Below are 63,214 nucleotides of genomic sequence, written 5' to 3'. Positions count from 1 at the left end.
TCAAGGGGGCCGTCCATCAGCTCCGCCACACCCCCCCGGGAGGGCGGGGGCCATACCGGGCCCCCCCCGGGACCGGGGGTGCGGTGTTGGGGGGGGGGGGTGAAGAGCTGAGTCAGAGGCGCGGGACGGCGGCGATTAACGGGGTCGCGCTGGGAGCGACCCCGGGGTTGGCGGGGGTTGGGGGGGGGGGAGTCCGGTACGGCCCCGCCGGCGCCTCGCCCGGTGCCAGGCGCCGAGCGTGCCCCGCCCGCTGCGGCCGCCGAGCCCCGAGGCCGGCCCGCCCCGCTCCGCTCCGCCCCGCGGGCACGGGGCGGGGGGGCGCGGGGGAGCCGGGCACGGCGGGGATGGAGAACCGGGCGCCGGGGGAAACGGGCACGGGGGGTGATGGATGGAGAACCGCAACCGCACCGAGAACCGGGCACCGGGAGACCGGGCACCGGAGGGTGCGGGGCTGGAGGACCAGGCACGGAGAGCCGGGCATGGGGTGGGGGGGGATGGAGAACCCGGTACTGGGGGCTCGAATGAACAACTGGGCACGGGGACGGGTGGAGAGCCGGGCACGGAGAACCGGGCACAGGGGGGGCACTGAGAGCTGGGCTCCGCGGAGCCGGGGGTGCCGAGAGGCGTGGCAGACCCCCCCCCCCCCCGCCCCACCGCTCCCGGCGGCGCCGGGGCGGGGCGCGGCAGCCCCCCCGGAGCGGCCCCTCGGCAGGTGCCTGGGCGGGGACCCCGCGCAACCTGTTTGGCCGCCACCGGCCCCCGGGAGGCAGCGGCGGCGCGGCCCGGCCCGCCGCTCACCTCGCCTCACCCCGGCCCCCCCTCGGCCCCCCCCTCCTCCCCCCGGCTCCTGACTCAGAGCGCGGCCGCTGCCCGGCGCTGGCGGAAAGTGTGAGGAGCCGGAGCCGCCGCCGCCGCCGCCGCCGCCGGGGGCTGCCAAGGCAAACACCGCCCCGCGCAGACGTTATGTCAGCCGGGCGGGCGGGCCGCGCCGGGGGGCACCGCTCCAGCGCCCGGGCCGCCCCTCCCCCCCCCCCCCATCATCCGCCGGGCCCCGGTACCGGGCACCTGCCGCCGCGCCTCGCCCAGCCCGTCCGTTCCCTCCCGTGGCCTCGAACTCCGCTTCTCTCATCTCCGTCCGGTGGACCGGCCACCTGCCCGGGCTGCCCCCCCCCGGCCGCTCCGCCGCCTCCCTTCGCACATCGGCCGGTCGCCCGTGCACCGGCATCGCCGCCCCCCGCCCGGCCGCCCCCCGCCCGGCCACGCCGCGGGGACCGACCCGCCGGGCTCGGGCCTCCCGCGGGGGCGGAGGCGGCGGGAGCGGGGGCGGGGGGGTGCGGTGGGGGGGAAATCCGCAGAAAATCCCCTCCGCGCCGCTGCCGCCGGCCCCGCCGCCCACCGGCCCGAAACCGACCTCCCACGGCCCCGCCGCTCCCCGCGGAGCCCCCGCCCGCCCCCACGGGCCGCCGCTATCCGTCGCCGCGGCGTTACGCCGGTGCCGGGAGCCCTCGGTGCCCGCGGCTGCGCTCCCGGTGCCGCCCTCCCCCCCGCTCCCCCGGGGGCGGCCCCGACGGCGCGGCCCGCACTCACCTCCTGCCCGCGGGGACGCGGCGGGGCCGGGGCCGGGCGGGGCCGGGCGGGGGCCGCGGAGCCGCCAGGCCCGTCTCAGCCGGGCCGGCGGCGTGGCAGGAAGGACCGGGCGGTCATCGCGGCCCGGACGCGGCCGCCTGCAGAGGGCACTGCCGGTCCCCGGAGCCGGGCCCCGCGGGCGACGAGCGCGCCGTCCCCGCGCGGTACCGACACGCGTGGGGACACGGGGAGGGGACTTTGGTGCCGCCGGCACCGTTTATTTGGGTTACAAATAGCAGACGCAGACCGGGCACCCCGGGACGCCCCCCTCCCCGGTTGCCCCGGCGGCTGGAGGGGCCCCCGGGGTCCCCCGGCCCAGCGATCCGCCACGGGAGCCCCTGCGCCAGCGCCTGTCCTGGGCCGGCCCCGAGCCCGGCTTCCGCTGGGCACCTCCGTCCCAGCCGCGCTGACCTGGGCCAGCACCCACCCCGGGGGTGCTCACCTGCCCCTGCACCTGCCCAAAGGGGTTCTCACCTGCCCCAGCACCCATCCCAGAGGTGCTCACCTGCCCCTGTACCCATCCCAGAGGTGCTCACCTGCATCACGCTCCCTCCAGCTGTCCTCACCTGCCCCAGCACTCATCCCGGGGGAGCTCACTTGCCCCTGCACCCATCCCAAGGTTGCTCACCTACCCCTGTACCCACCCCAGAGGTGCTCACCTGCATCACATTCCCTCCAGCTGTCCTAACCTGCCCCAGCACCCATCCTGGGGGTGCTCAGCTTCCCCTGCACCCACTCCAGGGGTGCTCACCTGCCCCTGCATCCATCCCAGAGGTGCTCGCCTGCATCACACTCCCTCCAGCTGCGCTCACCTGCCCCAACACCCACTCCAGGGGTGCTTACTTGCCCCAGCACCCATTCTAGAGGTGGTCACCTGCCTTTTCACCCATCCCAAGGGTGCTCATCTGCCCCTGCACCCACTCCAGCCGTGCTCACCTGCCCCACACTCCTCCAGCTGTTCTGACCTGCCCCCAACTCCAGCTGTGCTCACCTGCCCCACACTTCTCCAGCTGTTCTGACCTGCCCCCAACTCAGCTGTGCTCATCTGCCCCACTTCTCCAGCTGTTCTAACCTGCCCCAACTCAGCTGTGCTCACCTGCCCCACACTTCTCCAGCTGTTCTGACCTGCCCCAACTCCAGCTGTGCTCATCTGCCCCACACTTCTCCAGCTGTTCTGACCTGCCCCCAACTCAGCTGTGCTCATCTGCCCCACACTTCTCCAGCTGTTCTAACCTGCCCCAACTCAGCTGTGCTCACCTGCCCCACACTTCTCCAGCTGTTCTAACCCGCCCCCAACTCCAGCTGTGCTCACCTGCCCCGCACCCTGCACTGTGAAGCCCACTCTAGTTCTCCCCATGCCTGCCGTGACCCCGTGGCCCACAGCCCCCCCTGCTGCTCTGGGGTTCTCCCCCACCTCCCTCCTCTCCTGCAGCCCCCCAGCCCCCCCACACCTGGCCGGCTCTGGCACACTCTGCCCTCGCTGCCCTCTCCAGGCCCGGCCCTGGTCACCTACACTGCAGGGTGGGGGGCTCCTGCATTGTGCTTTTCTTTTTTTTTTTACAAAAATAACATAAATTAAAATAAAATTAACCATTAAAATAATAAAAAATAAAAAGAGAAAGAGATTAAATAGTGCCCTGCGTCAGCGAGACACCTGCGCCTGGGGGCAGTGGGTGCCAGCGGGGCCATGAGCCAGGCACGAGGGGCTGGGGCAGAGGGTCCCAGTGAGGGTCCCCTGAGCCAGGACGGCCCCACTGCAGCACAGCCCTGAAAGGTTGAGGGGCAGAGGAAGGGCCCCCTGGCTCGTACCCCCCTTGCACCCGCCCCGGGGGGCTTCGTGGGCACCCCCCCAGCCCTCAGCCCGGCCGGCTCAGCAGGACCTCCAGCCAGCACGGGCAGGAGGTGATGAACTGGCGGGAGTAGCAGGGCCCCCAGCCCTTCGCAAAGCTGATGCGGACGCTATGGGGGTCACAGGGACCCTCCCCAGGGACCCGCCGCCCCCCCGCGTCCCCCGCCCGCTCGTAGTCGAACACCTTTGCCGAATAGCCGGGCAGCACCTTGAGGACAGTGAGCCCGCGGGTGCTGGGGCACCCCAGGGTGGGCGAGCTGACGAAGATGGGGTGCTCGCTGCGGTTGTACGCCCACACGCCGCCCGGCTCCCGGCTCAGCAGCAGCCCCCGGCCGATCTTGCCACGCGCCCGCCGGACGGCGCGGCTACGGTGGGCAGCTGGTAGCTGGCCCAGGCAGAAGCCGTTGCCCCGCGGCAGCTCGCAGAAGACGTTCACCGACGCCTCGTGCACGGCGTAGAGGCGGCCCACTCGTGTCCGGTGCTCCCAGTAAGCCAGTTTGCACCAGTAACCGTCTTTAACCGTGCTCTGCGAGAGGCTGGTGTCTGGTGGGGGAGAACAGAGCTGTCACCGCCGGGCAGTGCCACCCACTGCATGTTGGCATGGCCAAGCCACGCAGCCGGAGGGGCCAAGGGTGATGGGGACAGGGTGGGAATAGGGTGGACCGTGCCCCCCAGTTCATGCAAGCACTGGCTGAACGGACAGACGGTGGACATGGCACCCCTCAAATGTCCTGGCACAGGTTTTGGTGCAGGGCATGAGTCACCAGAGCCGTTGCGCGCCAGCACGTAGAGCCAGGCCGTCCCCGGCCGCCATCCCTGGGGACCGCGGTGAGGGGGGTCCCCAGGCGAGGGGAAGGTGGAGCCCCGGCAGGCAGTGGCCCAGTGGCCAGCAGCCAGGCTGGAGCCGCGGCTGTGTGCGTCAAGGCACATTGTGTGTGTCCCCGTGGGCAGCGCTTCCTCCGGCGGGGAGCCCGGCGCCGCCAAAAATAACAGCAGCCGCGGTGGGGGGGGAACCGGGCCCGCGGTTGGTCCCCTGGCAGGAACCCCTCGCCCCATGCCGGGGTCTTTCGCCAGCTCTGCTCCCCAATTTTTGGGCTCTGTATCCTGCACCGCTGCACCGCGACCAGCAGCAGGGTGGGGGGCAGAGCTGCTGGGGGGAGCAGGGCCCCCCCTTCTCCTGCCCAGCGGGACCCTCTTACCGCGCCAGTCCCCGCCGTTGTAGCTGAACTCCAGGAGCTGGGTGCCGGGGTGCGGGGGCTCATCTGGCCAGGAGGGACCACAGGACACCTTCGAGTAAGGGGGCGGTGGGGTCTCTGGGGTGGGGGAGAGAAGGGGGTGAGGGGCTGGGATGTGTATCCTACCCCCCCTCCCCACGAGCTCCCCAGAGCCCTGAGGAGGAGAGGGTGGGCAGCGAAGAGGGCACTCCGGCAGAGCCGCTGGCACTCACCGGGCGCAGCCAGGCGGCTGAAGTGGTGGGGGTTGCAGCAGAGCGCGGCCGCGTCCCCGCAGCCCCCCCGGCCCCCGGCGCAGTAGCAGAGGTGCTTGAGCTCGTGGGGCTGGCGGAGATCGGGCCAGCGGTAGAGACGGCAGAGCAGGACCTGGGGGGGCAACGCCTGCTTGGCTGCCCGCGGCTCCCCCCGCGGCGCCCAGACGCAGCCGGACTCCCAGGCGCCCCGGCTCTCCACCGCCTGCACCAGCAGCTCCAGCTCCTCGTCCTTCAGCTTCTTGAAGAGGGCGTGAGCCGCCGGTTTGAGGGCGCTGGGACCGTCCTCGGGGCCCGCCGCCGCGCAGCGCTGCCGCCACAGCCGCCTCACCAACCCAGCGCGGCGCGAGCGGAACATGGGGCGATGGCGGGGACGACCTGCGGGATGGGGACAGGCGTCACCCCCCAAGCCGGGATGGTGCTGCGGATGTGGGGGGTCCCCAGCAGGGACTTGGGGTGACCTCCCGCTATGGCGGAGACGCACTCCCCATCCTTACCAGGGCCCTGGCAAGGCTGCCCTGCTGGGGTTCGCTGCTGCCAGCACCCACCAGCACCCCGTGTTGGTGCCTGCCCCCGCAGACACCCAGGACACGGTGCTGCTCCCAGGGGGACGAGCCCCCAGGGTCACATAGGGACGTGGCCCCAAAACGAACCCCCTGTGCGAGGGAACCCGCCCGTGGCAAGGGGGTGAGGGCAGAGATCTGTGCCCCCCTGTCCGCAGCACCCACCCGCCCCCCCGGCACAGGGCTGGGTGAGGGGTCCCCGGGGAAGGGGGTCTCACTCACGGCAGGTGGCGGAGCTGGGTGCCAGGAGCCGGGGCTGCGCATGGGGCCGCGCTCTCGGGGCAGCCGGTACCGCTCTGCCCTCGGCGCGCCGTCGCCGGGACTTTTTCCTGTGCCGGGACAGACTCTTCCCTCCCCCGGATCTCCCCGTTTGGGGAATTCATTGATTCGCCCCGGCCCGGCCAGCCCCGGGGCTGAGCCGGCGCCAGGGCCAGGACACGGCAGCAGCCGGGCAGGCGCCAAATGCGTGGGCTCTGGTGGGCAGTGATGCCCGGTGCCATGTTCCCGGGGCAGCTGGAGCCAGCCTGGCTCCACGGGCAGCCAGACACAACCGGGCACAGCCTGGATGGCACTGCGCACGTGAACGGCCACAGGGCAGAGTCCAGCTGCCCGAGCCGACCTGGGCAATGGGGAGCTGTGGGGAGCAGTGGCACGGCACCGTCCTGGCACTGCCCATCCCTGCCTGTGACCATGCAGGGAGTGCGCCAGGACAATCTGAGCCCCCCATGGCACCCCAGATGGGGGTCCCTGCCGCCCCCCAGTCCTCCCTGCAGCTGGGGCCCCCCCGCGGGTGCTGGGCAGGGTGGGAGCCCGCTCCACAACAAAGCAGCTAATGTAAACGGGACCCTTATCCCGCTCCGGGCCACGCTTCCTGCTCCCGACTTCCCGCCGAGATAAGGGAGGCTGCACTGGCGCCAGGCGCTACCGCCGAGACCGGGACGTGCGGAGCTTCCCCTGCACCGGGAACAAGCACCAGCACCAATCTGGCACAGCCAGTGCCAGGGCACGGTGGGTTCAGCGTGCCGGGGGAACCCCAGCCATTGCCATGGCAGGGCCCCGGTGCCCGCCGCGTCCCGCCGGCTGTGACCTTTGCCGTAGCTCCGGCTGGGTTGGGCCCTTTGGGGACATTTTGCTCCGGCTGCTTCCCACCAGCTCTTGGCAGCACCGGTGCCGGCCGGGCGTGCGGGGCCGGGGCAGGAAACAGCCTGGAGCAGGGACAAGCAGAGACGGTCTTGAAACAAGGGGCTGAGCCCCGTGCAGGGATAAACCCGGCGGAGGGTCAGGCAGAGCCAGGGACCCCCTGCTCCTGCCCCTCAGCCCCAGGGGGCCCGGCGACCCTCAGCCCCAGGCAGAGGTGATGTGTGGGTGGGTGCCCGGCTCCTGTGTGGGGTGAGAGTGGGAAGGTTTGGGGGGGAATGTGTTCCCAGAGCCCTCCCCAAACACACCAGCCGGTCAGGTGCTGCGCAGGTTTATTGGGGTGTCTGCAGGGGGAGCAGGGGGGTGGGGGGCACACAGGCTGAAGCGAGGTCCTGGCACTGGGGGTCCATCAGCGTGGGGCGACAGGCAGTCCTGGGGAGGGGAGAGAGGCACAGGGGGTGAGGACTCCCTTACCAGCACCACACAACATCACCCCCCAGGAGCACCATGGTCAGGCCCCTGTCACTCTCCAAGTGCCATAGCTGAGCCCCCATCACCCCCCAGGAGCACCATGGCCGGGCCCCTGTCACCTTCTCACCCCCCAAGCACTACAGCCAGGCCCCCATCACCCCGCAAGCACCACAGCTGGGCCCCCATCACCCCACCGCCCCCCAGAAGCACCGCAGTTGGGCCCCCGTCACCCGTCCAAGCATCGTGCCGAGCAGGCAGCCGAGGGCTGGGCACTCACCCATGGCGCAGGGGCAGGCAGGTGGTGCCGGGGGTCCCGTGGCACCAGGGGGGTGCCATTCCCTAGTCCAGCAGCGCGCGGATGCACCAGCTGCAGAGCAGGAGGTAGACGCACTCCCGCAGCAGCCGCAGCAGCCAAGAGCCCAGGCGCAGCCCCAGCGAGGCCTCGGCACGCGCCGGCAGTGCCACCGCCCGCGCCGCTCGCCTCGGAGCGCCCGCCGGACGGGCCACCGCGGTCCGGAGGAGCTGCATGGCTGACGAGCGATCAGTGCGGTCTGACGCAGGGAAGCAGCCGCGCCGACACGCGGGTCCCCAGTAAGCACTGGAACCTGCTCCATTCTCTGCGCTTCCAAAGCCTCCACAATAGCGGGCGTGGGGAGGGGGCACTGCCCGGGGACCCTTTTGTTCGGGCAGAGCTGGCCTCGCCCCCCCGTCCCCCTCCCGTTACAGCCCCACGGGGCCCGCAGGGACTGGCGTGGCGCGATGCAGACCGCAGCAGGTTTATTCAGCGCTGGCAGGCAGCAGGTTTATTCAGTGTCACCCCCGGCAGCGCCAGGCACATCCGCGGCGGAGCCGGCTGCCGGCAGCGTCCCAGTAGAGCCTTCCCGAACACAGCCCGCGGGCCTTCACTGGCGGGAGGTGCGCTCGTCTTCCTCGTTTTCCAGCTCGTAGGCAGGCCGGTAGCTCTCGCGGCCCCGGGTGTCGGTGTAGCGCAACGCTGGGTTCTTCAGCGTGTTGGCCATGCTGCCCAGCGAGGTGTAGCTGCGGAGGGAGAAGGCAGCTGCAGGGCCGTGCCCAGGGGCACTGGCCGTGCCAAGCTGGGAGGGCGGCACTAGACACTCACCCCTTGTCGTAGAGGACGCAGTAAGGGACGAAGAGCTTGCGCAGAAACTCCCAGATGTCCCGGTAGGTCCAGTCCTGCGAATGCAATTGGGCAGGGATTGCGGCAGAGGCAGGCGCGCTGCCCCCGAGCCCCCAGGGAAGCCAGCTTGCCACCCTCAAGAGCATGCAGGAGTGCCAGCTGGTTCCCAGAGCGCCCCCGTCCCTCCCCAAACACAGGAAAAGCCCCTGGCAGGCAGGAACAAGCCCTGCCTGGCAGCACCAGGCAACTCGGCCGCAGCGAGGGGCACCCACGGCTGCACAATGGGGCAGGAGATGCTCTGGGAAGAGGGGGAACTGGGAGGGAAGCCCTCCAGGATGGGGATGGATGCGTGCTGGCTTCCAGCCCCGTCACTTTAACCTGCCAGGCTCACTCCCCCGCCGAGCAGGGACAGCCTTGTCCCCAGAGCAGGTGGAGGCCACGTACCAGCAACGGGTTCACCCGCATGTACTGGGGCCAGTTGGGGTCCGTCACGCACATGGGCGTCAGGGTGCGTGAGTAGGGGTCCGTCCGCCGCGTTCCCATCAGGACGGCCTCCAGCTGCGGCTGCTGCTCCTTCAGGCGGACCAGGGCCTCCCGGATGGAGCCCTCCACCATGCAGAGCTGGATCTTGTACCTGCGCAGGCAGGACGGGCAGCTGCCACCGGCCCGTGGGAGACGCCGCTCTCATCCCCCTGCCCAGTGGCCCACCTCTCTCTGCCCCGTACCTCTGGACAGTGGCTTGGATGAACTGCTCCATTTCGGGGAAGGGAGACACGGTGCGGATGTAGAGCACTTGCAGCTTCTCCTGCCTCGCCGGGTATCGCCTGGGGAGAGACCCGTCGCAACTGGGCTCCAGCAAACAGCAACCGGAGGCAAGGCAGCCACCCAGTCCCAAGCTGGGCACCAGGAATTGGCTCGTTCTCCCAGAGCAGGGGAGGGGAGAGCCCCAGAGCCCCGGCCGGGGTCCGCGGGCCCCCCTCACCCCCGCCCCAGGCTGGGCCGGTGGAGCCCCACAGCCAGGTACCTCTCCACGGCGGCGTGGACGAGGTGCAGCAGGGCCGTGCAGTCCTTTCCCCCGTTGAAGCCCACGCAGAGCTGGGCCAGGCTGTACTGGTCCAAAGCCTCCTCGATGGTCCGCAGAGCTGCTGCCACCTTCTGCCCCAGGGCCGAGCCTGCCGGGAGGGGATGGTCGGTGCCCACCTGGGGCCACGCTGCCTGGGCTGCAGCACCTCACCCTCTGGGCATGCCTTGTCTGCAGACACACCAGCCTGGAGCCAAGAGCTTGCACAACCCAGAGGTCTGTGCCACAGATGGGACAGGGATCCTGCCTGCACGGGGCAACTGTGGCACCGCTGCCCCTAACGCATGCTGCGCTCTCAGGGACCAACACCAGCCAGCCTTAACTGGGGTTACAGGTCCCACTCCCACCTGTGTGGGAAGAAGCCCACCGCAGCCGCTGCACCGGCAAAGCCTCAGCACCCCTCGAACCCTCAAGCACACCAGAGGAGGCAAGCTCTGCTGCCAGGCCAGTCTTCCCACTGCCCTGGCCCTGCTGGGCTGCAGGGTCTGCAGCGGAGCAGCGTGGAGGCACCGAGCCACGCTGCAGCGCCGCCTCCCTGTACCTGACTGGGCCAGGCCAAAAACCTCTGTGGCCGCAGCTGAGACGCAGTCCGTCACCAACGGCACCACAACGCCCGGCGGCAGCTTCTCCATCAAGAAGCCATACGCTTCCTCCAGGTCCTGCTCCGACTCCGAGTCCAGCGTCAGCTTCACACGGTAGTAGTTGTTGACCCAGTCCGGGTAGGAACCCAGGCTGACGCGGCCCTGGAAGGTGGCGTTGGCCTGGTCCAGCGCGGGCGTGATGAGGATCTCGTCGGCCGCCACGTAGATGGCGCGGGAGTGGAAGCGGGTCTCCTCGCTGCGGAAGAGGTGGGTGAGACCGTCCAGGGCGCGCTCCATCAGCGCCGGGATGCCGGGGAAGATGTAGACGTTGCGTACGCTGACCAGCGGGTACTTGAAGGCGCCGCCCGCGCGCCCGTCCCTGCCGTAGTTGAGGCGGGCGGACTCGGGCACACGCGCCAGCTTCATCTCCGGGCACCGCGCGTCCGTCTCGCCAAAGAACTCGCGCACCAGGGCCACCAGCTCGGGGTGGGGGGCAACCCTCTCCCCGAAGGCCCTGGCCACGGCCTCGAAGGTCACGTCGTCGTGCGTGGGGCCGATGCCCCCCGAGGTGAGCACGTAGGTGAAGCGGGCGGCGAAGGCGGCCACCTCCCCGGCGATGGCGTCCACCTCGTCGGGCACCACCGAGATGCGGGCCACCTTCACGCCCAGGGAGCGCAGCCGCCGGCACATGAAGAAGGAGTTCGTGTCCTGCGTGTGGCCCTGCGGGGGGGGGGGAACGCGGAGACACGCGTGACGGCGCGGTGCCCCGGGCCCGCCATGCCCCCGGCCCGCCATGCCCCCGCCGCCAGCCCCGCGCCGCCCCCGGCCGCACCTTGAGGATCTCGTCGCCGATGACGATGATGCCGGCGGTGGCGGCGCCCCGGGCCGCCGCGGGGCCGGAGGCCGCCATGAGGCGGGAGGCGCGCGCGGCCCCGCCCGCCCGCAGCGCCCCCCACATCAGCGCGGCGGGCCGAGACAGCGCTCCGCGCTCTCATTGGCCGGCCGGCGTGCCCGTCACTAGCCGCTGCGAGCACGGATTGGCCGGGAGGCGGGACTCGGAGGAGGACGGAACCATCGCGGCGGGCGGGAGCGGCGCGCGCTCCCCCGCTGCGCCCGCTAGGCGCGAGGCGGCGGCACCGCGCCCCCCGCATCCTGCCCCCACCCCCATAACCACCGGGGAACGGCCCCCAGTGAAGCCCACCCCTCCCCGGTCGCCAGCACCACCGGCGCGGGATGCTCGGTGGCACCGGGAGCGTCCCGCGCCGCCGTGCCCCGGTGTCCGTGCCCGTCCCCCTCCCCGCGGCGCGACCCCCGCGGCGCGGCAGACAGGAGCTCCCAAACATCCGTTTATTGAAACTTCGGAGCACAACCAGGCTCGCGGCAGGAAGAGCCCCCCGGCACCGGGGCTGAGCCGCCGCCGTGGCACCCGGGCAGCACCGAGGGTCATGGGCGCCCGCCGGCGCGGCGCAGGGTGAATCCCCGGGAACACGGGGCAGGAGGAGGAGGAGGAGGAGGAGAAGAAGGCGCTGTCTCAGGCTCAGGCGGCGGCTTCCGTGGGCGAGGGGCCTCTCACTTCTCCGGCTTCTTGGGCAGCGGCCGGCGGAAGAGCAGGATGTGGGGCTCTGCGGAGGGGCAGAGGGCGGCGGGGTCAGGCCGGGCACCCCCGGCCGCCGCCCGTCGCGCCGTGCCGCGGGGCTCACCTGGCTCGTGGATCATGTAGTGGACCCAGCCCTGGCTCTGCTGCACGCCCAGGTTCCGCCACTCCGACTCCGACAGCAGGTGGGTCTTGGGCACCAGCTTGGCGATGTCCTTGGGCAGCATCACATGCCTGCGGCCCCGCGCCCCTCAGCCTGGCGTCGTGGCGCCGCCGGGGAGCGGCACCCGCTCCGCCTCGCCGGGGAGGTGCTAACGGGACCACCCCCCTGCCCCTAGACGGAGCCGTTCCCGGGACATCCCCCGCTCCCTTCGCTAGGGAACCGTTCCCGGCATGACTCCCCTCCTGCCCCACCGGGAGCCATTACTCGCCCGCCCCGCGCCCCCCCGCCCCGCTAGCGAACCGTTAACGTGTCCCCCCTGCCCGGGAACCGTGACTGGGACACTTCGCTGCCCTTCCCCCCCCTTCCACCGGCGAACCGTTACTGTCCCACCCACCGGGGAGCCGTTACCGGTACAGCCTGCCCCCCGAGCGCCGTCACCGGGGCAACCCGCTCTTACCGAGCGGCCAGTTATCGCGACCCCCCCCCCCCCCCAGGGATCCGTTACCAGGACAACCGCCTTCCCCCACACTGAGGAGCGGTTACGGGCCCCCCCCCATCCAAGAGCCGTTACCGGGGCCCCCTCCCCCGCCTCACCGGTACTCGAACTCCTCATCGTCGTACTTGTCCGAGTAGTAGATCTGCTTGTGCGCCATGCCGGCGGGCCGCGGTCCGCCCCCTTCCCGGCAGCCCCCGCCGCGCCCCCCGCCTCAGCGCCCTACCGAGCCGTTGGCGCTCGCGGCCCCCCCCCCCCGCGCTTTCAAACGCCACCGCCCCGCGCTCCCATTGGCCCGCGCCGCACGGCGGGCCGCGCGTCACGGGGCGGGGCGGGCGCCCATTGGTGGGATCACCAGGGATGGGGCGGGGCCACGGCGCTCCTTCCTCGCGGGTCGGGCGCCGCCTGCTATTGGTTCGCCCGTCACGTGACGGGGGCGCGGTGAGGCCGCGCTGGAGGGCGTGGGCCGGAAGTGAGTGGCGGAGCGGCGGGGGGGGGGGAAGGGCGGGCGGTGCGGGCGCCGCCGCCGCCGGGACCGCAGGAGACCGGCGCGAGACCCATGGTGCCCCGGTGAGCGCGCGGGCCGGCCCGGGGCGGGGGGGGCCGCGCCCGGGGGCCGCAGCGGGGGCGGTGCGGCCTGGCGCAGCCCCGCGGGAGCGGCTGCGCCGTGCGGGGGCCCCCGGCGGCCGCGCAGGCCCCGGGCTCCCGGTGCTGGGCCGTGCCCCGGGAGCCCCGGCGGCGTTGGTGCCGCCTTGACTGAGTGTCCGTCCGTCCGCCCCCGCGCTCGGCGCACCGCTCGCCGCCGCTACGGAGCGAGCGGCGGGTCCTCCCGCAGCCGCGTCCCCCGGGACCCGGCGCTGTGCGAACCGGGCCGCCCGTCCCCGCTGCGTGTGCGGCGCGGGGGAGCCGAGCGGGAGCTCCGCGGGGCTGCTCGGGCCTGGCCGCCTCCGCTGGGTGGCCCAGCCGGGGTCGGTGCCGGTGCCAGACTGCGCCAGCCGCTCGCTCGCCTCCGGGTCCCGGGGTGACTCCGGTGCTCTGGCCCCGCCGTTGCGGTGGGCGCTGTGCGTGCCCAGGACCGCTCACCGGGCTCCGGTTTGCGGTGCCCCGTCCCGAGTGCTGGGGGCCGTGTGGCAGGGACCTGAGTGCTGCCAGGGCCTGAGGACCACCCCGACCGGCGTGACCCCCAGCAGGGATGGGGCACCGGCTGAGTTTGGAGAGATGCTTGGCATCCCCGGTGCTTCCCGCCGTCCTGCCTTCAGCCCTGCCTGCGCTTTGGTGCTTCCAAGGAAGGCGGGGGGCGAGCATCTGGAGCAGACCCGGCTGTTACGGATCGGGGTGGATATTCCCCCGTGCAGGTCTTTGCCTTCGCCCCTGGCAGCGTGCTGTGTCCGTCCGTTGCAGCCTGTCCCTGCTTCTCCGGGTGAATCTCTCGGATGGGGCTGCCGGACACGGGTTCTGAGGAAACGTGACCCGGGCCCTGCCCGCCGGCTTGGCGCTGCGGAAGCCTCTGGGCAAAGGGCAGCTCTCAGCAGCGCTCCTCGGGGACGCCCTGGCCTCGGCCTGTTCCAGAGGGGTCAAAGATGACAAATTTTCCCAGCCAAGCGGAGCCTGAGGATCCGCCTGCAGCCGTTTGGTCGGGGAGTGCCATGGCTGAGCCACCTGTACCCTTGGGGCAGCATCCTGTCCTCGGTGGGGGCACAGCTGGGCCCTGAGGAGGCTTTGGTGAGGCTGAGCACCCCAAGCCAGGGTCCTTTTTCTCCTTCACTGCTGCCAACCTTGGCCCCTGGTGTCCAAACGGCCTCGTCGCCACCTTTGCTGGGCAGCGGGTGACCTGGCACGGTGCTGCTGGGCTCTGCCCGGGGCCAAGCTGCGCCGCCATGCTCACCAAGCGGGGCCCTCCTTATCTTGCTGCCTCCTGAGCTAATTGTGTTAGTGCCCGCCTGGGCTCTGGCACTGCCTTCGCAGATAAGGGTATGATTGCTGCCAGGACGTAAATCGTGTTTGCTGCCCTGCGCTGCTCATCTGGCATCGGCGGGGCACTGGAGGTGGGAGTGGGAAGGGCAGCGGCTCCGGAGCTGCTCCTGCTTCTCTTGCCTTGTTTTCCCCTTGCCAAGCTTCCTGCCCCTCCTGGCTCCCTCCTTGTAGCCTCCTTCCGTGACTCCTTTCTTCACCACCCCCTGGAGAGGAGGGAGCTGCAGCCCTGGGGGCTCTGTGCGTCATTTTGTGGTGAGGTGCCAGCCAAGGGGGTGGCAGGCAAGCAGGAGGGGGCAGCTCTGCCCCCCTGGGCTGCCTCTGTTCTCCCCACTTGCGTGTGGCTCCTGGTTTTGGGGCTGGGCAGGGATCGGCTCTGACACTTGTCTCAGGTCATGGAGTGGCTCTTGGTCACCAGCGCCATTTGCTGGCGTGGGCACGGCCCGAGCAGAGCCTTGTGCTCCTGCCCTGGTGCATTCCAGCTCCATCCTCCCTCGGATGGGAAGCAGGAGGCTTCCCTGGCTCTCACCCCGTGTGTCGGCAACACATTGCGCAGCTTCTGTGGCCCCGTCTGCTCGTGGTCAGTGAGGAGGAGCAGGGTCTGCGTCTTGGTGCCAGGGCCACCACCGTGGCGGGCCGGGGCAGGGCTGGCTAACTCCCTGTTTGTCCCCGAACCGCAGGTCGGAGCGCCAGACGAGAGGGGCTGTGTGCTTCTGTTCCCTGCCCAGGGCCTGCCCTGCCCTCCGCCGGCGATGGAGTATGTGGTAAGGACCTCGGTGGAGGGCTAGGTGGCTTCGGTGGCGGATCCTGCCTCCCCTCTCTCCCTGCTGGCAGGGCCCCGGCCTCCTCCCCAGGTCTCCGATGGTGCCTGCCAACCCCTCTTCTGAGCGACAGAGAGGTTGCCCACAGGAATCCGTAGATGCCACGTGACATTGTTGCGATGTTTGGGGGAAAACACAGCTGTTGGCTGGATTTGAGTGTTTTCCTTCGCTTCCCCCCCTGCCCCGGAGGCGTGGGGATGGCCGCACGCGTCGGATCGAGAGTGTCTCCTGCCCCCGGCGACGCGTGTACGTGCGGCAGTGGCCGACGCGCGGCTTCCTGCTCCTCGCTGCCGTTTCTTGCCAAACCGCTGGCATGTTCCAGGTCTTTGACTCAGCTCCCACTTGGTGTTTCCTGGGAGGACACCGGGCGCTGACCCGCTGGCAGGTCCCCGAGAGCCCCCTCTCTGCTTCCTCTTCCTCCCCTCGGGCTGCACGCGCCGTCCCAGCCCCAGGCGCCCCAAAGCAGCCGCGTCCCTCTGGCTCTGCCGCGCGCGGGGCGGGTCTGGCCAAGCCGGTGTCTCTCCTCGCTGCCAGGGCACGAGGAGCGGCCGGGCTGGGACGTGTCCCAGGAGCTCCTCGGGGGCAGTTGTTGTGGCTGCTGCAGGGGCAGGAGCTCGCTGCCAGCCTGACTGGCAAGGGGAAGGGCCGCTGCCTGCTGGATTGGGTCAAGGGCTACCTGTTCAGGCAGGGCCGTTGTTCCGTAGCTCTGGATTTGCCTTCGGAGCCTGCTGGGAAGGGGTCTGCCATGTCCCGGAGCGGGCTCTGGGGCTGGGGGGGGGCTGCAGCGGTGGCCCCTCTGGTCTCCGAGGGCTGGGAGCGGTGATACGTCTGGTCCCCAGCTGGTGCGGGCTGGTGGGGTGACGTGGGCTGTCTGGCCTCAGGAGGTCCTGATAAAATCAGGAATTATTCTGTTTTACGGAAGCAGAGGCCTGTCTGAGCAGGGGGCTGGGGCGGTTGCACGGCGGAGACGGCCGCTCTAAGCCCTGTCACCCATCTGGGTGACACTCGACACTGGGGGTGGTGGGACGGAGCTGCCAAGACCCCCCTGCCCCTGCGCAGTCCCCCCTGCTCTTATCCTGCCGGGGCCCTGAGGAAGTCTCAGCGCTCCCAGAGCCTGTGCTGGGGGACCCCAGCCCCACATCCGCCAGCAGCCGGACCCCGCTGCCCTGCTCCCAGTTCGCCGCCACCGCCCAGCTGAGCTCCCCCCGGCAGCGGGGGGCTGCGGCTGGCCCCTCGCAGGGCTGGCGGCTTCCTGGCTCCCTGGCCCCGGGCTTCCTGCTTTTCTTTCGAGCAGCGGCGCTGCCGGCCACGGGAAGGTCACAGTGCCGAGCGGCCGGGGGCCCTCGGCGGGGACGAGCGCGGCGTGGGACGGCCGGCACGGGCTCTCGGTGCCCGTGGGACCAGCGGCAGTGGCTGAGGTGGGGGATTGGGGGTGGGTGGCCGAGGTGGGGGACGGACCCGACGCCCCTCGCGCAGTGCGGGAGGTTGTTGCCAGCTCTGTCCCGTCTTCCGTTTCCCCGTCCCCGTGGTGGTGTTGCCGGCGTTGGGCAAGCCAGGCCAAGCAGCTGCCAGCGCTGAGCAGTGCCCGATGGCGAGTCCAGGCGGGGAGAGCCCTTCCGTTGGGCTGGATTTACCCAGTTTTGGCTAGGTGGCTGGTTTTATGGAGTGCCCGGTGCCTGGGAAGGTGACCACAGAGGGGCAGAGGGGTTGGGCGCCACGAGGCTGCCTGAAATCCCCGCTTGAGCTCATGGGGTGAGGAAGGGGGAGAGCTCTTGCCCCCCAAGGAGGCTGGTGGAGATGAGGCTATAGAGAGCAGTGTGGGCATGGGCAGTGCGTTCCCACTGCTGTGCCAGTCTGTCGACAGGGGAGCCTTGTCCCGACTCCCCCCTACCCACCGGTGGGGGCTCTGCCGGGCTCCCCACGATAGAAGGGGCTGAGGTTTGCCCCCCCCGCATGCTCTCACCGCCTGCTCCCGCTAGCTCCGCCTGTGACCTTGATTTTTCTGCTCCAGATAGACGCTGGGTCCCCACCCCTCGCCGGGTGCCCCTCCTGCGCTGCGCCCGAGCCCGCACGCAGCCCCCGCCGCGGGCAGAGCCTGCCCGGCTGCCCGTGAGTCAGCACGGCCCTTCCGATTAGCGGCAGCCCCTTCCTCTCCGCTGCCGGGAGGAGCCGCCGCTCAGCACCCACCGGGAAGCGGGAAGCAGCAGCAATTAGCAACAGCCGCCTCTTCTGCCAGCTCCCCGCCGTGGCCGGGGGTCCGCTCTGAGCCCTGCCTCGCCCAGCGGACAGCCCACCTGTATCCTGCTCCCGGGCATCCTCCTCTTCCTCCTGCCAGTCCTCCAGGCGAGACCTGTGCCCGCAGAGCCGTGCTTTCGAAGGGCTGGGTGTCCCCGCAGCCCAGGCGGCTGCCAGCACCGGCGACATCTCGGCATCGCGGCACCCCCGATTGCGGGCGCCGCTCCCCCCGGCAGAGCCCGGGGAGCCAACGGCGCTGCCCGCCGGCGGCACGTGGGTTGCGTAGCGCCGGCTGCCACAGAAGGACCTTGTTCGCTCCTGGACGGTGCTGGGCGCGGGGCTGGGCCGGGCTTGGATGCGCTCTGTGGCCGCCTTGTCTCGAGGCTTTAAATATTCATGGCTTGGATTTCCTTGTAGCGGCTGGCGGCAGCGCCAGGGCGGAGGGCAGCCGTGCTCAACCCGCTGGTGGGGCAGAGGGGGCTGGATCCAGCCCCAGCTGAAGACAATGGGATTTGTTGGTGGCCCGGTGCAGAAGCGACGTGGAGCCGCGGGGCTTGAGGACCGCCGAGAGTGCTGAGCTCCGATCCCCGAGCCGGCGGCTTTCCGGGCATCGCTGCCGCCCCGGTTCCTCCCTGCCGCGGCAGGAGCGCGGGCTTGCTCTCCGTCTGGCCGGATCCGTGCATCCTTGGTGACGCCGATCCCGATCGATCGGCTGCAGCGGCGCAGAGCCGGGCAGCCCCTGGACCCGCCGCCTGACGTCCCGGGGCTGGCTCTCCCTGCCAGCCATGCCGGGCTGGTGTGGACCTGGCGCAGAGCTCGGCCGAGGCTCCTGCTTGGGGATGGCTTCCCGGTGGCTGCAGGCTCTCGGACTCTCCATGGGACCCCCGTGAGACCCTGCTGGCTGCCTCCACCCCATCGCCACACGGGACTCGGTGGCCCCGGCACTTCTTGCCTCTCTCCGGCATGGATCTCCTGCAGAAGAGCAAATACAGCCACCTGCGGAATGAGTCCGTCTCCTCCCTGGAGGAGGCGGTGGGGGGCCCAGCCTCCCCGGTGGAGTCCCTGGCAGGCTCACGGTCCCTGCCTGGCTCCCTCTCCTCCTCCTCTCTTGGCCCCATGGTGCCTCTCGGGGAGCTCTCACCCGAGTTGGAGGACAGCCCCACCACCCTCTGCTCCTTCTTCCCCAAAATGGCCAACCTGAAGCTCTCCAACCCCGCCAACCTGCTCAGCCTGCGCGGCTCCTCGGCCAGCAGCAGTCTGGGGGAGCCTGGCACCAGCGGGACGCTGGCACCGGCACTGGCTGCTGGCCCCGACTCAGCGGGACCTGTCGTTGTCTCTTCCCAGGATATGAACAAGCTGAGCTGCGGGAAGAAGACGCGGGTGGAAGGCGGCCAGCTGGGGGGTGACGAATGGACCCGCCACGGCAGCTTCGTCAATAAGCCCACCCGCGGCTGGCTGCACCCGGATGACAAGGTCATGGGCCCTGGGGTCTCCTACCACGTCCGGGTGAGTGCTGGGGACTGGGCAGGTGTGGGAAGGGTCAGAGTGGGGATTTGGGGACCTCCTGGCGTGTTCCTTGGGGGTGGCAGGTGGGCAGTGGGATTCCTGGGAAGGTCACCACTGTGGAGCTGGGGGGCTCGAGGCCCCGGCCCCCTCCCTGGCCGCGTGGGGAGCAAACCCCAGGGCTGGCCGGGCTGACCCTGCTCTCTCCCCCAGTACATGGGCTGCGTGGAAGTCCTCCAGTCCATGAGGGCTTTGGATTTCAACACCAGGACGCAGGTCACCAGGTGAGCTCTGCCTTTCCCCGGGGGTTGCTGCTTTTGGGGGGGGGGGTCCGAGCCTCACGCAAGCCCCTGATAGGGCTTTCAGTGGGGGCCAGGCTGCCTGCAGCCCCACCAGCTATAACCCCCAGTGCGCTTCCCCCCCCTTGAAGAGCCTCGACCAGCGCTGCCCGAGGGCTTTCCGTTCCTCACCCTGTCCCTTCTGCACTGGTCCCAGTGTCCTCAGCCCTGGGGTTGGGGGGTCTGAGGGAACGGGGAGGGCAGGTGCTGGGGGGCACTGACATCCCACTGTGCTCCCCGCAGGGAGGCCATTGGGCTGGTGTGCGAGGCTGTGCCCGGTGCCAAGGGAGCCGTGCGGAGGAGGAAGGTGAGGCTGGGGAGCTGCCAGGGTGGGGGGCACGTGCTCGGCTGCCTGGGCATGGGGCCAAGGGCCGGACCCCTGTCCAGCTGGGCAGCCTGGGGCTCTGCTCTGCCGCAGCTTGGGCCAGCGCAGCAAGGCAGGAGCGGTGGTGAGGACGAGGTGACTGTCTCCACCACGGAGGGTGGCAGCACATGCCCCATCCTCCACAGCCCTGGGGGTCCCTTCCTCATGCTGCCATTTGCCCCCAGCCCTGTGGCCGCTCCTTGAACTCCATCCTGGGCAAGAGCAACCTGAAGTTCGCCGGCATGCCCATCACCCTGACCATCTCCACCAGCAGCCTCAATCTCATGGCTTCTGACTGCAAGCAGGTGAGAGCGGGGTGGTGCTGGAGGCTTTAGATGAGCAGGAGTCCTCGTGTCCTCCACCCCAGGCCCTGCCAGGGCAGGGGATGTTTCCAGCCTCCCTAAGGGATGTCTGGGTGGGCTGTGTGACCTGCTATGTGCCCACCTTCCCCCAGTCCCGGGGGATGAAGAGGTTGGAGTGATACCCCCCACGTGCTTCGCAGGATGTGCCCAGGAGACTGAGACACCGAAGTGCCCTGGCCTGGGGCCAGGTCTCCTGGGTTTGACCCTGCTCTCGGTGGCCCTGTTCGTGTCCCAGCCCTTTTCCTGGTGGCCTGTGGCTTGTAACCGGGGCTCCAGAAGCTTGTAAGCCCCTGTGCCAGGCTGGCCCTGGGGGGAGCGTGGCAGGCAGGAGGTGCTGCCTCGGGCTGGGCGCCGGGGAGCTCCCAGCTGCGTCCAACAAACTCTTTGCCTTGCAGATCATCGCCAACCACCACATGCAGTCCATCTCCTTCGCTTCTGGGGGAGACCCGGTGAGTAGATGGGGTCCCCACCTGCGCGTGCCCTGCCCCGTGCTAGGGATCAGTGCCTCTCCTGCCCTCTCCCCAAAGTCTCGGGTGCCCCAGCAGCCCCATCTCACCGCTGGCATCTTGCCTGCAGGACACGGCCGAGTACGTCGCCTACGTTGCCAAAGACCCCGTCAATCAGAGAGGTGAGGCTGCCACCGCGGGTCCTGAGTGCCAGAGTCTGTTTTGTGGGTAGCTCAGCGTGCTGGGCAGGGACTGGCTCCTCCGTAAGGAAGCTCTGGGGCGCGTAGGGCAGGCTCGAGGGGTGGAGAACTCAACGGTGGGGTTCCACACTCTCATCCCACCGTTCCCTCCCCAGCCTGCCATATCCTGGAGTGCCCCGAGGGCTTGGCACAGGACGTGATCAGCACCATCGGGCAGGCCTTTGAGCTGCGGTTCAAGCAGTACCTGAAGAACCCCCCAAAGCTGGTGACACCCCATGACAGGTAAGGGCTTGTTTGGATTTGGAGAGGGGACGCAGCCCTGACTGCGGTCAGCTGCTCATCTGTGCTGTGCCCTGCCAGGATGGCGGGGTTCGATGGCTCTGCCTGGGATGAGGAAGAGGAGGAACCGGCCCCCGATCACCAGTACTACAACGACTTCCCTGGCAAGGAGCCTCCCATTGGGGGGGTCGTGGACATGCGGCTGCGAGACGGGGCTGCTCAGACCCCCAATCACTTGGGGGCCACGCTGGTAAGGCTCTGGGCGTGTCCGTGGGGAGGCTACACGTTCCGAGGGAGGTGCAGGGACCCCGACCAGGCCTGTAGCCTCTTTGCTCAGGGCTATTCCACCACGAGAGCCGTGGCACGTGTCTTCCCAGCACCTCCAGCAGCCCAGGGTGTGGGGAGCGGGAAGGGCTGGGCAGCGCAGCGGGGCTCACCAGCTGCCTCTTCCCACAGCCCGTCGGCCAGACGTCCGGTGGGGACTCAGACCCTCGGAAGCAGCACGCTCCTGCCCAAGGTAACGTGATGGATGTGGCCGGTCCCCGTCTGCTTTCCTGGAGCCCAAGTGCTCCGACAGCAGGTGCTGGCATTAGGGCTGAGGCAGGCTGGTGCCCTGCTGACCACGGTGCTCTTGGCAGCAGGGAGAGAGAAATACCCAGCTCCAGCGGGCACGTCCGGCCGCACGGACCTGTTCGATGACCCGTCTTACGTCAATGTGCAGAACATGGACAAGACACGCCAAGTGTCGGCCGGTGGCACCCCTGCAACTGCCAACGGCAGCGCCCAGAGAGACCTCTTCGACATGAGTGAGTGGGATGATGGCCACAGCTGTGCCTGGGCTGGGGGTATCTGTCCTGGTGGGGGGCAGGGGGCTGTGAGGTCAGTCCCGGACCCCCCACTCCTCTCTCTGCAGAGCCCTTTGAAGATGCCCTGCGTGTCCCTCCGTCTGTGCCCGTGGGGCTGCCCCCTGCCCAGGTGGTGGCCTCCATGGAGGAACAGCTGCGACGGGAGCCCTGGTACCATGGGAAGATGAACCGCAAAGAGGCCGAGAAGCTGCTGAAGGTGAACGGAGACTTCCTGGTGCGGGAGAGCACCACCACCCCGGGCCAGTATGTGCTGACCGGCCTGCAGGGCGGGCAGCCCAAGCATCTGCTGCTCGTCGATCCCGAGGGAGTGGTGAGTCCCTGTAACGTGCTGGGGATGGAGCTTGGCACAGTTGAGGGCAGCCCTGGAGGTTACAGGAGAAGCCACCAGGGCACTGGGCTTCCCCTTCCACTCCTCAGGGGATGCCTCAGGGCTGGTTTGGGGGATGGAGAGGGCCTGGTGGGATGCGGGGTTGAGGGCTGCTCCCCCCAGGTCAGTGCCCAGCTGCTGGAGGTTGATGGCTTTGGCCCCTGTGGGTGCTGGCAGCCCTCCCGAGTGCCTCTTTCCTGATCCCCCCCAGGTGCGGACAAAAGACCACCGCTTCGAGAGCGTCAGCCACCTCATCAGCTACCACATGGACAATCACCTGCCCATCATCTCAGCCGGCAGTGAGATGTGCCTGCAGCAGCCGGTGGAGAGGAGACCGTGAGCGCCCGGGGGCCCCCGTGCACGGCCCCCCCAGTGCACGGCCCCCCCGGCCCTGCTCCCTGCCCCAGGGAGCCCTTGGACTCTCGGTGGGGTGCTCTGCCCGGGACTGAGCATGGACTTGGCTGGGGTGGGGGCCTCTCCCCTTCCACCACGTGGAGCCGGTGGCCACGAGGGTGCGGGCAGCGTGGTGTGAGCTGCCCACGGGGCCGGGGGGGGGGGGGGTGTTGTTCTTGCCAAAGCCCCTGCCTCCCCCTCCCCCTCCCAGCTCCAGCCTTTGCACAGCAGCTCAGCTCCTACCAAAACCTGGCCCCGCTGCTGTGCTGCAGCCACTCTTGTGCCCACGGTGCGGGCACGGGCTCAGGGCACTGCTCCCCCTGCCCCGAGCGCGGCCTTGTGCCCTGCCCGGGGGCCGTGGGAGGTGGGGGGGGGGGTGTGGGGGCTCGGCCCCCCCAAGCACAAGGCCCGGCTGGCCCCGCACCCACTGTACCTGATCACTTTACGTGTTAACTCTGTGCCTTGACCCCGCAGGTCCCACACTCTTATGCAATGCTGCGGGTGGGGGGCCGGGGACAGAGCCCCCCCTCCCCTCCCCTCCCCGCGCTCCCAGCCCCCCTGCCGTGCCCCTTCCCGGGATGTGCCCCTCTGCACCCTCCCTTCCTGCCCGGGGTCCCGGCTGGGCACGGCCGGCTCCGGCAGCCCCGGGGGGGCGGTGGGAGGGCCCCCACCTCGCATGCACGGTGTTACTCTCCCCCCCCACCCCCCCCAAGCCAAAGCGCAGCCCTGCCCCGCGCAGCCCCCCCCCGGGGGGCTCTGCTATACCAAAGGAACCGACGGTTGGTATTAAAGTTGGTATTTCTCTACGCCCTGGCTGGTGTATCGGGGGGGTGGGGTGGGGGGCACCGGGCACACGGACCCGCTGCCCTTCGGCCGTCCCGTCCATCGGCACATGGTTCCTTTCCGCCCTCCCCCCCCGGTATTGCACATGCTCCGTCTCGCTGCCCCCTGCGGGCTGCGAATGGTTCGACCCGCTCCGCTTTACCACCCCCCCCCCCCCCCCGCAGCGCCCTCCAGTAGGTCGGTCCCGCCCCCCTCCCCCAGGACCGTCCACATGGTTCGCCCCGGTTCCCCCTCCCCCCGCAGCGCGCTGCACTTGGTCCGCCCCGCTGCGGGCGCGCCCTGGCCCCGCCCCTCGGGCCCTGATTGGCCCCGCGCGAGTTCCGGTTCCGGCCGGCGGCGCCGTGCGGAGGAGAAGCGGCGGCGACGGCCGGGCCATGGCGCCGCGCCGGCATGTGAGGGCCATGGCGGCCCCGCACGCGGAGAAGCTGGAGGGAGGCGTCCCGGCCCCGCCGCCCCCGCCGGGGCCCCCGCACCCCGCGGGCAGCGCCGCCGCCGGCGGGCCCGGCCGGAAGCAGGGGAAGGCAGGTGAGTGCGGGCCGGGCCGGGCCGGGGGGGTGGGGGGCGCCGGCCCCGCCTGACGCGGCCCCGCGTGTCCCCGCAGGGCTGCAGATGAAGAGCCCCGAGAAGAAGCGGCGCAAGTCCAACACGCAGGTAGGGCCGGGCCCCGCGGGCTCCGGGACCGGTGCCGGGACCGGGACCGGGGCGGGGGGGCCGCAGCCCTGACCGCCGCCCTCCCCCCGCAGGGCCCCGCCTACTCGCACCTCTCGGAGTTCGCCCCGCCGCCCACCCCCATGGTGGATCACCTGGTGGCCTCCAACCCCTTCGAGGATGACTTCGGGGCCCCCAAGGTGGGGGCGGCCCCCGCCCCCTTCCTGGGCAGCCCCGTCCCCTTCGGCGGCTTCCGCGTGCAGGGGGGGATGTCGCCGCAGGTGCCCCCCGGCTACGGCGGGGGCCCGCAGCCCCTGCGGAGGCAGCCCCCCCCCTTCGCCCCCGGGCAGATGGGCCCGGCCTTCAGCATGCCCCCCCAGAACCCCGGCTACGTGCAGCCCGGGGGCATGAGCTTCCCCGGGCAGCCATTCGGCCAGCCCCTCGGACAGAACTTCAGCCCCCCCACGGGGCAGCTCATGCAGGGGCCCGTCGGGGGCTTCGGGCCCATGATCTCCCCCACCATGGGGCAGCCCCCACGGGGCGACATGGGCCCCGGGCCGGCCCTCAACCCCCCCGGGGGACCGGCGGTGCCTCAGCGCTTCAGCCAGCCCGGCAACCTCTTCGGACAGTCGCCCATGCAGCGCCCCGGGCAGAGCGTGCCCCCCCTGCCCCCCACCGCCAGCCCCTTCCCCGGGGCTGACCCCGGCGGCTTCCCCGCCGGCGGCGAGGAGGGGGGCAAGAACCTCAACCCGCCCCCCAGCACCTTCGCCCAGGAGCAGCACTCGGGCTCCCCCGCCGCCGTTAACGGGGCGCAGCCCGGCTTTGCCCCCAACAGCGCCGGCCGTGGTGCCGGCACCCCCGAAACCAACAGCCTCCCGCCTCCCGCTCCCGGGAAGGCGGCCGGCGGGTCGGGCCACCAGCCGCCGCCGGGGCTGGTGTACCCCTGCGGGGCGTGCCGCAACGAGGTGAACGACGACCAGGACGCCATCCTGTGCGAGGCGTCCTGCCAGAAGTGGTTCCACCGGGAGTGCACCGGCATGACGGAGAACGCCTACGGGCTGCTCACCACCGAGGCCTCCGCCGTCTGGGCCTGCGACTTCTGCCTCAAGACCAAGGAGATCCAGTCCGTCTACGTCCGGGAGGGCATGGGGCAGCTGGTGGCCGCCAACGACGGCTGAGCCGCCCCCCATCCCTCGCCAGTTTAGGACCAAACCCCCTTTTTTTTGTAGCCGCCCCCCCCCCCCCCCCCATGCCAGCCAGAGGGACGGTGCCAGGTGCTGGCTGCGGCACCTCACCAGGCACCAGTGTCCCGCCGCGGACTCTGGGCCAGCACTGGCTGCTGCTGCCAACCCCCTTTGTGGGGTGGGGGGCTCGGGGGGGGGTGCTGAGGCTCCCCAGCGCTGCCCCAGCCGCCCCAGCTCTGCCTGGTGGGGTCGGTGCCCTTGTTTGGGGGGGGGGGGGGAGGCGATCCGGTCCCTGCCGCCACCCATGAGTTGGGGCTGCGCGGTGGTCCCGGTGTCCATCTCCGCGTGCTCGGGGCAGTCCCAGTTCTCCCTGGCCCCCCCGCCCCGGCTGTTTGGGGCAGTCCCGGTGACATCCCCCCCCCCCCCCGCCGTTTCAGCCGACCGTTAATGGAAACTTTTGTACCGTCGCTATAAAACTCCGAAACTGCCTGTCTGTGTCTCGCTCCGCTCGCGGCGGGGATGGGGAGGGGGGAGTGTCCGGTACCGGGGGGGGGGGGGGGGCGGGGGCGGTGCCCACGTGTTCTCCCGCCCCAGCGCATCCCATTGCTCCGTAGCGGCCGCTGTCCGCCCCCATTGGCTGTTGGCGTCACGTGCGCGCCCCGCCCCGAGGGCGGTGACCGGCCCCCGGAGAAAGTTACCGGAGGGACCGGGAGAAAGTTACCGGCGGGACTGCGGCCGCCCCCTCCTCCCCCCTCTCAGCGGCAGCAGGTACCGCCCGGCCCCGGGGGCCGCCGCACCGCAGTCCGCTTCCCCCGGGGGGGCCGGGACCGGGAGGGGAGCCGGAACCGGGAGCGAGGCTGGAACCGGGAGGGGGGCCGGAACCGGGAGGGGGGCCGGGCGGTGCCCCGGGCGGTGCCCCGGGGCCGGGGTAGCGCAGCGGGGCGGCACGCAGGGCTTGAACGAGCATCGCCCGGTGCCGCGGCCGCAGGGATGAAAGTGTCACCCCCCCCCGGGCCGGTTCCGGGTCTCTGCGGGGAGGGGGAGCGACGGGGGCTGCCCGAGATCCCGCCTCCCGGTACCGCCGCCTTCCTGCAGAACCGCGAGAGCCCGAGCGTGGCCCCGGTGTCCCCGTACCGGGCCCCGCGTCCCCCGTCCACCTGCCGGGCGGCATCACCCGGCTAAAAATACCCCGCGGCGGCAGCTGCCGGCGCGGGGGGGGCACGGGGGGGGTCCGGTCTTCCCGGGGCAGCCGGTGCTTCGGCCGGGACCGCTCCCAGCAGCAGCCGGGGGTCCCCCAGGTGCGGGGACCGGTTGTCGCGGGGCTCGCGGCTCTCCCGGTTCAGTCCCGGTGGTGCCGGGAGCCGTGTCACGTCCGTCCGTCTGTCCGTCCGTCTGTCCGTGTCTCCTTGCAGGTGGCTCGGTGCCGTCCCCATGGCGGAGAAACCGGACTCCCGGGACTCGGAGAGCAGCTGGGTGCTGGCGGGCAGCGAGGTGAGGGCCGGGGCGGAGGGAGGCGGGAGGCAGAGGGGGGTTGAGGCCGAAGGTGCCCACCCGTCCCCCCTTCTCCCAGGGTCTCCCCATCGACACGGTGGGTCCGGAGCAGGATTCAGCCTCCCGCGGGGCTGAGGATGAGGAGCCAGAGAAGGAGGAGGAGGAGAAGGTGGAGGAAGGCACCCAGGACACCGTCACAGGCAGGCGGCACCCGTGGGGACAGGGCAGACCCGGTGCCCCCCCCGGTGCCACCGGCTCACTGCCGCTCTCTGCCTCTCCCCAGCCGTGGCCACCAACGGTGCAGCCGCCTTCCCTGGCCGGACCCCGCACCCCGAGGGCAGCGGGCCGGGGGTAAGGCTGGGAGCCCGGGGGGGGCCGGGGGTAAGGCTGGGAGCCCGGGGGGGCCGGGGGTAAGGCTGGGAGCCCAGGGGGGCCGGGGGTGAGGCTGGGAGCCCAGGGGGGCCGGGGGTAAGGCTGGGAGCCCGGGGGGCTGGGGTAAGGCTGGGAGCCCAGGCGTAAGGCTGGGACCCCAGGGGGCCGGGGGTAAGGCTGGGACCCGGGGGGGGCCGGGGTTAAGGCTGGGACCCCGGGGGGCCGGGGGTAAGGCTGGGAGCCCAGGCGTAAGGCTGGGACCCGGGGGGGCCGGGGCTGCCAGGGGGGATGTGTGAGAGCCCAGTGCCTGTGTCCGCAGGACCTGGAGGAGCACTGGGACCCCAGGGCCAGGGCAGTGCCCACCGCAGACAGCTCTGGTGTGCCGGATGGCACGGAGCAGGAGGAGCCTGATGGCGAGGCTGAGCCGGGCCCCTGCCCTGGCACCCCCAAAGCAGGTCAGGCCCTCGCAGGTGACCAGCCTGGGGGGGTCTGCGCTGGCAGTGCCAGGGTGCGAGCCCTCCCTGGAGGTGCCCCGGTCCCTCCCCAGGGCCACCGACAGAGGAGGGGAGCTGCACCAGCAGCGACGATGACGTGGAGGGGCTGCGGCGACGGCAGGGCCGTGAGCCCCGTTCCGTGACCCCCCCTCCCGTGCCTGCCGCGCACCGGGGCACACCGGGTGTTGGTGATGAGGACGGGCTCAGCACGAGCAAGTACCTGCTGGGCGCCTTGGCGCTGGTGGCCGCGGCACTGCTGATGGTCTCTGGTGAGTGGGGGTCCCAGGGACAGGGTGGGTGTCCTGGTGGCCCCCTCATTGTCCCTTCCTGTCTCCAGGTGGTATCTACGATGCAGCCGACGGTGAGTACAGGGGTCTGTCCTGCTGGGGCAAGGGGCACCCCCGTGGCATCCCGGATGCAGTCGGATGTCCCCGTCTGGTTCCTTCCCAGGCCCCGCGGAGAACGTGGTGAGCCGGGACGTGGCGGCCGGCGAGCAGGAGGTGCCGCTGCCCACCGACGGCAACGTAAGGAGGGGGGTCAGCCATGGAGCTCGGCTCCCCCGGGCTGGCCGAGGAGGAGCGGTGCCCCCCATACCCCCAGGGCTCCCATCCTCCCCTTCCCCCAGGACTCTCAGCAGGATCCCCCCCCACCAGACACCGGGGACCCCCGGAGCGTGCAGTCCGTCAGCCTCCTCCTGGACAAGCTGGCCAAGGAGAACCAGGAGATCCGGCTTATGCAGGTGGAGCTGCAGGTGGGTGAGCCTGGGGAAGCTGGGTGCCATGTCCCGGTGCCACTCACCCCCTCCCACCTCACTCAGCCCCCCCCGCTCCCTCCTGCTGCCCCAGGCCCACAAGGAAGAGCTGCACGCTCTGCTGCGGAAGAGCGAGGGCGAGATGGCGGCCGCCGGGGCGCAGCAGCAGAGCCTGGCTGCCGAGAACGCGCTGCTGCGCGCCGAGCTGGAGCGGGAGGCCGCCGCGCTGCGCCAGGCCCGGGCCGAGCTGCAGCACCTGCAGGCTGCGGGGGCGCCGGGCACCCCCGGGACTGGGCAGCCGGCAGCAGAGCAGCCCCCTGGCACCGGTGCCGCCAGCCGTGGTGAGAACGTGGTGCGGCGGGAGGGTGCCCAGCGGCGCGACTCACTGGCTTCGGTGCGGCAGGAGCTGGCGGGCGCCCTGGAACGGGCGCGGGGCTCCGGGGGTCTCGAGGGGCTCGTGGAGGAGCTGAGTGCCCTGGAGCAGCGCCTGGGCCGGGAGCTGGAGGCAGAGGTGGCCGAACCCTTCCCCAGGCCCTGGAAGAAGCCGTTCAAGGCGGAGAAGAAGGAGAACAAGCGGTACAAGCGGCACGGTGCCGAGGGGGCACCCCACGAGCGGGAGAGGAGGGAGCAGGGCAAACCCCATGGGCACAGGAAAGCCCCTCGGCACCCGCAGGAGCACAAACCAGGCAAAACCTGGGGGAAGTCGTCTCATAGTGCCCCCCAGCACCCTCCCCGTGAGCGGCCACTGCTCAGCCGGTACCGGGCACCTCAGGGGTGCTCAGGGGTGGCCGACTGCGCCCGCAAAGAGGGGCAGGAGGTGCTGGGGGCTCCGCTGGAGCCGGTGCAGAAGGTGCAGTTCCTGCAGCTGCTCGAGGGCTTTATGGGGCGGCTGGGCTGGGGGGGGCACTTCGGGGGGGTGGCAGCGCGGCTGGCCGGTGCCTTCGGGGCCGACGGCGCCTTCGCCCACGACCGCCTGCGCTTCGTCGACTTCGTGGAGGACGTGGAGGAGCTGCTGGAGGAGGTGGCGAGGCGGGAGGAGGGCGACGAGGAGGCGGCTGACGGCTTCGAGGAGTACGTGCTGCGGCACTACGGCGGGTGAGCTGCGGCGGGTGCCAGGAGGGTCCCCGGGGTGGCGTGGGGGGGTTGAGCCCTGGCACCCCGTCACAGCCCCCTCCTTTTCTTGCAGTACTGCCGGGAAGGAGCAGGGCCGGAGAACTGCGCGGCAGCATGGCACCGGCGGGTAGAGCCAAGGAGGCAGCGCCGGAGCATGCCGGGGCGGCTGCCCACCACAAGCCGTTACCCGGTGCCCCCTGGGAAGGGCACTCACCGCTGGCTGGTTTTGGGGGGCCGGGTAGGGCCGGGTCCCCGACCCACTGCACTGTGTGACACTGCACTGCCAGCACGCAATAAAGTCACCGCTGGGCACGGCTGTGCTGGTGTGGGGGAGCGGGCGGTGCTGGGGGGGAACGGGGGTGCTGGGTGGTGCTGGTGTGGGGGAACAGGGGGTGCTGGGGGGTCCTGGAGGGGGAACAGGGGGTGCTGGGGGTCCTGGAGGGGAAAAGAGGGTGCTGGGGGGGGGAAAGGGGGGTGCTGGAGGAACTAGGGGGGAAGGGGGGGTTGGGGGGAGAGAACAGGGGGTGCTCGGGGGGAAGAGGGTGCTGGGGGAAAGGGGGTTCAGAGGAGGAACAGGGGTGCTGGGGGAAGGGGTGTGCTGGGGGGCAGACGGGGGTGGGCCCGGCCCCCCGTGTCCCCCAGGGGTTTGGGGGCGCCCCCTGCGCGGCGCTGCGCCGGCCCCGCCCTGCAGGGGGCGCCGTGGGGCGGGCGCCTCGCCAGAGGGGCGGAGTCAGCGGCACCGCGCCCCGCCCACCCCTCGGGCCGTACCACTCGGCTCCCCCGCGGGGGGGTGGGAGGGGTGGGTGTGTCCGCGGGGGGTGGGGCCAGAGCGGGCGGGGCCCCCCCCGCGCGGGGGGCGTGGCTGGGGGCGTGGCCGGGCGGGCGGATGGCGGCGCCGCGCGCGGTGCTGCTGCTGAGCGGGAAGAGGAAGTCGGGGAAGGACTTCGTGGCCGAGGAGCTCCGGAGCCGGTACCGGGGGCGGGGGGGCCGAGACCGGGGGGCGGGGCCAGTACCGGGGGGCGGGGGGACCGGGGGCGGGGGGTGCCGGGACCGGCCCAGGTGGAGCCGGCCGGTGCCCGTGCCCGTGCCCGTCCCGCCGACCCCTCTCCCGCAGGCTGGGCCCCGACGTGTGCACCGTCCTGCGCCTCTCCGGGCCCCTCAAGGAGCAGTATGCCAAGGTACCCCCTGCCACGCCCTGCCACGTCGTGCCACGGCACGCTGAGCTGTGCCACGACACGTTGTGCCATGCCATGCCATGCCATGCCATTCCACGCCGTGTCATGTCACACCATGCCGTGCCAGGACATGTTGTGCCATGCCATGCTGTGCTATGCCATGCCATTCCATGCTGTGCCGTGCTGTGCCATGTCGCACCCTACCGTGCCAGGACATGTGCTGTGCCATGCTGTCCTGTGCCATGCCACACGATGCCATGCCATGCTGTGCCATGCTGTGCCACACTGTGCCACATCGCGCCATGCTGTGCTATGCCACACCGCACCCTGCAGTGTCAGGACGTGTTGTGCCATGCTGTGCTGTGCCACACAATGCCGTGCCGTGCCATGCTGCACTGAGCTGTGTCGTGTTGCACCATGCCATGCCATGCCACACCGCACCCTGCCGTGTCAGGACATGTTGTGCCATGCTGTGCTGTGCAACACAATGCCATGCCATGCTGTGCCATGCTGCATCGAGCTGTGCCATGTCGCACCATGCCATACTGTGCTGTGCCATGCTGCGCTTTGCTGAACTGTGCCGTGCCGCACCGTTGTGCTGTGCTGAGCCATGCCAAGCCAAGCCATGCCATGCCATCCGTGCCATTCCGTGCCATGCCTGGTGGCATAGGTTGTGCCCGTGGACCTTCTCTCCCTGCAGGAGCATGGCCTGGACTTCCAGCGGCTCCTGGATGCCAGCGCCTACAAGGAGAGGTACCGGCAGGACATGATCCGCTGGGGCGAGGAGAAGCGCCGCGCCGACCCCGGCTTCTTCTGCAGGACGGCGGTGGAGGGAGCGGCACAGCCGGTGTGGGTAAGCGGTGGGAAGGAAGGGGGGGCACGGGGGGCACGGGGGGCACGGGGCGGACGCTGACGGAGCCCCCGCCCAGGTGGTGAGCGACACACGGCGCCTCTCGGACGTGGAGTGGTTCCGGGACGTCTACGGGGACGTGGTGCAGACCGTGCGGGTGGTGGCCACCGAGGAGACAAGGAAGAGGAGGAACTGGGTCTTTGTCGACGGTGAGCGAGCGAGCGCTGCTTCCCCGAGCAGGGTGCCAATCCTGGGGCTGCGCTGGCACTGCAGCTGCCCCACGGACACGGCTCCGCCGCCTCCGCTGCCATCCCCTGGCTGCGAGAGCCGGAGGTTTTCCATAAGCCCCCCCCAGCTCGGGGGGGGTGAGGCTGGGGATGGGACGGGGGGGGATGGACGGACGGATCCTGACCTGCCTCGGGGGCCTCTCCGGGCTCCGCTCCTCCGCAGGGGTGGATGACGCCGAGTCCGAGTGCGGCCTGGACCAGGGGGTCGCCTTCGACTGGGTGATCACCAACGACGGCGACGAGCTGGCCCTGGGCGAGCAGCTGGAGACGCTGCTGCAGTGGCTGCGCGGCCGCCTGTAGCTCAGGGACCCCCCGCCCGGCCCCACTGCAACCCCCCACCTCCTGCCGGCCCGTCCTGGCCCCCCAATAAAGCTCTGACACCGAGAAGTGCTGCCGCCCCGGGTCTGTCCCCTGGTTCCCTGGGGGGGGACCCTCACGTGTGGCTCAGGGACACGGGGCTGGGGGACATGGGACAGGGGGACACAGGGGTGGGGGACACGGGTATGGGGGACACGGGGGTGGGGGACATGGGACTGGGGGACACGGGACAAGGGGTTGGGGGACATGGGGGTGGGGGACACAGGGGTGGGGGACACAGGAGTGGGGGACACAAGGGTGGGGGACGTGGGGCTGGGGGACACAGGCGATGCCCCTTGGGCTGCACCCTCACCCCTTGGCTGGGCTCGCCAGCTTTTGAGGGGGGTGGTAGAGGTGCAGTTTAATTCCCGCTGCCCGGGCTGGGAGGGGGGGTCACCAGCTGGGTGATTCGTGCTATATTTTAATAGGCTTCCAGCGGCCAATTCCCTGCGGATTATCCGCTTCCCCAGCAGACGGCTCCTGCCCTCATATCCGCTCCTCTCCTGCAGCAGCTGGGCACAGCTGGGGGGTTCCTGGGGGGCAGCTATGAGAGGGGGGGGCGGATACACTTGTGGGGGATTTGGATTAGGGTCCCTACGCACCCCATCGCATTAAGCCCCCGTGTCCAGCATCGCCCTGATCCTCCTTGGGGACATCTCGGGGGGGGTTGGGGACATCTCGGGGGGGGTTGGGGACATGGGGTGACACCCCCCCCCCCCTCCCTCCCAGCGTGGGAGCACCTGCTCCAGCTGCTGCCCGTAATCTCCAGCTTCCAGAAGGGGATTACGGGGGGTTTATACAAGGGGGGGGCAGCCCCTCGCATTGCGGGGGAGCGGTTTTGGGGGTAGAGGGGGAGGAGGGGGATCCCGGTGGGTGGGAGGGGGAGGTGGAAACGGTGCGGGGTCGGTCGGGACTTGTAGTCCGTCGGGACGCACCGGCGCCGGTACCGGCGCCGGTGCGTCCCGACGGACTACAAGTCCCGACCGACCCCGCAGAGACGCAGGAACCGGGGGCGCGGGGAGGCGGAGGGTGGTGGCTGGGGGGGGGATCCGAAGCGGGGAGCGGGCGGGGATGATGTCAGCCTGCGGGGAGCCCCGGCGCGGCCAATGGCGCGGCGGGGCCGGGCCAGCGGCGGCGGCGGCGGCGGGGGCGGCGGCGGCGGCGGCGAGCGCGCGGCGCCCATTCATGATCGAGCGCGCGGGGCCGGTGGCCGGTAAAACGGCGTTATGGAGACATCGGGGCATCTCCACGATTCGGGCGTGGGGGACTTGGAGGAGGACGGTCGGTGTCCCTGCCCGTTACCGGGAGATGAACGGTCACCGCCGCCGCCGCCGCCTCCCGCCGCCTTACCGCCGCTCCAGCACAGCCTGTTGCACTCCTCGCCCGGGTCGTTACGGGCCCCTCCTCCTCCTCCCGCCGCCCCCGCCGCCCTCCACCCTTCCTCCCGCCACGGCAGCCAGCTCAACCTCGGCGACCACCCGGCGGGCTCCGGGGCGGGAAGCGGCAAACACCGGCAACCGAGTCCCTTGGTCCACCGGCGGGACAGTAACCCCTTCACCGAAATCGCCATGAGCTCCTGTAAGTACAGCGGGGGGGTGATGAAGCCCCTCAGCCGGCTCAGCGCATCCCGGAGGAACCTGATCGAGGCCGAACCGGAGGCTCAACCTTTACAGCTCTTCGGTGCCGGCGGACCCCCCGAAATCGTCGTCTCGCGCGAGGACAACCACGCGCCCGCCGCCCGCCGGCCCGACCGCCCGCCTGCCCGGCCGGCCCCGGCCACCTTCGCCAAGGGGCCCAAGCGTAAGGCTCAAAACATCGGCTACCGGCTCGGGCACCGCCGGGCGCTCTTCGAGAAGAGGAAGCGTCTCAGCGACTACGCGCTCATCTTCGGCATGTTCGGCATCGTCGTCATGGTCATCGAGACCGAGCTGTCCTGGGGGCTCTACTCCAAGGTACCGATGGGTCCATGGGGGTGGGCGCGCGGCCGTCGGGGCTGGATGGTGCCCAGTGGCGTGAGCACGGAGCCCTTTGCCCCATCCGGTGCCCGGTGGGGTGAGCACAGAGCCCTTTGCCCCATCCGGTGCCCAGTGGGCTAAGCATGGAGCCCTTTGCCCCATCCGGTGCCCGGTGGGGTGAGCACAGAGCCCTTTGCCCCATCCGGTGCCCGGTGGGCTAAGCATGGAGCCCTTTGCCCCATCCGGTGCCTGGTGGGCTGAGCATGGAGCCCTTTGCCCCATCCGGTGCCCGGTGGGGTGAACACAGAGCCCTTTGCTCCATCCGGTGCCTGGTGGAGTGAGCACGGAGCCATTTGCCCTATATGGTGCCCGGTGGGGTGAACATGGAGCTGTTTGCCCTCACAGGGTGGGCTGGGGCCGTCCCGGCTGGCACGGGACCGAGGGGGTGGCCGCGGGGCCTTACAGGGTCGCTACGGCCACAGGTGTCCCCTGGGCCGGGCGCCGGGCTGAGGGCCGCCACGGCCGCGTGCCAGGGCCGGCGCTGTGCCACTCCTGCCAGAGCTGCCCCATGTGCCAGCAGCGACGGAGACCAACCCACCGGGCTCCGTGGTGCCCGTCACTGGCACAGCTGGGTGCTCCTCACGGGTGCCATGCCCTTGGTGGTGCGGCGGAGCCCCCCTCCCTCCTCCTCCTCCTCCACACCCCTTTCTTCCTTTTCTTTTTTTTAATTTTTTTTTTTGCAGGACGATGTCTTTTATTTATAATTCCCCCCCCCCCCCCCCACGCCCCTTCCAGCTCCTGCTCCCGGGCTGCGCTGGTTGGCAGCGATATGAATAACTCTTTGTACAGACATCTGTCATGTTATTTATACCTATCCGGAGAGGGGAAGCCATCGGCACCCGCGCCGCCAGGGCGAGTGTGGCACCCATGGGCGGCAGTGGGACGGCGCTGCCGAAGGGGCTCAGGGGTGGCCGGCGGGGGTCCCCGTGCCACGGTGCCGCCGGCGGAGGGGAAGGAGCCGGGTGGGAAGGGGCTGCTCGCTGCTTCCTGCTGTTATCCAGAGGGTGGTGTGGGCGGAGGAGGCGACGGAGCTGGAGCAGGTGGAGGGAGGGAGGGACGTGGCTGGGGGCCCCGTGGGTGCGGGGGACCCCACGGCGCTGCCCGGCTGGCAGCGGGGGGACTCCCGAGCCGCAGCTGCCCACAGCTGCCAGCGTCGGCGGCGGTTCCCTCTGCTCTGGCTGAGCGCCTCGGTGCCAAGCCCACGTCCCCGGCTCCCCCGGCGCTTCGCTTTGCTTCGCCGCCGGCGCCTCTTGCCTGGCGGTTCCTGCTCCTCTTCAGCAGGAGCGAGGCCGAAGCACCGTCGCCCACCTGTGCCCGCTACCTGTTGAGCCGCGGCCGCCTTTGCCAGGCTCCATCAGCCCGCGTGCCGGGGTGAAGCGGCCGCCCTCGCCGAGCTGCCGGCGGTGCTGCCGCCACGCTCGTTGGCCATGGCGTGCCGAGCTGCTGTGTCAGCCGGGGAAGACCCCGTGAGTCAGCGCGGCTGCGGCGCGGCTGCCCGCGGCACCGACCCCTGCCCCGGCGGTCGCCGCTCGCTGCGATGCTCGTGCCGACAGCCGCAGGGAGCAGGGGGGTCTCCTGGCTCCCGGCCGCCCCAGGCCCTTGGCCGGAGCCGCGGCAGCGGGCGACTGTCTATAAATCCCTGCCGGCAGCCCCCGGTGAGACACTGGAGCGCGGCGGCAGGGACGTGGCTGTGACCAAAGGAGCACCCAGGGCTGGCAGCTGTTGGTGCCGCTGGCCTTGGCCCAGCTCTGGCTCTGCCCCGCGGCTGGCAGCCACGCCGCCGGGCACAACCTGGGCCGGAGGGTGCCAGGGCTGAGCCGGAAGGTGGGGATGCGGTGGCTGGGTTTCACCAGCTTTCTGCCCATAACTCGAGTGTGGGCAGGACGGGGCCTCTCCCGCCTCCGGGACGGCAGCAGCCGCCCGCGTGGCATGCCAGAGCCTCCTGCCACCTGCGCGGCACGGTGCCGCCGGCCGTGCCGAGGCGTCACCACAGTTCAGCCGAGTTCCCCCCCGCTCCTTGTTTTCACCGTGAGCGTGAGATCCGCCAGCGGCTCTTCCTGCCGCGTCCCTCCGGACCCGGTGCTGGCAGGAGGCATCGGTAAACGCGGTGGGTGTGCGGCAGCCTCTGCCAAGAACACTCGCCGGGAGGGCTGGTGGGTGCCAGGGCAGTGCAGGACCACCGGCCTCGTGGGGTCCCTGTGCTTGGGGCGGGCAGGATCAGTGCCCCTGGGCAGGATGTGGCCGGAGTAGCCTTGGCATGAGCCCTGCCCTGGATTTGCCTATTAATAGCCGTTGTTTGGGCCCTGGCACTTCTCTCAGCACCAGCCATTATATCCACACAATTGCGCGGCCGGAGCCAAGTCGTTAACAATGCGACACCGCCTCCGCGGCAAGTAGCCCCTTCTCCGCATTCGGGTACCTCGCGGGGATGGGGGGCACCAGGGGAGGGAGAGGAGCGAGGCTGAAGGCAGCCTGGGATGCTGGGGAGTGAAAGATGGGTGTGGCGTGCCATGAGCGTGCCAGGTCTCAGCATGACATGAGTGTGCCAGGGTCTCAGTGTGCCATGAGCGTGCCGCGGTCTCAGCATGCCATGAGCGTGCCAGGGTCTCAGTGTGCCATGAGCATGCCGGGTCCCAGCATGACGTGAGTGTACAGGGGTCTCGGCGTGCCATGAGTGTGCCAGGTCTCAGCACACCATGAGTTTGCCGGGTCTCAGCATGCCATGAGTGTGCCAGGGTCTTGGTGTGCCATGAGTGTGCCAGGTCTCAGCACACCATGAGTTTGCGAGGTCTCAGCACGTCATGAGCGTGCCAGGTCTTGGTGTGCTGGGAATGTGCTCCGTGGTGTGGGATGGGTGTGGTGGCAGGTTGGTTTGATTTGGAGACGACGCCTTGTTGAGGGGCTGCTGGTGCCCAGTGGGTGCCCTGGCACTGGCTGGGTTGTGGCTGGCAGCAGGACGGGCTTGGCAGCGGCTGAAATGGGGTCCGGAGGGAAATTCTGCTCCTCCTGGTGGGGTCCTGGGGAGCAGCCACTCTGGTCACCAGTGAATGAGGGGCTGGTTTAATTGCCATAGAGGTAATTAGCAGGAGGATCTAATTAGATCTAATTAGGGTGCCCTAATATCAGGCTCGTACTGGATGCAGCCGGGGCGCTGGTGTCGCAGGTCCCAGCGAGGGGAGGCTGGTAATTACACTCGGCAGGATCGGGTGAAAAAAATGTATTTTGGGGAAAGGGATGCTCGTGCGCGCGGTGCCGGCGATGCCAATGGTGCTGGTGGTGCCCTTACCACCATGCTGAGCTGCTCAGGGTGGGAGCTGGGGTGGCTGAAGTGGTGGGAGGGGGGGATGCCGGTGGTGGGGGGAGGTAGCACCACCCTGGGGGTGCGGAGCCCGGTGGCACCGCTGGCACCGCCGGGGTCCCATGGCTGTGGCCCCACTGACACTCGCCCTGCTCTCTCCTTGCAGGACTCCATGTTCTCCCTGGCCCTGAAATGCCTTATCAGCCTCTCCACCGTCATCCTGCTGGGCCTCATCATCGCCTACCACACGCGGGAGGTGCAGGTAAGGTCCCGGTGTCACCGGCACCGCGTGAGGGGTTGCCAGGCTGGATGGTTGCAGCTGGGCTGCGGCGTTTCCCGACCGCTTCGGTGGGTTGTGGTACCCGAGCTTGCAGCCTGCGTGGAGCCTTGTCCCTCCTTGTTGGGGTCTCAGGGGGCTGCGAGGGGTCTTGGGGGGGTAGCAAGGGGTCTTAGGGGGCACTGCAGGGTCTGCCTGGGCATGGGGTGCCCGGCGGAGCTGCTGGCAGCTGGGAGAGGCCGCAGCCAGGAAGGGCTCGGAGCTGCTGGGGTGCCAAGGAAAGCTGTGAAATCCTTTTCTAATCAGGGCCGGCCACACTCTTCCTCCCTCCCTCCTCCCCTCCCGCCCTGGCGTTGCCGCGAAACAAAAAGGCTCCCGGTTTGCTCCAGGAAAGCCGCGTTTCCCCACGAGATCCGCCTTCGGCACGATGCCGGCGTCCTTTGGGAATGGGGGGAACTCATCGCCGGGCGGGAGAAGGAGCATCCCGGGAAGAGCCGCCGCAGCCCCCGGCCCTGAGTCACCCAAAGATCCCACCTCGTCCTGCTTACGGCCGGTGCCAGGGGCAGCTCTGGCAGCCGTGGGGCTGGGGACGGGCACCCTGCTCCCTGCCCGCCCGCAAAGGGACCTTCCTGGCGGCCAGTTGCTCAAAGCAAATATTTAAAAGGTGTTTTTTTGCTAGAATAATATTTACGCCGCGGTGGCAGCGGTTGGGGTCAGCCGGGCGGACCGTGCCCCGGCTCTCGCCAGCTTCCTCCGCTTGTTGTTCTGGGGAGCGGGTTGTGCAAACGCGGCGGCGGCGCGCGGGGCACTTCCCGCCTCTCCCCGTGCGCTCTGCCCGCGGCCGGAGCCGAAATCCCAGTGGCGTTCGTCCGCGGGGTCCCCGTCCCCAAACACGTGTGCCGGGCTGGTACCGGCGCCAAACTCCAGCGCGGTCTGGTTGCGGCGCCCCGGCTGCTCTGCCGGGCTGGTTATACTGGTGGGGAGGGGAATGAGATCGGTTTGACTTGATTCGCTCCGGACAAAGCCGTGGCGGCTTCCGATCGCCTTGTTATCTCCTCGGTGCTTATAAAGGGATTGCCGCTGATCCGGCGGGGCTGGAAATCCTCAGCTTCTCATCCCTCCGCCTGCGCAGGGCCGCGCTCGCCCCGCCGCGGCACGGCCAGGCCCCCCCGGCCCCGGGAAAGGCTTGACAGCGGCTTCAGCCTCTTCCCTCGCTGTTAATCGCATTAATTACCGAGACTTTCGGGATGTTTGCGGCTCTCCCTGTGCCTCAGTTTCCCTGGGTCCGGCTGGGGTCCTGGGTCCAGCTCCTAGGGTCCTGCCTGTCCCCTCCCCGCCTGCCTGCACCCACCGTGAGCCGATGGGCTGGGATGGCGGCAGGTCCCTGGGGTGTCCCTGTGCCCGTCAGACGAGATGCCCCCATCCCCTCCGGCCTCCCACCTCTTCGTGCACTTAAGTGAAGTTTTTCCCCCTCCCCACGGCTTTTCGGTGACTTTCCTTGCGCTTCGCTTACCCGCAGCTGCGGTGGCCAACCCTCCCGTGTGCCAACCCTCCCGTGTGCCAACCCTCCCGTGTGCCAACCCTCCCGTGCCGGGGGATGCTGGGGATGCCCCGTCAGGTACCACTGCCCCGCGCTGGCATTTCCATGGAAACCGCCAGCGATGCCACATGTGCAGGACTGAGAGGGGCTGGCACGGGGGGACCCTGCCCGAATCCCCCCCCTTCCTCCGTGGCAAACCCCTCGCGCGCAGCCGAAAGGCTCCCTGCCTTTTTCCTCTCGCTAATTTGTTTATTTTTAACACCCTTTTCCAGGAAGGAACGGGCTGTCAGCGCGCTGACTGCCTGAGGATCTCCCTTGACAGCTTGGAGCGGGTTTATAAACAATTTCCCAAACAAAGCAGCTAAAAGGAGCGGAGCTTTCCAAGCAGAAAGGGAGGTGGCCGGGGACGGCCGCTCCGTGACTCAGTCCCGACGGTTCTCACCGTCCCCGGGGAGAGCCCCGTGTGCTGCCTTGTGCCGGTGCAGGTGCACCGGGGCCGCCGGTGAGGTGGGAGGCTTGTTCCTGGGTGAAGCGGCAGCCGGGGCCGTAATCCCACCCAGTGCCCAGGCTGGGGCGGCCATGGGAGCTGCCAACCCCCCTGGCTGAGCCAGGGTCGCTCCGTGCTTTGGAGGGTCAAGGACACACGGGTGACGGTAGCGTCGGTTGCCACATCGCCCTTGGATCCCTTCCAGTGGCGCCTTTGCCATCGTGGAGAAGCCCCGAGCATGGCACCACCGCTGTAGGTGACACCAGTGGCCCTGTGGCACCCGGGGACGAGCCAACGTCCCGCCTTGGCGGGTCTGTCCTGGGGCTGCTGGTGCTGGTGATGCCGGGGGTCTGGTGACATCTCGGATGGAGCAGCTGGAGCTGCCATTCCACCTGCTCTGGCAGAGACCCCGACCCCCTTGCCAGCGGTGGGAGAGGAGCTGGTACCCAGAAAGAACCGGTGGTTGCTATGACAACCAGATCCCATCTCCACCAGCATCCAGGTGCTCTGGCTCCAGCGTTCCCTCCCCAAAAAGACGCCTGGCATTCGGGGTGCGGTGGCTAGTGGTGACACTAGTGCAGTGCCAGCGGGAGCAGAGGGGCCAGGGCGGCTCATGCTGGTGCTGTGTGGCACTGTGACTTGCCCGAACCTGTGCCCCAAGTGAGGGGGCTGTGCCACGACATGCACTCCTGCCAGCCAATGGGTGGGCACCGGTTGGAGCGAGCTGTCCCTATGCCATCAGCTGGGCACCCGAAAGCTTTCTGGGGTGGTCCCAGTGCCATAACTGTCCCTTGAGCACACGGGCAGAGCAGCAGTGGAGATGGCAAAGGCTCATTCCCACCTTTTCCTTCCTCATCCATCCCAGCCCTCCTGGGCGAAGCCATCCCTGGCTCCGTGGGGCTCTGGTGTTCGTCCCCCGCCGCTGCCCATTGTGTGAAGTTCAACAAGGCCAAGTGCAAGGTCCTGCCCGTGGGTCGGGGCAATCCCAAGCACAAGGACAGGCTGGGCAGAGAATGGATGGAGAGCAGCCCAGAGGAGAAGGACTTGGGAGTGTTGGGTGATGAGAAGCTCAACATGAGCCGGCACCGTGCGCTGGCAGCCCAGAAAGCCAACCATGTCCTGGGCTGCACCCAGAGCAGCGTGGGCAGCAGGGTGAGGGAGGGGATTCTGCCCCTCTGCTCCGCTCTCCTGAGACCCCCCTGCAGTGCTGCCTTCAGCTCTGGGGGCCCCAACACAAGAAGGACATGGAGCTGCTGGAGCGAGTCCAGAGGAGGCCACGGAGATGCTCCGAGGGCTGGAGCACCTCTCCTATGGAGACAGGCTGGGAGAGTTGGGGCTGTTCAGCCTGGAGAAGAGAAGGCTCCGGGGAGACCTTCCAGCACCTCCCAGTGCCTAAAGGGGCTCCAGGAAAGCTGGAGAGGGGCTTTGGACATGGGGGTGTAGTGATGGGACACGGGGCAATGGATTTAAACTGGAAGAGGGGAGATTTCGATGGGATCTAAGGAAGAAATTCTTCCCTCTGAGGGTGCTGAGGCACTGGCACAGGTTGCCCAGGGAAGCTGTGGCTGCCCCATCCCTGGCAGTGTTCCAGGCCAGGTTGGATGAGGCTTTGGGCAACCTGGTGTAGTGGAGGGTGTCCCTGCCCATGGCAGGGGGTTGGAACTGGATGATCCTGAAGGTCCCTTCCAATCTAAACCATGCCATGATTCTGTGACACCGGTGGGGCAGAGTCAGCCGGCGCTGCCAGTAACCACGTGCTTTTGCATCCCGGTAGCTCTTTGTGATCGACAATGGAGCCGACGACTGGCGGATAGCGATGACGTACGAGCGCATCCTCTACATCAGCCTGGAGATGCTGGTTTGTGCCATCCACCCCATCCCCGGGGAGTACAAATTTTTCTGGACAGCCCGCCTGGCTTTCTCCTACACGCCTTCCCGGGCGGAGGCGGACGTGGACATCATCCTGTCCATCCCCATGTTCCTGCGCCTCTACCTGATCGCCCGGGTGATGCTGCTGCACAGCAAGCTCTTCACCGACGCCTCGTCACGCAGCATCGGGGCGCTCAACAAGATCAACTTCAACACCCGCTTCGTCATGAAGACCCTCATGACCATCTGCCCTGGGACAGTGCTGCTGGTCTTCAGCATTTCCCTCTGGATCATCGCCGCATGGACGGTCCGGGTGTGCGAGAGGTGAGAGGGGCTGCGGGGGGAGGCGTGTTGGGATGTGCAGCGGTTTGGGATGCACAGTGGACTGGGATGTGTGGCAGTTGCACGGTGGATTGGGATGCACGGCAGATCGGGATGCATGGTGGTTTGAGATGTGGTGGATCGGGATGCGCCAGTTCAGGATGTGTGGCAGTTCGGGATGCACAGCGGATTGGGATGTGCAGCGGATCGGGATGTGGATCAGATCAGGATGTGCAGTGGTTTGGGATGCAGGGTGGATCGAGACGCGTGGCGGATCAGGATGCGCAGCAGATCGAGACATGCGGTGGTTTGGGATGTGGCGGATGGGGATGTGCGGCAGATTGGGATGCAGTGGATCGGAATGCGCAGTGGTTCGGGATGTGAGGCAGTTCGGGATGCGCGGTGGTTCAGGATGTGCGGTGGATCGAGATGCATGGTGGATCAGGATGCGCAGCAGATTGGGATGCGGCGGTTCAGGATGCACGGCTGCTTGAGATGCAGTGGTTTGGGATGCGCAGTGGATTGGGTTGTGTGTCGGATCAGGATGGGTGGCGGTTTGGGATGCGCGGTGGATCGAGATGCATGGTGGATCAGGATGCACAGCAGATTGGGATGGGCAGCAGTTTGGGATGCAGCGGATTGGGAAGTGCAGTAGTTTGGGATGCGGTGGTTTGGAATATGTGGCGGTTCGGGATGCGTGGCAGTTCGGGATGCAGCAGATCGGGATGTGCAGTGGTTTGGGATGCAGCAGTTTGGGATATGTGGCGGTTCAGGATGCGGCGGTTCGGGATATGCGGTGATTTGGGATGTGCGGTGGAGCTGCGATGTCCCACCACCCTGTGGGAGGGATGCAGAGATCCGGGGCTCGGCAGCCGCAGGTTCCCACCACGGAGTGCCCGTCCTGGGCAGGGACAGCCCTGCCCTCGCAGCACAGTGGCGGTGCCAGCCGGGGTCCCTGCACGGGGATGAGGACGATGTGCAGTGCCAGCGGGTGCGGGACCCCTGGGAGGGTGGGTTGGCGGCGCCGGGAGCAGCGGGAGCTGGTGGATGCCATCCACGGGGAGAGGCCGGTGGCTCCAGCTCTGGCATTGCTGCGAGCGACTGCCATGACAACACTGTGGTGACAAACTCGCTGCCGGATGGGATCACGCCGCCACCAGCGTGCTTGGCACGGAGGTTGCTGTGGCGACTGGCTCCAGTGGGTACCACTGTGCCTCTGGCTCTCGGGGACATGCTGGCACCCCTTTGTCCCCCATGGGGAACCGGGGGCCGGTGGCAGAGCACCCCCAGCCCACCCCAGTGCGGTGCCGGAGGGGTTTCACCACGGCCGCGGCACAAGATGCTGGCACCATTGTCCATCCTGGGGCAGAGGGGCAGGTTCCCCACAGGGTGTCCTGCGTCCTGGCCCGGCGCGGGGCCATCCCTGTCCCCAGGAGGTGACCTGGATGCCACGGAAGCACAGCTGGTGGTCCCGGGGGCTCGCGGAGCCTGGGCTGGGCTGCGGGAGGGTGCCCGAGGCACCGCGTGTGTTACGGCTCGGGGTCCATGGATGAGCGAAATTGCATGGAAGTTGTTCCAGGAGCTTCGTGCCCCCCTGGGAACAGAGGGAGCGCACCCACCGGCACCCCGGGACACCCACCTTGCTTCTGGGCACTCGCAAGGCAGGAGGAAGGCCACCCCTCCTCTTCCCCAGGATGGGACCCCTCGGGAAGGGCCGTTCGAGCGGCTTTAAGTGGCACAATGAGGTTTTCTGGGCTTTACCGGCTGCGTTTGCCTTCCTGTCTCCCCGAGCGACGCTCTCCGGATGCGCTGGATGGTCGCGCGCTGCTTAATCGCGTTTGGGAGATTTTGATTTGTGCCTCTGAAGCTGGGGGGGGGGCGGCCGGGCTCCCTCGGTGGGGGACGTGCGGGGGGTTGGTTCCGCACCTGGGGGGCTGCTCAGGCTGGAAAACACAATGTAAATAAAGAACCATTAGGGATGGAAAAAAAAAATTAAAAAAAAAGTAGAAATGACGCAGACGAGGCACTGCGGATCAGCGGCACCGCGGCTGCCGCAAGCTGCCGCCGCCTCCCGCTGGCTACAGAGCGGCAGACACGGACCCGGGTGGGCTCCTGGCTGGATTGGGGGTGCTCCGACACCAGGGGGGTGCAGGACCCCTGGGACATGCTCCGTCCCCACGGGATGCACCATCCCCAGGGCACACGCTGGCCCTGGGTGCTGCTCAGCTCCCGCCGGGGCCACCCAGGACGTGTCCCCACCGATGGCACGTGGCTGCACCAGTGCTGAAAACCAGTTTGCTGTGGCTCACTGGGCCATCCCGTGGCACTGGGTGGCTCGGAGATGTCTGTGTCACTCCGAGATGTGGTCCCGGGGTTGGGGTGGCGGGGCTGTGACACGTCACCTCGGCACCGTGGGCTGCTCCGGTGCCCACGGGCACGGCGTCGCTGCCGGGCATCCTCCCGTGCGCGCTGGGGGGGCCGCAGCTCTCCGAAAGCAGCGAGTCGCTTAGCAACGTCGCCCGCTCAGCCGCTCGCCCGGCCGCCACCGCCGTGAGCCGCCTGTGGTGCCAGCAGCGCTGCCGCCATGGCCACCGACGGCGCGCACGTGTGCGGGCACGTGCGGCCGGCACCGCTCCCCGAGGCGGTGCGGGTGCAGCCGGCCCGGAGCTCTCTGGCAGTGCCACCCAAGCCGATGGCCCGGTCTGGCCAAGCCGGCGTCACGGCAGCCGTGGCGGGGTGACGGTCTGCTCCGCCGCGGTGTCGTGCGGGACTGGGGCGATGCTCGGGGCAGGTTGTGCCCTTGCTGAGGGCAAGCGGGCGAGGGGATGCTGGAAACTGGCATCTGAGGTCTAACCAATTGCAGCAGCCGTCGGCGTGAACCCCTCCCTGCCCGCGCCAGCCGTGGCATGTGCCAGCCCCCCCCTGGGTTGTCAGGGATGGGGGGTTGTGCCACTGCTGCCATCAGGATTTTGGGGAGCCCCAGCCCGGCCGCAGCGACAGGCTCCGGCTCCCCGGGCCAGCCGTGCCCGCAGCGCGGCAGAGGCTCTTGCCGTGGCTGAAGGCCCTTTCCCACGCGCCGGGATCTTGAGTCTCCGGTTACTTGAGGGGGGAAAAACATTTTGGATGAGGAGAAAACCCAACTGCTCCGGGAGCGAGGAGCTGGGATGAGCCGGGGCGGGGGGAATTGCCAAAAGCTCCATCTGGTTTCCCTCGAATGGTTTCGTGAGGAGGCCGAGGGGACAGGGACGTGACCGTCCTGCTCATGGCAGAGCAAAGGTGCTGCCAGCCTGTGCCCGTGCCAGGGCTCGGGGCTGGGTCCCACTGCGGCTGGGCCAGCTCCTGCTCCACCACCAGAGCCAGCGCCGCGGCCGGTGGGGAGCTTCGCCGCGTGGCTCCGCTGGGCTTGTGCTGGCCCCGGGGAGCCAGAGGCATCCGGGGGCCCCCGGCTGCGTGTTTGCCGGAAGAGCCGCAGCCGGCCGCTGCGCCGGCCAGGGCGGCCGCTGACCTCGCTGCTCGGCACGGACGTGGCCGTGGAAAGTTCGCGGCGGCGCCGAAGCTGCGGCCGCTCCACCTGCGCTTCGTCTCGAGCGCGTGAGCCGTTCCCCCGCGCCGTCCGAGAGCCAAGTGCGTGCCGGGGCTCGGCGGGACGGACACGTCCCCCGTAGTTCTGCCGGAGCCGCTGCCTGCGGCGTCCCCCGCGGCGGCGCAGGGGGAGCGGAGTCAGTCCGAGCCGCGGCCGCGGGGGGACGCGGAGGAGGATGCTGGCGGCGAGCCGGCGCGGTCGGGGGCTTTGCAGAGCTACAGCTGTTTCTCCCATCAGCTGGCGCTCGCCGCCGTGCCGCGTGGCGCTGGGGACCGGGATGTGCTGACAGGTCTGACCGAAAACAGAAGCCCTTTTCTGTTGGGGTTTTCGCTCTGATTTTGTCCATGCGGGTTTTTCCCGCGCCAGAAATTGCGCAACTGCTGTGGCCATGGGCCGTCCCGGTGCGTAGCGATCCCTATTCCCCACCGCGCGGCACAGCCTTGTGCCAGAGGAGCCGCCGTGCCCGGCTGCCCCCATTGCTCCCCCTGCCGCGCCACCGATGCCCATCATGTCTCCTTGGCAGGTACCACGACCAGCAGGACGTAACCAGCAACTTCCTGGGCGCCATGTGGCTCATCTCCATCACCTTCCTCTCCATCGGCTACGGCGACATGGTCCCGCACACCTACTGCGGGAAGGGCGTCTGCCTGCTCACCGGCATCATGGTAAGGGCTGTGCCCAGCTGGGCACCCGTCCCGCAGGCTCTGCCTGCCCCTGCCGTGGCAACCGGATTTTACAGGGACCCAACTGCCTTGTCCGTGCGTGAGACCTACCAGCTTTGGCCTAATAGAGCTGTGATTGCAATTAGCCTAATTAGCAGGACGTGGCGGTTGGGTTAAGGAGGTTTCGGTGCGGGCTGGGCCATGCCCGGCGGGTGCCGTGGTGCCGCAGTGGGGACACTGGCTGATCCCCTGCCCCGCTGGGGAATTTGGGGTGGGTGGGGACCTGTGTGCAGCAAAGGAGGGGGAAGCCGGCCCGTGGCGGGGGTGTCCCCAGGGCGCAGGGGCCCCTTGAGCATCCCTTGGCCGTCCCGGCTCGCGCCGCCTGGTTTCCATCGTCCGGAGCGATCCCAAATGCTGCTGGCTCCTGCCAAGAGAGCCGCGACCAGCTGGGAGCCCTCTGCCCCTCCCCGCACTCCCACTGCCGTCACCGCTCCGCCGTGGCTCCATTTCCTCCTGGCCAGAAGGTCACTGTTCTCCGGAGCCTCTGGCATACCTGCTCCGAGGCATCTGGGAGACATCCCGGCTTGTGGAGGCGGCCAGAGAAAGCGGCCGGGGGGCTCCTCCATGGATCTGCCCCAGCACCCAGCACCCAGCACCCTGCCTCTGCCCCGCTCGGCTGCCAGCCCTTGGGGATGGAGCCATCCCTGTCCCCCCTTCCCAGCCGAGACATCCCAAGCCGGTGCCTGGCACCAGCTGGGCTGGGCTCTGCTGCCTGATGCCCCACGAGAGCCGTTGGCCGGGGCGGCTCCGCCGGCGGGTATTAATTTTATATTATCATCAAGTCTTTGATCTGCCTGTTCCGAGGTCAGGTGCCAGCGAGGCTGATGCCATCGGTAGGAGCCCAGTGAAGGAGAAAAATCCCTAACTGGGGTGGGGGGGGACGCGGCGTTTCGCAGCCACACAGTGCAGGGGAGCAGCTGCCAGCTCGGCAGAGGGTGTCCCGGTGTTGCCGGAGCTCCCTGGAAAAGTGTGTCCCTCCCAGCACCATCCAGCTGCACAGCCCCCGGTGGGGATGGTGACCCCCCCGGGACTGCCGGGGCCGGGGGCTCCCCCGGGCTTGCTGAGTCGTGGCACCAGGGATGGGAAAAGAGAGACGTGGTGGGGGCCAAGAGCCCAGAGTGGGACCTTGGGGGATGCTAACGGATGGCACTCGGAGCGTGATGTTAATTAATGACTCTCTAATAAATGAAGGAGGGTTTGCCAGGATCGTGGCGGGAGGGGGGAGCGGCTCATCTGGCACAGGCAGTGCCGGAGCACCGCGGGGAGCCGGCGCTTGGCACCTTCCCATTCCAAAGACACGCAGGCGCCGGAGATGACGGCTGCTGCGCGGATCCGGCCCTAATCGCTGGGATAAGCGATGCCCCAGCTGTCGCTGGCGGGAGATGCAGCGATTCCAGGGGGTCCTGATTTGGGGGTCCCCTTCCCTGCTCTCCCCCAGGTCACCTGGTGCTTCCCCACCGTGCTCCCACCCCAGCCTGCTCCTGGGAGCATGGGGGGTCCCCATCATGCCGGGCAGGTCCCCAGTAAGCGGGTCCCGGTAAGTGGGTTCTGGTAAGCAGGTCCCCAGTAAGCAGGTCCCCGGTAAGCGAGTACCGGTAAGCGGGTCCCAGTAAGCGGGTCTTCAGTAAGCAGGTCCTGATATGGGAGTTCCAGTAAGCGGGTCCTGGTAAGCAGGTCCCCATTAAGCAGGTCCCTGGTAAGCGGGTCCCCAGTTACCACGTCCCCAGTAAGTGAGTTCCTGGTAAGCAGGTCCCCAGTAAGCAGGTCCCCGGTAAGCAGGTCCCAGTAAGCGGGTCCCTGATAAGCGGGTCCCTGATAAGCGGGTCCCGGTAAGCGGGTCCCGGTAAGCGGGTCCCGGTAAGCGGGTCCCAGTAAGTGGGTCCCAGTAATCGGGCTTAGCCCAGCCTTTCTAACGGGCGCTGGGGAGGCGAGGGCTCACCGCGGATCACCGCTGGCCTCGTAAATCATCCCGGCCTCTCCCGTTAATTACCAGCACATCGTCAGCCGCTCCAGGGCACGCGGGCTCTGCGCTTCTCCTCGTTAGGGTGACGTGGGTGGGGGGTGATGGAGCTTTAATTAATGCAGGGTTCTGCGATGGGGAGGGCGGGATGGTGCTGTGGCACGAGGCTGGTGGAGAGGGACAAACTGTTTCCCCCCTCGCTGTCCCCGCGCAGGGTGCCGGCTGCACGGCGCTGGTGGTGGCCGTGGTGGCCAGGAAGCTGGAGCTCACCAAAGCCGAGAAGCACGTCCACAACTTCATGATGGACACGCAGCTGACAAAGCGGGTAAGGTGCTGAGGGGGGCCGGAGCGCGTGGTGGGAGCTGGGCACGCCGGGTACCATGGCAGTGCCGGCACCGCTGGGTGCGTGTCCCATGGGTGCCATGGATCCCACGGCGGGCGGAAGGTGTCCGAGTGCCTTGGATGTGGCATGGGTGCGAGTGTTACGGTCCACGGGGTCGCTGGTTGTGCCAGGGTCTGGTGTCGCATCCATGGCAGCAGTGGCAGGAGGTCTCCGGTCTCTTGTCGTGGCAAAGCATCGGCAACCTGGCAGTGCCGCGTGCGGAACGGGCTCTGCGCGCTGGCAGCCGGGCGGTGGTTTAGGTAGGGGATGGTGGCAAAGCGAGCATTGGCACTGCCCTTGGAACGGCGACCTTCAAGTGCCAGGATGTGGCTGGGGGCTGCTGCAGTGCCCCGGGGAGCAGAGCTGTGTGCCAGCAGCAGCCCCGATGCCCCGGTGAGAGTCAGGGAGCTTGGCATGGCTGGGCTAGGAAAGCAACCAGCCGGTCAGCCCCCCTCCCGCGGCCACGGATACGGCTCTGCGGGCTCCGTGCCAGGCAGATAGTGGCCATGGCCAATTCATCTCGGAGCAAGCAGCAGAGCCACGGTTTAGCCGTGGAGCCTGTGGAAGCCGTCGCGTCCTCGTGCCAACAGCCCAGCTGGGACCTTCAGAGAGTGGCAGACGGATGTGGGAATTGAGCAAAACTTGGAGATTTTTTTCTTTTTCTCGAGGCTCAGGGTACCGGTCCACGCGCAGGCGAGGAGTTCAGTGATGGTGCGGGGTAGGATAGAGACAGCTCCATCTGTCCCTGCTCCTCTTCCAACTGCCCATGATCCCTCACAAAGGTGCAGGAGACGGTGTGGGAGCAGAGCTGAGCTCCGAGCTCCAGCTGGGGCGAGTCAAGTGCTCCTGCAGCACCAGCTCGCCGGCTGGAGGCTCATGGCACAGCCAGACCAGTGTCTCCATGGAATCTTGTGTGCCAGCACAGCCAGACCGGTGACATCAGCCAGTTCCTCGGGTTGGAACTGGGTGATCTTTAAGGTCCCTTCCAACCCAAACCGTTCGATGATTCTCCGACCTGCAGCCAACTCTCCTCTTGCAGATCAAGAACGCGGCGGCCAATGTCCTGCGGGAAACGTGGCTCATCTATAAGCACACCAAGCTGCTGAAGAAGATCGACCATGCCAAAGTTAGGAAGCACCAGAGGAAGTTCCTCCAAGCCATTCATCAGTAAGTGGCTGTGCACCAGGCAAGAGGGCTCGGCGTGGGGTGCTGAGCCCCAGCCCCAGCAGAGTCATGGTCCGGCCCTGGCAGGGGTTCGGGGACCACTTCCCCACCACCTGGCACACGGGCAGGTCTCCGGCTGCGGTTTGCGATTGGGATGGGGTACAGCGCGTTCCTCTTTCCTTCTCCCCAGGTTGCGGAGCGTGAAGATGGAGCAGAGGAAGCTGAGCGACCAAGCCAACACCCTGGTCGACCTCTCAAAGGCAAGTCCCTGCCAGCGGCCTCTCGGCTGCCTGAGCCTTTCTCTTCCCTCGGGAAAACTCAAGCAGACCTGGCTGACCATGAAATACTCCGGCTTGGTAGACATCAGCTGGGAATCGCTGCCGTGGGATGGCTGCTCTTGGGAGGAGGAACACAGACACAAGCCCTGGTGGGGGGGGATCACCTCAGTTCCGGAAAGGTCTTTGCTCCCTGCACCCCGTTAGGCAGCCCCAGCCAGGGGTACCACTGCTTGGCAGCACGGGGCCACCCACCCCGTCCCCTCGTGCACGCGCAGAGGCAGGGTGTCCTCGTTTTAATGTCCTGGTCAAGCCAAGCTGCGGTCGTGGTGCCCGGCAAGCTCCTGGAGCGGGCTGAGATGGGTGGCTCTTGGGGCTTTGCTCACAGGAGGGGATTAAAGGGCTCCGTGTGCTGCTGGCAGCGGTGGCACTAACCCAGAGGGTCATGGCACTGACCCCTGTGCTCATGGCACTAACAGGGAGTGTCATGGCACTAACCCAGAGGGTCATGGCACTGACCCCTCCGGTCATGGCATTGACTCCTCTGCTCATGGCACTGACCCCTCCAGTCATGGCACTGACCCCTCCAGTCATGGCACTGACCCAGAGGGTCATGGCACTGACCCCTGTGCTCATGGCACTGACCCCTCCAGTCATGGCATTGACCGGTCTGCTCATGGCACTGACCCCTCCGCTCATGGCACTGACCCCTCCGCTGTCCCCTCCCCGTAGATGCAGAACGTGATGTACGACCTCATCACAGAGCTCAACGACCGCAGCGAGGACCTGGAGAAGCAGATCGGCAGCCTGGAGTCCAAGCTGGAGCAGCTCAGCGCCAGCTTCAACTCCCTGCCCCTGCTGATGGCCGACATGCTGCGGCAGCAGCAGCAGCGCCTGCTCGCCGCCGTCCTGGAGGCGCGGGGGGTCGGCGTGCCGGTGGGCACCCCCCAAACCCCTCTCTCCGAGAGCCCCATCGGAGTCAGCTCCACTTCCTTCCCTACTCCCTACACGAGCTCAAGCAGCTGCTAAAACGCAGCCCCTCAGCCCCCCCGGGGCCGGGGGAAGCGTTTCCGCGCGGGTCCCGAGGGCTCCGTGGACTTTTTGCCGGTTCCTGGAACCGCCACGGGATCCTTTGGCCGGAGCCGGTGGGACCGGCAGCGCCGGGCACCGCTCGGAGCTTTGCCAACGCCTTGGTATCGGGAATCGCATCCCCGTTCAGGTGCCTCTAGACGTGGTGACGGAAGGGGACGGGACCGCGCCGCGGGCATCCGGCGGTGGCCGGAAAACCCACGCTCAATCTCAGGTCTTCACATTTGAAAACAAAACAAAACCAACAAAGTCAGAAGCACTGAAGCAACGGAGAAACCGGAGGGAGAGTTCGCCCCCGCTGCGTGGACCCTGCCGGGGGGTCACCGGGCTGCTCCCCTCGCCCACTGCCCCACTCGCCGCCCCGAAACCCCGCCGGGCACGTGCCAACGTGGCGGTTCCTTGCACATGCTCTGACCGACGCTGCCCACGCTCATCCCATCTCCGTACCGGGACCCACACCGACCGCCGTTGCATCGCCGGGTGGGCGACGGTGCCCGGCCATAACCTGCCCGGCGATGCCAGTTTGGTTCTCTGGAGCCGTGCGTGGTTTTTGCCCGGGCACAACACGGGACGCTGCTTCTTTCTGCTCCTCGGTGTCATATTCTGCCTGGAGACACACGCCAGAGCCGGGAAAGCAGTGCCGGAGGCATGCGAGGACGCGGGGCTGGATGCGGCTGCCCTCCCAGCCACCGCGGCGGTGGCCAGTGATGGGGCTGGCGGGCCAGCCCCAGTGCTAGGGGGGCTCTGGGTGCTCACATCGCCGCTCACCCGGGAGCCTCCCCAGCATTTTGGGAAGCCACCAGGCTGGGAACTGCCGGCTGAAAAACCCCATCGGCTACAACCACCTCTGCTCCCACCGGGAACGGCCGTGCCGGAGCCCAGCTGGCAGCGCCGAGCGCGCCGGGGTCGAGCGGGCGCTGGCTGGCAAGTGCTGGCATAGCGGGGGCAGGCGCTTCATCTGTTTAAAACAAAGCACATCGCCTTTGTGCCACTCGGGCTGGGTTTGGCAGGGATCAGTGGCACCATCCGGCACCATCTTGGCACCGGCACAGCGCTCGGTGGCGCCCACTGCCTATTCCTGCCGAAGCACAGCCCCTGTTTTTTAGGTTTTGGGGTTTTTTTATTTTTTGCCCAGTTTTTTGCCTTTGGGCATCACCTGGGTACTTCTGGAACCGTCCGTTTTCTGTTCTGCTTTCACCAATTCCCCTGTTTTTTCTCCCCGGGGCCGCGTTTGGGCTCCGCCGGCTCCATGCGCGGAGCCCTCGCCCGCCGCTGCCGGGCTCCGGCTTCGGGGCCGGCGTTTGCTGCTTTCAACGAAACCTCAGCAGAGGCTATTTATATATTTTTAAGCAGATGAAGTAACCATGTAATTACTCCGCGATATTAATTACACCTCGCCCAGCAGTGTCAGTAATTGTAATCAAAGTCACTGTGTTACTCCAGGTATACTCAGCCTGTAATCTCCTTTGTAACTCTTTCACTTCCATAAAGAACGCGGGAGTTTAGGCGCACGTAGGCAGGGACGGATCGGCCCGACGCCGAGGGAATTTCTGGGCAAAACTCCACTTGCTGCCGGTGGTAGGTGGTTTACTCCTTGTGCCCTGCAATTAAAGTTGCATAGAAACAAGCAGGAGTTAGGGAGGAGTGCTCCCTCCCGCTGGCCCAGCTAGCTGCAGGAGGAGGAGGAGGAGGAGGAAGGCTCTTCCCTTCCTCCAAGCTCTTGGTGTTAGTGGAATTGCAGGGTGGGCAGGGCTGGCTGGGAGAGCCTGGTGCCAAGGTCTGTTCTCAGCCCCATGTGCCTACTGGTGCCCCTCGGCCCTACCTCCCCGGCAGGAGAAGCTCCCCAAGGAGGCTTCCGGCGTGGCGATGGAGAAAAGGGTGCAAATTCTGGGAACGAGCCCGGAACGCAGCGTCTCCCCCTGGTCTGCAGGCAGCCAGCGGAGAAAAAGGCTTCCACGTCTCTCCCGGGCTTCGGGCAGGAGTGAAGCGCCGCCGTGTGCGACGGGGGGCGCCCAGCGGGGGGTGCGGAGGTGCTTTCACGTCGGGGTGTTGATGCTCCGGGATGGATTGTGGCTGGTGAGAACCACCTTCCGGCTAACAGTCGGGTCTGGCAACTGGAAGGGAGCAGGAGCCCGGGCACTGTGGGTTTGCTGGGAGCCGGGGGAGCGAAGGACCGTGGTGGGAGCTTCGGAATCCCAACCGGTGCCAGAGATGCTCGTTTCGGGGCAGAGCCGCTGCTTCCACGGGGTTTCAGCCGGGAGCTGGGGCGGGGTGATCTCTGCACCCCACATCCCCCAGCCTCCCTGCTGCGCCCCAAACACCCCCACCCCAAGACCTCGCAGCCCCCCTCTGCACCCTGCGCTCTGCACCCCACATCCTCCATCCCACCCCCCACATCCCACTGCCCCCCTGCTCCCTGCACCCCATATTGCACCTGCACCCCCACCAGTCACCCCGAGCACCGAGCCCACTGGACCCAGCATCGAAAATACCCCCCACAACCAGCCCCAGCCCTTCTTGGGACTGCGGGCCCACCCCAGCCGCCCGGCACCATCGGGCTGGCGGCACACCCCTGTGCCGGGGGGCACTGGGACCGGTGGTCCCCACGTAGAGCCGCTGTCCTTGTCCCTGCGAGTGGCTCTCGGTCACCGGCAGCTGAGCAGCCCCGGTGCAGGCGGCAGCCCCGGCTTGTGCCGGAGGAACGTGGGAGCTTGAGCTGGAGCTTCCCTTCCCAGCAGCGGGAAGGTCTGCGGTAAACGGTGCCCTCTCCCCATGGCAAGACACCCCCTCCATGAGAAGGTAATTTTGGAGCTTGCGGCCCCAAAGGGCATCGGGATAAGCGGAGAGAAGAGCTGGGAGCAGCGACGGAGGCGGAGGAAAAGCACAAGAACAAAACCACGACGCAGAGTTATAATCCCAAAGAGATGCCGACCCCCCCCGCAGCCGGGAAGCGTCTGACCCCACGCAGCCCCCGAAGCCCCTCTGTGACCCTCCCGGCCACAGCCAGTCTCATTTTCGGCACAGCCTCGGATATTAGTTTTGGTTTCTTTGCTCCACAAACGTCCTCCCCGCGCTGCCTGCGAGGAAACGTCCTGGAAACGTCCTGGAAACACCGGAAGAACACAACGTCCTCTCTGCAAACTCCCAGACGATTCTGTCCGGACTTAAGGAGCTTTGACCTGGGTTTGCATCTCGCCTCTGTACCGCTCGCTTCTTTTTTTAACACTAGGGGAAAGCATAATAGTTTATTTTAACTATGGAAATCTATTGCTATATTATAGAGGTTATTGTAACTTTCAACGATGGTTTTGTACCCAGCCCCAACAGAAAAATGCCTGTTTCTGAGTACAGCCGCTCGCTCCCGCGGAGGACAGAGCCCAGGGGTGGCAGAGCGGGGCACAGGACCCCAGCCAAACAGGCTTCCCCTCCCCCTCCTTATCCCTCACCCCCTGGAGTGCCCATTGCCATGACCTGGAAGCTTTAGCAGGTCCAGATCCACGGAGCCCCCGCAGCGCCGGAGCTTTGCTTCTCTCTAGGGAAAAGTCAGCACCTTCTTTGCTCCCGGGATCCCAGCGGTTTCTGGAAAGCCATTCGCCCCCCCGGCCCCGCTTGTCTCCTCCAGCTGAACGAGGGACTCGCTCCCCTGGCACGAGAGCCAAAATTCTCCCTTTTTCCCCCAGGATGAAGGTTTTCATGGAAGACGTGGTGCAGGATGCGCTGCTTCCCTGCCAGACTCCCAGCACGTTTTGGCTCAGCACGGGCAAGATCCGGGCAGGTTTTGGACTAGGGAATCACTTGTGCCTCGGAAAGGATGAGGGTTCAAACATCCTCCTCCTCCTCTTCCCCGGCAACAGCCAGGCTGCGCCGTGCCGGCTGCCGAAACACGCCGCTCTGCCGTTTTTCCCAGGAAATTGCTCCCTAGACCCGGAGCCGGCTGTGCAGGGTTGGCTCAGGAGGAGGAAGGCAGAAACAATGCGCTCGCTTTTTCTTTTCTCAGGTCAACACCTAATTTCTGGGGATGGAGGTAAGGGCAGCCCTGGCACGAGAGCTGGTGCTCTCCTGGGGTGAACCACTCGGAAGGAACGCAGCCACCATGCCGGGATGTGTCCGGTTCGGATGCTGTTCCCTGCCCCGGGGAGCTGCAGCTTTTGCTCCCTTCAACCTCAGGCTGCAATAGTGCAGGAGGACCAAGTCCTGAGCGTGAAAGGGAAATGTGATGAAGTTGTGGGGTCTGCTCCGTCAACTCCTCTGCCTCACCTCCAGCCCCTGAGCTGCTGGACCCGATCCCCATTGGATCAAGATTTTTGGGTGATTAAGTCCTAAAATGCTCTTTCGCAGCCCCGCTGCTCCTTCCTGGCCAGTCCTCCTACACAGAGCGTGACCGCGTCCCGGAACGAGCGGTGCCTACGGGACCAATTCCTGCTGCTTTTACCCAGAGAAAGCCTAAAAGCCCCTACGCCAGCTCCTCCCCGTCAGAATCGCTGTGGCTGTCATCGTTATCGCCATTATTACTGCCATGGCTGTGCTGACCTCACCCTCTCACACCAGTTAAACCCAGTAGGATCAGGTCCCAGCAGTGACGAGCTCCACTCGTTGGTGGGCCCCCTAGACCTGAAGTCCCCCCGCAGAAACCAGCTGGCTGCCTGGGAGTGCCTGGTTTGGGGGATTCCTGCCCCACACATTTGCCCCCCACTTGTGGGGTGGTTTGGTGGAGGCAGCTGCCCCTCGTTGGGGCATGGCTGGCACCGCCTCAGGGGTTTATAGCTCTGCCAGAGGAGAGGGGCTGGTTCCCCTGGGGAGAGCAGGGCTGAGCCTCTCCGGCTGCCAGCTGGGTCTGGGGGTGCCTGGGGGCTTCGGGGTCGCCTGGGGGTTTCTAGGGTGCTTGGCCCTCCGCACTGCCCTCCCTTGGGCTTCTCCTGCCCAGCATCTCCCAGCCAGCTCGGAGCCCCCTGCAATGGCCACCAGGTAGGTTTTCTGGGGGGAAAAGGTGATTTTTCAGCAGTTCCAGATGAGGAAGATGCTGGTGCTGCTGTTGCAAAGCTCTGCGCTGGTCCCAGCTTCTTCCTGCCTGGCTCTGAGCTCCCTCCCCAAAGACACCCGGAGGGTTCGGGGTGGTGGAGAGGAAAAGCTGCTCTGTAGGATTAGTTATTTCCTGGTGGGATGAGCCACCTTGGAGCCCCGCAGGGCACCGGGCACCACCTTCCTGGTGGCCACTCTCAGCTCTGGTGCTCAGGGTACCATGAGGCGCGTGCCCAGCTCTGCTCCTTCTTCTGCCCAAAGTGTTCTTCCCCCACCAAGATCTCTGCGTGCCCCTGAGCTGCCAACGCAACTCCCAACGGGAGCTGCTGGCACGTCTCTGCGATCAGGATCCGGCCCCGGGCTCACCTCCCTCCTCCTGCTCTGGTTGTGGCCGGGGCTCTCGGCCGGGGGGAAGGGAGCGGGGACCGTCCCGTCCCCACAGAATTGCCATAAACCCGAGCTGTACCCAGAAACAGGCGTGTTTTAAACTATGGCTTTAACCTGTTCACTGTAAAAAGTGCCTTGGACTTTAATCCGAAGAGGTCAGTATCTATAAATATTTACCTGTGCGGCGTGTAAGTATGCAGCTCTCTGTATAGTTACACGCACAAATATATGATATATACGTACAGCCAGAAATGCTTCAGACCCCTCTGTTCTGCTGCGCTCGGTGCTCTCGTCTTCCAGCCGCTGGGCTCGGGCTCCGGCTGCGGAGCGATGCCGGAGGCGGTTCTGCCGCCGTTCCACCTCAAGGGTCGTGCTCGGCGCGGTGGTTCCCCCGAAATCACCCCCACGTCCCTGGGAAGCTGATTTGTGCCTCTCGGGGTCCATCTGTGAAGGGAGAGACCCTTCACGGGTCCATCTTCCAGGAGACCTCGGCAAGGGGGGAGGAGTACTGCGTCCAGTTCTGGAGTCCCCAACATAAGAAGGACATGGACCAGTTGGAGAGGGTCCAGAGGAGGGCCACGAAGATGATAAGAGGGCTGGAGCACCTTTCCTATGAGGACAGGCTGAAAGAGTTGGGGCTGTTCAGCCTGGAGAAGAGGAGGCTCCGGGGTGACCTTATAGCGGTCTTCCAGTACCTCAAGGGGGCCTACAGGAAAGATGGGGAGAGGCTGTTCAGGAGGGCCAGTTATGATAGGACAAGGGGTAATGGTTTTAAAATAGAGGGAGGTAGGTTCAGGTTGGATATTAGGAAAAAATTTTTTACTATGAGAGTGGTAGAACACTGGAACAGGTTGCCCAGAGAGGTGGTGGATGCTCCATCCCTGGAGACGTTCAAGGCCAGGTTGGACGAGGCCCTGAGCAACCTGATCTAGTTGGAGATATCCCTGTTCCTTGCAGGGGGGTTGGACTAGATGACCTTTGAAGGTCCCTTCCAGCCCTGACCATTCTATGATTCTATGATCCCCACTCCCTTTCGCAGGGGGATACCATCTCCGGAGCCCCTGCGCCCGGAGCTGCTGGGTGCTTTGTCAAACCCTGTGCACTAATCGCTGGAAAAGCAATTTTAAAGCTTCCTGGGGAAGCTGCCCTGATTTCCACCAGTGTTTTCCAGCCACCTGTGCTCAAAAGGGCTTTTCTTTGGAGGGCTTCGGGGTTCCCGTGCGCTCAGGCTGTGGGTCAAGGAGAGGGCGGAGGAGCTCGGCGGTGTGATGGATGCTCTTTCCTCCAGCTCTGCGCTAAGGTTCCCTGAGGATTTAATTTCCCTGGCTCTTCCCTGAACATCAGAGCTGGCTGCTCCCTCCAGCTCCGCTAACGGCTCGGCTCATCTCCCACCTCTAAAGAAACGCGGCTAAAAGCTGGCTGGGGTGTGAAGGGCACGAAAACGACTTTCACAGAGGGAACATGCTGGTAGGGAGAAAGGGAAGCTGGATCCTTTCCCGCCGAGTGCCGCTAAATCCGGGCGGTGAGTCTAAAACCTCGCCAAGAGCCTGGCAACGCCGCGCTGTGCGCTCCGGCTCGCTCCATCCGTGAGCAAGGGCTAAGGCAGGAGCCCCAGGGACTGGCTGCCCCAAAATGTGCCCCCGTTTGGGGGGCAGCGGGGTGCCAACAGGCATGACCCCCCCAGCTAACGCGGCTCTGGGTGTTGTGAGGCTGGAGGAGGAGGAGGAGGGTGATGTGCAGAAGCTGAATCGTGATGAATCGATAAATTGGGCTTTTTTATTTTTTTTGTAAAGCTAATACCTGTAAATCCTAAAAATACCTCCAACATGGGGGACTCTGATAGGTGATTAAAACCCTCGAGCTTCGTTTCCAGTATTAGTGGCTCAGCACAGCAGAGCCCTAACGTCTGAGGGCAGCCGTATTTCCGAGACTGCCCACGGAGACGAGGCAAAATTCATTTAATCTCTGCGTGCGGCACGAAATCTGTTTTTATTAATGGCTTGAGATTAAGGCTTCTCCAAGGAGAAAGAGAACCATGTCCATAACACGGATCTCCGCCTCCCTGCGGCTGTTTGCCCTTTGCTTTCCCAGCCGGAGGAGGGAGAGAGGGAGGATGCTGCTCTGAGATCCGGGCATCTTCACCCACCCCAGTGCAGGGTGCCCATGGCAGCACCGAGGTGTGCAGCGACAGGAGGGGAAGGAAAAGAAGGAAAAAAAAAACCCCAACTATTGCTTTGCTCAACAATTCCTTACAAATAGAGGGTTTTGTGAGCAGCGGGGGACTGCCGGCCTTCCGCGAGGGAGGGGGAAACCCAAAGCAAATGGCTCTGCCAGGCACGGGTTGGAGTTGGCACCTGCCTGCTGGGAGTGAGCGGGACGTGGGAGGCAGTTCCTGGGGCCGCGGGAGGGCAGGAGGGGAGCGGGATCTTCGGATCGGGCTTTGTGTTTGCGCACAGGCAGGAACAGGGCTCCGGCGCTGAGCTCCGGCTCTGCACCCCGGCGTTTTCCCCAGCTCAGGAGCTGTGAGCTTCGCTCCCTGCGGAGCAGCTTTTGCTCCCGAGGGATTGGGGTGGGCGGGGAGGGGAGGGGGAGCTGCAGCTTCCAGCTGGGAAATCCTGATCTGGTCCCTGGCTCCCGAGCCCAGGCAGGGAAACCTCCTGCCAACACCCTCCTGCGCTTGCTGCAGAAATAAAATGAGCCGGGGGCCCGTCCTGCAGCTATTTCCATCTCGGATGGGCTCTTTTTCCAAGGGAAAAGCGAGGCTCCCCGGCTGCTCGTTCATCACCCCGGCCTTGGGATTCCAGGCACTGATGGGGTCACTCGTTACTGTTAATTATCCGCACGGCGGCGTGAGGTTTGCAGCCCAGAGAGCGCCTTCGGAGCCGTCTGCGCAACGTCAGCTGCACAAAATCAGCTGCGAAAACCGTTCCGGAGACCTCAGGAGCCCAGGGGAGGGATGCTCCAGCTCCGGCTCCCGAGGCCATATCGCTGGGATTCGGTGGGCACCGGCACGGGTGCCGGTGCCACTTCTGCAGGGTGCCCCTGCCCAGCAGGGACTGGTGGGGCCGGGCTGCGTGCGAGGGCTGCCAGGGTGTATTCAGCTCCTGAGCTTCCTGCTGAGGCCGCAGCATCTGCCCATCAGCTTCCTCTTCTCTCCCAGCCGTGCCTGCAATTCCCGCGGGCGCTCACAGAGGATGCAGCTGCACGAAGAGATGCCAGGCTCGCGCTAACGGCTTTTGTGTCCCTTCGCGTGGTTATCGGGATGCGAGAAGCCATATCCGTTACTCGGCGCCCGCTGGTGCAGTCAGAAGGGTTCCTCAGCAGGGATCGGCTGTAAAACGTGATGGAAAATGACACTTTTCCACCTAAACGGGAATTTCTGGGTTTCCTGGTGGGGGAGAAGCTGCTGTGCTGGAGCAACAGCGACTGCTGCGAGCTGGCCAGTGACAGGGGCTTTGCTGCAAAACCAGCAGACGGGTTATCGCCTTGCCCCCAACAGCAGAAGGACATGGAGCTGCTGGAGCGGGGCCAGAGGAGGCCACGGAGATGATGGGAGGGCTGGAGCACCTCTGCTATGGAGACAGGCTGGGAGAGTTGGGGCTGTTCAGCCTGGAGAAGAGAAGGCTCCGGGGAGACCTTCCAGCACCTCCCAGTGCCTAAAGGGGCTACAGGAAAGCTGGAGAGGGGCTTTGGACATGGGGGTGGAGTGATGGGAGACGGAACAATGGATTTAAATTGAAAGAGGGGAGATTTCGATGGGATCTAAGGAAGAAATTCTTCCCTCTGAGGGTGCTGAGGCACTGGCACAGGTTGCCTAGAGAAGCTGTGGCTGCCCCATCCCTGGAAGTGTTCCAGGCCAGGTTGGATGGGGCTTTGGGCAACCTGGTGTATTGGAGGGTGTCCCTGCCCATGGCAGGAGGGTTGGAACTGGATGATCTTTGAGGTCCCTTCCAACCCAAACCATTCCATGATATTTCAACAGAAACCAGAGACCCAGGGCCAGGAGTGGGGTGTGACTCCCAAGTCTGGTGGGAAGAAGCTGCTGGGTGACAGGAGAGCCCCACCAGCCACCCTGTGCCAGGGGACGCACAGCTCAGAAGGACCAGAGAGTTAAAACCATCAGGTGGCATTTCCAGAAGCGTCAGAGATGCGGCCAGGTGCTGCAGTGGGTGAATTTTGATGCGTTTGGCAAATTGACCGCCTAACGCAGAGCCACCTTTGCCAACGGTTTCGAACCCGTGCGAGGGCTTGGACGTCCTTTTGAAAGTCAGGAGGCAAAGAGCGGAGAAGTAACTTCACTGAAAATGAAGTTGAGCTCTTTTCCATTTGGAAAACAACTGGATTTGGGTGAGCACCAGTGAGCGGTTCCCAAGTGAATCTGTTCATCCCTATGAAATCTCAGATACTCTCGATGGTCCCATCCAAGCCCCTTGCCGTGGCTGTGTGTGACCGATGCTGGCATGGCCACCTCTCCTCCCTCCTGCTCTCGCTGCCTGGAAGAAAGCCGTGGGAGCTGGAGGTGACCCCAGTTCCCAGGTACGGAAGAGGCACCACCAACCCTGCACCGTCCCCTGCAGCTCCTCTCCTCCCTCCGCCACACCAAGCCACGCTGGCGCAGGGCCGGGCACGATGCTGCTTGCTCCAAAGCTGGCACTGAACGTTGTTCGAGAGCAACAGGTTTTGTACTAATTAAAGAGGAATCAATTAGGCTGCGAGATATTCAGCCACCTGGTGTTTCTGACGATTTTTTTCCTCCTCCCTCTCTTTTTCCTTAATGTGCTGCTGCTGCTGCCTCCAGGGAAGTCATGAAAGAAGCAAGACACGTTCCAGTTTCTTGCTTTCTTTTAGATTAAAAAATGCTGTTTGCGAGGAAATCTATGCAGGCCAACCAATTAAAGCGCTGTACATGTCCCTGGGATCTGCAACCGGCATCTCCTGTGCCATCCATCACTCCCTCCGGCCGCCCTCCTGCCTCTCCATCAGCGCCTGGCTCTGGCAGTCGGTTTGTGCAAAAAAAAAATAAAATAAAAAAAAAAATTCCGCAGCAAATAAAGAAAAAGCGGCGGAGGAGGAGGTGTAATAGGATCCTGTGGGAGGCACGGAGGAGTCCTACGTGCGAGGAAGCCCTTCGGAGACCCGGCTGTGCCAGGTTTTCCCCTGCGAGACGGTTCGTTAGAGTCTGTCTGTGCCCCATGGCACATAAATCAAGAGGAGCGGAGAGCAGCGCCCGCCCACCCGGGGCGAACCCTGGGGTTTGCCGAGTATTGATCTGGAAAAATCCGGTGGGGTGGGCAGGGAGCCCCATGGCAAAGCGCTGCAGGTGAAAATCAGCCGCCGGCGTGGTGACGAGCGGCAGGGGAGCCGTGCTGGAGAGCATCTGCGCGGGATGCCGCTCACCTTGGGGCCGATGCTCTTGCCACCCGCCGCTGTGCCCCGCGGGGGCATTGCGAAATCCTGTCGGTTTGCCCGGGCGTGGGATAAAGCCCTTTGGCAGATAAATCCGGTTTAATATTAAATATGAAAGGGAACAGCGAAGGGCAGAACGGGGAGCCTGCACTTGGATGGCGATGTAAAGGTCACAGGAGAGAGAGAGCATTAACACCGTGTCGACTGGCACGCATTAGGAAGCTCCTTGAATCCTGGCATTAGGGAGGATTCATTAATTTAACCGATTCGCTCTCTGGGAACCGCTGCATCAGGTGCACTGATTCAGAGCAGTGACAGGAATCCCCTTCTCCTCACTGGTGCCCTGCCAAGAACAAGCTGGGAGAGGTGCTGGGCGGCTCGAGCTCTGTCTGGGTTCCCCATCTAACACCCCGCAGCGACACTTTGGCCATCACCCAGGAGATGACGACTCGGAGCCATGCCAAGGAGAAACGCCGGCGGGAAGCGTGCTTTGTCGCCATGCCAGAGTAGCCACGGCGGCACCAGGCCAGACGGAGGCCACCGCAGGGTAGGTCTGGGCAAGCAGGCGCTGCGCCGGCTACGAAATCACGACGGATGAGCCCGTTAGTATCCGAGAGCTCAAGGTGAAGGCTGCGCTCACGCGGCAGCCCCTGGCACGCGGGCGGCTGCGCTGCAGCCTGCCTTCTCCTGCCTGTTTTCAAGGGTACCTTTTGTAACAGCCAGAACAAACCCGCGCTGCTTCCCACCGCCGCAGCTGCCGTGGGAGTCACCGCGCCGGCTCCTTCGCCTGCCACAGCTGTGCCAGCCCCACCTGCCTTTCGCCCACCGGGCTCCGCGGCGGCTCAGAGCCGAGGATGAAGGCTCGGGGAGCGCGCCCCGGAGCACGCCGACACCCGAGGGTGGGGAGAATCACACGGGCAGAGGTGCCAGGAGACGTGGTGGAGACCCCCTTGCTCTCTGCTCTGCACCAGGAGCTCCCAAGATGAGCAATCGCTGCCGACGTCGCAGGAGCGCAGACATGGCAGCTGCTGGGGCTGCCTCAAAGCTCAGGTTCACTCCACCACGTGGTGAGGAGCCTTGAGAGAAAAAGCTTGTGCAATGCCCTGGATAGTTCCGCTGCTTCCCCAGCCGGGAACCAGCCCCTCAGGAGCAGGAGAAGGGAAAAGTGGGTGAAAAAAATCCCTTTCTGGGAACCAGCACCTTTCTGCGGTGCCCAGTCCAAAGCCTCAGGCTCCGGATGGGGCAGCGTCTCCCGTGAGTCACCCACACCGTGCCACGATAAAAATACATCAGAAGAAAATAAAAGTATTTTCTCCCCTCCCAGAGGAACGAGGGCACTGGAGTTGGAGATTTTTCCACGCTGATTCCCAGCTGTGCAACCGCGGCTGGACGCAAGAAAGAGCAACGCTTGGGAGGACGTGGGAGCCGACTCAGCCCGGTTCCGCGCTCCATGGGCGCTCTGGCAAGAAAGCCAAAACCTAATTGCAGCTCTTGGCTCGGCAGTGCCAAGGCAGAGCTGGCCCCTGGCGTG

General features: G+C 67.2%; 8 protein-coding genes across 14 annotated transcripts; 5 read left to right on the top strand and 3 right to left on the bottom strand.

Moving 5' to 3' along the window:
* Window positions 1-3,482: 3,482 nt before the first annotated feature.
* LOC147526633 (SMAD family member 6-like) lies at window positions 3,483-5,316 on the bottom strand. The gene is made up of 3 exons (XM_086628278.1): window positions 4,923-5,316; window positions 4,675-4,788; window positions 3,483-4,018 (listed from the first exon to the last, which is right to left on the bottom strand). Exons 1-3 carry the CDS (start codon window positions 5,314-5,316, stop codon window positions 3,483-3,485), a joined length of 1,044 nt encoding a protein of 347 aa, XP_086484404.1.
* Window positions 5,317-8,031: 2,715 nt separating this feature from the next.
* Window positions 8,032-14,061, bottom strand: FLAD1 (flavin adenine dinucleotide synthetase 1). Of its 3 annotated transcripts, XM_086628210.1 has the most exons (8): window positions 14,034-14,061; window positions 10,762-10,808; window positions 9,890-10,649; window positions 9,292-9,439; window positions 8,993-9,091; window positions 8,712-8,901; window positions 8,250-8,323; window positions 8,032-8,167 (listed from the first exon to the last, which is right to left on the bottom strand). In XM_086628210.1, exons 1-8 carry the CDS (start codon window positions 14,056-14,058, stop codon window positions 8,032-8,034), a joined length of 1,479 nt encoding a protein of 492 aa, XP_086484336.1. In that variant the 5' UTR covers window positions 14,059-14,061. The 3 variants fall into 3 exon arrangements, with proteins under 3 accessions (XP_086484336.1, XP_086484333.1, XP_086484335.1); XM_086628207.1 differs by lacking the exon at window positions 14,034-14,061 and having other exon boundaries at window positions 10,762-10,875; XM_086628209.1 differs by lacking the exon at window positions 14,034-14,061 and having other exon boundaries at window positions 8,712-8,894; window positions 8,986-9,091; window positions 10,762-10,848.
* On the bottom strand, window positions 11,474-12,360 carry CKS1B (CDC28 protein kinase regulatory subunit 1B). 2 transcript variants are annotated; one of them, XM_086628408.1, is made up of 3 exons: window positions 12,281-12,360; window positions 11,630-11,757; window positions 11,474-11,551 (listed from the first exon to the last, which is right to left on the bottom strand). In XM_086628408.1, exons 1-3 carry the CDS (start codon window positions 12,337-12,339, stop codon window positions 11,499-11,501), a joined length of 240 nt encoding a protein of 79 aa, XP_086484534.1. In that variant the 5' UTR covers window positions 12,340-12,360; the 3' UTR covers window positions 11,474-11,498. The 2 variants fall into 2 exon arrangements, with proteins under 2 accessions (XP_086484534.1, XP_086484533.1); XM_086628407.1 differs by having other exon boundaries at window positions 11,474-11,757.
* A 4,108-nt stretch (window positions 14,062-18,169) lies between the features above and the next one.
* On the top strand, window positions 18,170-22,289 carry SHC1 (SHC adaptor protein 1). Of its 2 annotated transcripts, none has more exons than XM_086628206.1 (12): window positions 18,170-18,712; window positions 18,923-18,993; window positions 19,291-19,354; window positions 19,597-19,716; window positions 20,169-20,222; window positions 20,350-20,401; window positions 20,575-20,701; window positions 20,780-20,948; window positions 21,155-21,215; window positions 21,340-21,504; window positions 21,612-21,874; window positions 22,143-22,289. In XM_086628206.1, exons 1-12 carry the CDS (start codon window positions 18,170-18,172, stop codon window positions 22,269-22,271), a joined length of 1,818 nt encoding a protein of 605 aa, XP_086484332.1. In that variant the 3' UTR covers window positions 22,272-22,289. The 2 variants fall into 2 exon arrangements, with proteins under 2 accessions (XP_086484332.1, XP_086484331.1); XM_086628205.1 differs by having other exon boundaries at window positions 21,337-21,504.
* Window positions 22,290-23,568: 1,279 nt separating this feature from the next.
* On the top strand, window positions 23,569-25,107 carry PYGO2 (pygopus family PHD finger 2). Its single transcript, XM_086628423.1, has 3 exons — window positions 23,569-23,692; window positions 23,769-23,818; window positions 23,911-25,107. The coding sequence occupies exons 1-3, from the start codon at window positions 23,569-23,571 to the stop codon at window positions 24,991-24,993; spliced, it is 1,257 nt and encodes a 418-aa protein (XP_086484549.1). The 3' UTR covers window positions 24,994-25,107.
* A 1,317-nt stretch (window positions 25,108-26,424) lies between these two features.
* Window positions 26,425-29,351, top strand: PBXIP1 (PBX homeobox interacting protein 1). The gene is made up of 10 exons (XM_086628277.1): window positions 26,425-26,490; window positions 26,570-26,690; window positions 26,774-26,841; window positions 27,182-27,317; window positions 27,410-27,625; window positions 27,694-27,717; window positions 27,807-27,880; window positions 27,982-28,107; window positions 28,202-29,202; window positions 29,294-29,351. The coding sequence occupies exons 1-10, from the start codon at window positions 26,431-26,433 to the stop codon at window positions 29,349-29,351; spliced, it is 1,884 nt and encodes a 627-aa protein (XP_086484403.1). The 5' UTR covers window positions 26,425-26,430.
* A 755-nt stretch (window positions 29,352-30,106) lies between these two features.
* PMVK (phosphomevalonate kinase) lies at window positions 30,107-31,832 on the top strand. The gene is made up of 5 exons (XM_086628419.1): window positions 30,107-30,189; window positions 30,335-30,398; window positions 31,096-31,248; window positions 31,325-31,454; window positions 31,696-31,832. The coding sequence occupies exons 1-5, from the start codon at window positions 30,107-30,109 to the stop codon at window positions 31,830-31,832; spliced, it is 567 nt and encodes a 188-aa protein (XP_086484545.1).
* Window positions 31,833-33,115: 1,283 nt separating this feature from the next.
* Window positions 33,116-50,811, top strand: KCNN3 (potassium calcium-activated channel subfamily N member 3). 3 transcript variants are annotated; one of them, XM_086628308.1, is made up of 8 exons: window positions 33,116-33,841; window positions 37,369-37,464; window positions 41,281-41,699; window positions 45,803-45,944; window positions 48,176-48,286; window positions 49,383-49,510; window positions 49,698-49,767; window positions 50,515-50,811. In XM_086628308.1, the coding sequence occupies exons 1-8, from the start codon at window positions 33,116-33,118 to the stop codon at window positions 50,809-50,811; spliced, it is 1,989 nt and encodes a 662-aa protein (XP_086484434.1). The 3 variants fall into 3 exon arrangements, with proteins under 3 accessions (XP_086484434.1, XP_086484437.1, XP_086484436.1); XM_086628311.1 differs by having other exon boundaries at window positions 33,707-33,841; window positions 41,281-41,711; XM_086628310.1 differs by lacking the exon at window positions 33,116-33,841 and adding an exon at window positions 44,674-44,715 and having other exon boundaries at window positions 37,375-37,464.
* Window positions 50,812-63,214: the final 12,403 nt, after the last annotated feature.

Source organism: Tauraco erythrolophus, chromosome 30 (assembly GCF_009769465.1).
Source record: "Tauraco erythrolophus isolate bTauEry1 chromosome 30, bTauEry1.pri, whole genome shotgun sequence".
In the NCBI taxonomy this organism is placed as follows: domain Eukaryota; kingdom Metazoa; phylum Chordata; class Aves; order Musophagiformes; family Musophagidae; genus Tauraco; species Tauraco erythrolophus.
The sequence above is the reverse complement of the archived record's forward strand: the minus strand, read 5'-3'. Positions and strand labels throughout refer to the sequence as shown.

Excerpts from the sequence above, each read along its gene's own strand:
- FLAD1 (XM_086628207.1), bottom strand. The coding sequence starts at position 10,839 with ATGGCGGCCTCCGGCCCCGCGGCGGCCCGGGGCGCCGCCACCGCCGGC. Across the intron at positions 10,650-10,761 it reads TCGGCGACGAGATCCTCAAG|GGCCACACGCAGGACACGAA; the intron begins GTGCGGCCGGGG and ends CCCCCCCCGCAG. Across the intron at positions 8,168-8,249 it reads TGCGTCCTCTACGACAAGGG|CTACACCTCGCTGGGCAGCA; the intron begins GTGAGTGTCTAG and ends CTCCCTCCGCAG.
- SHC1 (XM_086628205.1), top strand. The coding sequence starts at position 18,170 with ATGGATCTCCTGCAGAAGAGCAAATACAGCCACCTGCGGAATGAGTCC. Across the intron at positions 20,223-20,349 it reads TCGCTTCTGGGGGAGACCCG|GACACGGCCGAGTACGTCGC; the intron begins GTGAGTAGATGG and ends TCTTGCCTGCAG. Across the intron at positions 21,875-22,142 it reads TCGTCGATCCCGAGGGAGTG|GTGCGGACAAAAGACCACCG; the intron begins GTGAGTCCCTGT and ends GATCCCCCCCAG.
- CKS1B (XM_086628407.1), bottom strand. The coding sequence starts at position 12,339 with ATGGCGCACAAGCAGATCTACTACTCGGACAAGTACGACGATGAGGAG. Across the intron at positions 11,758-12,280 it reads GATGAGGAGTTCGAGTACCG|GCATGTGATGCTGCCCAAGG; the intron begins GTGAGGCGGGGG and ends GCGGGGCCGCAG.
- PBXIP1 (XM_086628277.1), top strand. The coding sequence starts at position 26,431 with ATGGCGGAGAAACCGGACTCCCGGGACTCGGAGAGCAGCTGGGTGCTG. Across the intron at positions 27,881-27,981 it reads CGCTGCCCACCGACGGCAAC|GACTCTCAGCAGGATCCCCC; the intron begins GTAAGGAGGGGG and ends CCCTTCCCCCAG. Across the intron at positions 29,203-29,293 it reads GTGCTGCGGCACTACGGCGG|TACTGCCGGGAAGGAGCAGG; the intron begins GTGAGCTGCGGC and ends CTTTTCTTGCAG.
- LOC147526633 (XM_086628278.1), bottom strand. The coding sequence starts at position 5,316 with ATGTTCCGCTCGCGCCGCGCTGGGTTGGTGAGGCGGCTGTGGCGGCAG. Across the intron at positions 4,789-4,922 it reads CAGCCGCCTGGCTGCGCCCG|AGACCCCACCGCCCCCTTAC; the intron begins GTGAGTGCCAGC and ends CCCCCACCCCAG. Across the intron at positions 4,019-4,674 it reads CAACGGCGGGGACTGGCGCG|ACACCAGCCTCTCGCAGAGC; the intron begins GTAAGAGGGTCC and ends CTCCCCCACCAG.
- PYGO2 (XM_086628423.1), top strand. The coding sequence starts at position 23,569 with ATGGCGGCCCCGCACGCGGAGAAGCTGGAGGGAGGCGTCCCGGCCCCG. Across the intron at positions 23,693-23,768 it reads CCGGAAGCAGGGGAAGGCAG|GGCTGCAGATGAAGAGCCCC; the intron begins GTGAGTGCGGGC and ends GTGTCCCCGCAG. Across the intron at positions 23,819-23,910 it reads GGCGCAAGTCCAACACGCAG|GGCCCCGCCTACTCGCACCT; the intron begins GTAGGGCCGGGC and ends CTCCCCCCGCAG.
- PMVK (XM_086628419.1), top strand. The coding sequence starts at position 30,107 with ATGGCGGCGCCGCGCGCGGTGCTGCTGCTGAGCGGGAAGAGGAAGTCG. Across the intron at positions 30,190-30,334 it reads GCCGAGGAGCTCCGGAGCCG|GCTGGGCCCCGACGTGTGCA; the intron begins GTACCGGGGGCG and ends CCTCTCCCGCAG. Across the intron at positions 30,399-31,095 it reads TCAAGGAGCAGTATGCCAAG|GAGCATGGCCTGGACTTCCA; the intron begins GTACCCCCTGCC and ends CTCTCCCTGCAG.
- KCNN3 (XM_086628308.1), top strand. The coding sequence starts at position 33,116 with ATGGAGACATCGGGGCATCTCCACGATTCGGGCGTGGGGGACTTGGAG. Across the intron at positions 45,945-48,175 it reads GCCTGCTCACCGGCATCATG|GGTGCCGGCTGCACGGCGCT; the intron begins GTAAGGGCTGTG and ends GTCCCCGCGCAG. Across the intron at positions 49,511-49,697 it reads TTCCTCCAAGCCATTCATCA|GTTGCGGAGCGTGAAGATGG; the intron begins GTAAGTGGCTGT and ends CCTTCTCCCCAG.